Genomic DNA, 72,089 nt, shown 5'->3' on the forward strand with positions numbered 1-72,089 from the left:
TGAAAATTATCGCAAGAAACCAAGGAGCCACGTGGCGTTGCTAATGCAATTGACATGAAATTGACAACTGCGTCATAGGTAAAATAGCGATAAAAAGATTATCATTGGTCATCTCAACTCGATTGCTTTTCTCGCTTTCGCCGTGACCGGCTCAAGCAAGAAAATCTTGTTGAGATAACCAACGATAATGTATAAGTATAAACGACAGTTCATCTAATTTTACAAATGTTGACAGTTCTAGGAGTTCAGCACCAATCTTACATCATTTTGGTTAGTTCCTTTCTGAACACTATTGGATATCGTTGTTCCGCTTGTTTGTATACGAACTACTTGTAAAATTTAAAAATTATTTGTCAATGCTAAATTGACAGAAAAGTATACCTAACTTCAAAATTATTTACATTTACCTGTTTCGTTTCTGGTAGATAATTGGTCTTTTAATGATAGATGTGTGCTTATATTGAGTAATGGTGGTTTATGTTTCAGTTAAATAAAACTACTTGATCTTATCTTTATTTGGAAATTCAAATGATGTATGATCAAGTATTAACGACAGTTTGTTTATCTTTACAAGTGCTGACAGTGTTGAGAGTTCAACTCCAATCTTAAATGATGGTGGCTATTTGCTTTCTGCACAATAGTGAATAATGTTTTATCGCTTGTTTGTATAAGAACTACTTGTAAAATTAAAAATCATTTGTCAATGCTTAAGTGACAGAAAAGTACACCTAACAACAAAATTATTTTTAAATAATCTGTGTTTAAAATAATTGCAAATGGAGAAATTGTTTGTCAAGAATGATGTTTTTTTTTCTGAAATTGTTGAACATTCAAAGCGGTAAAATACTTTCACTTTTATATTTTATCCCTTATTGTTGATACTTTTGTATTTACATTGTATCATATACCAAATGTATTCGTTCTGTGTATGTCCATTTGTGTTACTACGTCTTTTGATTTGGTTCAGTCATTTCAGTTCATACTTAATAGTGTGTCTTTCAATGTTGTAATGTTACGCTATTGTCTCAGATAAGGGTGACGGTTTGCTACCATTAAAACGTTTAAACCCACTGCATTTGTTTACACCTATCCCAAATCAGGAATCTAATTTTCACTAATTAACGAAGTGGTTCATAAGTGTTTCTCGTTTCTCCTTTTATATAGATTAGACCGTTGTTTTTTCGTTTGACTATGTATTTGCATTCAGATATCGCAGATCAAATGTATTCGGTCATTGTGTTCATTTACGTTTTTTGATTGAGTTAAGCCTTTCAATTGATATTTTATCGTGTGTTTTTCTATGTTGTGATATTATACTATTGTTTCAGAAAAGGGAGAAGGTTTGATACCATTAAAACGTGTAACCCGCTGCAAATGTGTGCACCTGTCCTGATATATTTGTTTAGGGGCCAGCTGAAGGACGCCTCCGGGTGCGGGAATTTCTCGCTACATTGAAGACCTGTTGGTGACCCTCTGCTGTTGTTTTTTATTTGGGCGGGTTGTTGTCTCTTGGCACATTCCCCATTTCCATTCTCAATTTTAATTTTACCTGTCCTGAGTCAGGAATCTAATATACAGTAGTTGTCCTTTGTTTATGTAATTTATATGTGTTTCTCGTTTCTCTTTTTTTTATATAGATTAAATTTTTGGTTTTCCCGTTTGAATGGTTTTACACTAGTAATTTTGGGGCCCTTTATAGTTTGTTGTTCGGTGTCAGCCAAGGCTCCGTGTTGAACGCAGTTCATTGACCTATTATAGTTTAATTTTATAAGTTGTTATTTGGATGGAGAGTTGTCTCATTGGCACTCATACCACATCTTCTTATACCTAATTTTACTGGGGTCCGTGATAGCTAAATGTTCCGTGTGAGCAAAGGCTCCGTGTTGAAGGCCGTACTTTGAACTATAATTGGTTTACTTTTTTTAATGGTGTCTTGGATAGAGAGTTGTCTCATTAGCACTCATACTTCATCTTTTAATATCTATTAATTATAGTAATATTTTTTTTGTTGGAGTAATATTTCAATCATTTTTTACTTGTTTAATCCAGCCTTGGTTTATGAAGTTTATAGGTTTATTGAAGTCTTGACAGAGTACCAATTTAGAGACAAAAATCACTGCCAAAAAAAAGATGAGTCAAAGACTTCAAAACAGTCCTCGCCATTCATGGTTTAGTGTTGCACCCGACGTAGAACGTATAGTAATTCTTTATATTTCATTATGCAACATTTGGACCTTACTTTGTTAAACAAATTACAAATTACATGTCAAACGGGAAACATACAAAAAAAGAATAAAAAAAAGTTACAAGAAATAATAACTTTGCAAATGCTTGATTATAGACATTTTGTTGTTATTCTGCTAAATAATTCATGTTGAGTTCAATCAGTATATAAACGTGATTGCCGGAAACAAGTTGACATCATTTCGTATTGCATCCCTAACACAATTATCATAATAGATATTTGTTTAAAGGTTTTTGAAAAGCTACCAAGTTTTTTTTATAAGATTTTGGTGTTGCAACAAATAAACTCATCATAGGTACCAAGATTATTTTTTTTTATTTATGCGCATTTCGTCTACAAATCAGTAACGCTCGGAGCCAAATAAAGTACTCCTTGAGGACCAAAATGAGCATTGAACATTGAGGACCAAAATTTGCATTGAGCATTGAATACCAAAATGTGCATTGAGCATTGAGGACGGAAACAAGACCATTACTGCTTTTTGTTTATCTTGATTCAAACTGTTTTGACATCATTTGATATTGATACCGGCTCATTTTTTTAATATTAAAAAAACACATTTTTACTTTCGAATCAATCTGAATGTTACATATATATGAAGCTGAACCATTTTTGTATAACAAAACTTCGTACAAATGTATCTATAATCATTAGAAATCATTTTAAAAACGAGTAAAATTGTACGATTCATGTGTTGTTAAAATTGACTTAAATGAATCTGCAAAATAGAAATTACGTAGCATATATTCTTGAATTGTGGTGTGAATGAATCCAGTTATTTGATTTCAAGATTCACTCTTTATAACCACATTTGACATAAAACACGGCGATATATACATCTGGTGGTGTTTTGTTTTAAAATTAACACATACCTTGAAGTTCTAATTTGACAGATTTGACTTCCAGATAGTGAAATAAAAATAAACAATAAAGTTAAACAAATGGCTATTTTCATCATGATGATAATGTTATCATGATTACAAATGACACATTAAGGAAATAATTGTAAATTTGAGTCCCATTAATTCATCGGAAGTAATATAGCCATTGTATATATTACAATATAAGGAAATATGTCTGAAATGAAGTTCATTCTAATTTTTACGCTAAATGTTTAATAGTAAGATATCTGTTAATGAAAAGTAAACCAAAAAATATGCTGTAGTTGTGTTAAGTTTGTTGATAAATTTCAGCATACAAAAAAAAATACATACGATATGATTGCCAATTTATCATAAACAAATCATTAATTACAAGTCCGTTTTTTGTTTTCGTTGTTGTTTTTTTTTTTTTTGTTTTTTTTTTTGTTATTCTCTGCTTAAGAATCTTGCCATTCATCTTCTTGACATTAGTTTTGTTGTTGTTGTTTTTTTTTTTTTGGGGGGGGGGGCTTCAAGAAGATAAATTCATTATACGTGTTATATCTTGACAAAATCAATGAATAATGCATGTACATGTAGCGTCATGTTTGATAAACTACCGGTAAAGTTTCATTTGACCGGATTTCACTTTTAAATGAATATGAGGGTTAGTGTCTAATTTATTGTTTTGCCTTTTTGTGTAGTTCTGAGAGTGTTCCTGTAATAGACGATATTCCACGTAAAGTAATGTTGTTTTTTTTATATATTAATTATTTTAATCATTGACCAATTATGACAGATTACGGTTGATTTTAAAAGAAGACATTCACCGTTAAATAGATGATGGAACTATTTATTAATCGCGGACCTGTTTCTGTATTGTTATGAGTTACAATTTATAACTAAAATCAGCAAAGAAACACGGTAAAACAATATATGATACAAAAATGAAAACAACACGTTATAAATTACATGCGTCCGACGCGCTTTTGGGAGATACCTCCCTGAGACACACTGAAAGCAAAAATAATTGAAATACAAAGTTGTATGTAGACTGAAAACGTTGAAGAATTTATTCAAATATAACCTAAACAAGGCATAATCCATATAAGGCCAAATTACCGTGAAAAATCTAAAACTTTAGTTTTTGTATAATTTCAAGTTCTTCATGTTTTTTTAAAAACATCCAATCTAAGATAATTCGTTATAACCATGTATAATACCAAAGTTCTAACGAAGCTGATTATACTCTCGAATCGTGCAAGGTATCGATAAAGTTTGTATTAATAGTTATCAAAGGTATCAGGATAATACTTAAGTACGCCAGATGCGCGTTTTTTTCTATATAAGACTCATCAGTGACGATCAAATCAAAATATGTATAAAGCCAAACAAGTACAAATTTGAAGAGCATTAAATGAACATAACATGTTATCAATTATATGCTTACGAAGCACATTTCTGGTTTTACTTTAATAAGGAACGCTCAAAGCCGAATATTTGAAAGCCAAGGATGTATAAGGACCGAAAACTTTGAAATAATATTAGTCACATATAACTCAAAAATAATGCCAATTCCCTCTTTAGCCAATTTGGCCCGAGGGATTTGAAACCTTAATTTCTGTTTTATTATAAATGGTTAATTTTTAATAGTTTGTTATACATCCAGCGAGCTGATCATACTCTCGGAAACTGTTTTTGGTTTGCTGGTGTATGTAACAACGTATTTGATTTTAATGAAATAAATCTTTGTATTACTATGAAAGATAGTTTATTTTTTTATTTTTTTTTCTTATTTTTTTCAGTTCATTTATATGTTTTTGACTATAGTGTGACGTCAATTTTTTTGTTTATAGCTAGCTGATGCTCGTCTCAGGTGTCTGCCTTTTTCTATCTGTGTTGATGATCCATTGTTCGCTTTCGGCTGTTTTCTCTTGTTTGACGATTGTTGTCATTTCACATTCCCAATTATACTTCTCAATTTTATGCTACGAGTGGGAAACTATGTGATCACTATACAATACAAGTTTTTTTTTTCAGTTTAAACTTTATCAATGCAAACAAAACATGAATGTCTCGTCTCAGAAAACTGCTTACGACCCAATGAAAATATAATGCATACGCAATAATGGCTTTTTTGTTTTCGATACTGATTTTGTGAGCAAGAATATTAAGCGGCCCTGCAAGGATGAACTGGTATTGGAGCTGATGAAGTCAGTATCAACAAAGAAAACTCAATTATTCTTATGTCGGCAGTTTAACTTGACTGCATCATGTTTTTTTAGGTCGGGCATATGGAATTAAATAAAATGTTATTAAAACTGTTTTGCCTCTTTCAATATTTTGAAATAGGGTTTCGGTTCTATAAATAAAGCCACCTGCATTTCACTGATAATGTGACGCTAATTGACTTGAGCAACTGACATTGCTGCATTGATACATGGCGACATTGCCTTTTAATTTTGAGTATCTTGTATTTGTTGTGTTTTTGTGTTTTTTGTCTTCAGTCCTCGTATATCTAAATTGGTCAATGCTTGACGATGGTCTGATTTGCATCTTTATTGAATGAAGATATTTTATCAAAACATGCCTTTTTAAAGCAATAATATGTTCACTTATTCATTTCTATGATTTAAGAAAAAGTGGATATTATTCGAAACTTGGTCATTATTTTTTAAGAATGTTTTTACGTAGTATGTCATATAATATAAATACAGTTTTTAAAGCTTCGTTTTCTTTATTCTATTTCATCATTTTTATCCTCTTTCACCGGAATATGACGTTATTTTTAACCGTTTAGCATCTAACTTGCTTGTATCATTTAGATTATTTTCCCCTTCTCTATATGGACTACACTTAGATACATTGCTTTCACATGCAGAACTGTTATAATTGTCCTAAAGATTGGTCATAGCTTTCTTCTCCAACTCTCCAATGCTGGATTTTATATACATATCTTACTGTTTCAACACCTTTGTTATTACCGTTTTCTCTGTTGTGTGCAGTTGCTATGGTTAGATACGTTCCTTCTGCCGGCGGTGAAATGTCAATCATTGGTTGATACGGATTTAAGTTATCATATTTGTTGGAAGATGAATTACTACCACTACTCTTTAACGACCGGCTATTCACTTTCAAATTTTTCCAACTGAATACTTAATAGTAATTACCATATTATCTTGGATCTCAAAACTATTTTTTGCACAGATCTCTATGGTATATGATGTATCATATATTACATCAAGATAAAAGGACGACATTTGAATTTGCTGTAGACGTCGGTCATCTAGTATATCTTTCTCAATTATATTAACGTTTCGCTATTCCATGAGTTTGGATTTGCTGAGGTACTGAACAATTTTGAGTTTGGGTTATGGATTCAAGCGTCACTGATGAGTCTTTTGTAGACGAAACGCGCGTCTGGCGTAAATATCTATGATGAATTAATAAAAAACAAAACACTGGGTTGATTTCACTGCTTGTGGAGTTTAAAATAGAGGGTATCACCAGTCCAGTAGTCTGCACGTATGTGCTGACATGAATTATCATTGATATGACCATACATTTTTGTGTACTTATAAAGTTACAAAACTTTTGAAATTTTGTAATACTAAGGCTTTTCTATCTCTTTAATAGATTACCTTGAGTCTTTTTGGTGAACAATTTTGGAATTCAGGTCACCAATGCTTTTCAACTACTTCATACTTTTCATTGGCCTATGTATTTTTTTTTTAATTCTTTTTTGAATCCAGCGTCACTGATGATTCTGTTGAAAACGAAACGCGCGGCTGGCGCATTTACAAAATTTAATTTTTGTGTCTTTAATGAGATTATTTATAGTTCCTATGTCCTTTTTGATCAAAGTTTTGTATTTGAGGAAAATTAAGCATAAAACAATTTCCTTATTCCATAAATGGTCCACCGATCAGTAACTTATAATGGAACAAATTGTGTGATTGATACAAAATGAACTAAAGAAAAACTGTACCATACAACTTACAATACGAGTGCTATTATAGAATCGAAAATTAATTCATGCGTATAGTTCATATCGGTATTTATCATTGAGAAGAACACGTTACCTCCACTTACAACATAGGCAGCAGTCACTGTATCTTTACTGCATCACTCGAAAAGTAATTACCTACACGCAGGACTACATCAGTCATACAATTTATAGAATAAACGAACTTATTGAAAAGGAATAGACAAGAAAGGTTGAGCGCGTGTAAAAAAGACATCCCATACTTACGAAACATTAAAGTACACATTCGTACAACATTCACTCTTTTCTTCTACCCGAATATCATGAATATTCAATATGTATTTTCCGGAAATTCGGATTTGTCGAATGTTGCCAAGTTCGGTACGAACACTGTTATTTTTGTTCAAAGGTGTAAGAGATTTTATCTACACTTTTTCGCATCAACAAGAACACGAAAGTAAAGGAAATTAATAAATTTGGTAATGTTGTGTCTCAAAGTTTAAAACGAATCTTTATTCCAAAGACCAATCGACAGAAATCACTTCTGCATGAAGACGTCTTATGAAGGCGTCACTTAAACAAATATAATGTTTTACGACGTCATACTTGTGTGGAAAAAACTCAGGACATAGGTAGGCAATTACCCTTACAAAATCTTTGGTCTGAATTGATTCAGTGTGAAACTATATACAAGTATTTAGTCAAAATCCAACAATTGCATTCAACTATGATCAATCAATCTCACAACAACAAAAGTTCGACAATTTAACAAAGAAGGGGATTTTTTTGCTTCTTAAACTCTCCAGATAACTATACGCCGACAGCTTTGTCAAATTTTGATGTTCAAAATCTTCCTTTGACACTAGCTCCAGGAAAGTGGATAGTAAATGATAAATAGATTGGTGATTAAAAAAAGTGCATAAAGAAAAACTATTATACTATAAGATTGAATACGTTTATAACTTTAGAATTTTTGAAATACTAAGGCTTTTCTACCTCAGGAATAGATTACAATGGCTGTATTTGGCAAAACTTTTAAGAATTTTGGTCCTCAATAATCTTCAACGTCGTATTTTATTTGGCTTTATACTTATTTTAAATTCGAGTGTCACTGATGAGTCATGTGTAAACGAAACGCTCGTCTGGCGTAAGAGCAAAATTTTATCGATGTATCTTTGATGAGTTTATTGAAACCTTCAAGACAGGTACAATTTCATTTCAGGTCATTCTGTTGATTCAATATATTATATATTTAATATTAAACAAAAAGTTTAAAAGCATAACGTTTGTGACAATACTATGTATATTGGTATATCTTAGTGTATTGTTAATAACCGGTTAATATCCAACATTTTCAAAATATGTTAAACATTTCGAAACTGTTTTCGTTTATATAAAATAAAAGGACATAACATGATAGCAAATTAAAAAAAAAAAATATTCACAACAAATTAACTCAATATATATAATCAAATGTAGGACACCGTATGTTCTTCCAAAATAAGAAGGGCCAATAATGTATAGTTAGTTATAAAAGGTTCCGATATGAAAAATGTAAAACAAAAGAAAGACATAGGATTGTGATAACACAGTACAACGTAAGAATGATATGTAAAAAAGTACAAAAAGCTCAATTCAATGGTTCAATTCCCAGTTACATCTAAGAAAAAAAATAACACATATTATTAATACAACATGTATAAGTGTATTGGAAGGGTAATCAAAGCCAATTATAATAAGAATAACATCTCTTAATTGAATCGTAATAGTTGACTCATTCTAGGGTTTCTAACTACAACAAACAAATGCAAGGAATGTGGTTATCTTAATCATACTTTCGATACAATAAGACAACAATAATAAACATGTTATACTTTGTTGGTTTAAATACAGAAAAGAAAGCGTTACGATTTGAATGTCAAAACTGTCTGATAAAATATTTAGAGTTTTTAAATAATTGGTCGACAAGAAAATTAAATATAATAGGAATAATAACCATAGTTTTGTATACTCCACAATATATAACATATACAGTGATCACTATGATATTACCTTTCTAATATAAGTTGTATTATATTAAACACAAAATGATATAAGACTACATTCAGAATGGAAATAAATGATACGAATGCCACAGATGTACATGTTGTTGATGCAAAACATTTTTGAATGAGTTTACAGATAATATCTACATCTATTTACAAGTAAGCAATACAACTATGAAAAAAACAAATTATGTATGTAAGAAGGGGGAAATAGAAACGTTCAATAAGGCCTTGATGAATGCAGAGGAAAGAAAATCACAAAATAACAACATGTATTGAAAATATAAAAACAGATAACTTTTTTAACAGATAAAATTGATATACCACAGACAAATATGATTTGTTTTCTTTCAAAAACTGGATACACCGTTACAATGATAACACCAGAGTTATAGATTAAATGTGAGATGATAAAGGAAACATACAAACTTGTCTGTACGATCAACATTCATCTCGTTGGAATGCTTCACTACCTTCCCTTCTCTTTTGCTCAAGTATGAAGATGAACCACGATTACAGAGATGGTTAATATCAGATGTTCAGAAGAATTTGAAAATACATATCAAAATATGTATTCTTTAATGTACGATGTCATTTCAGAGTTTAAGTCACACAAAATAAGAATATATTAAGGAAGAAGACAAAACTATTAACTACTTATAGGAAAATAGCATCTGTTTACATGTTTGCGATAAACAAAATCTCATCACACTGGCACTTGATTTTTCTTCAATGTAGATAATAATAGACGAGAACGGTCAGTGATTTTTATAAACATTATTCTGGCATCGACATAGTTGTATGAATGCATACAATGGCTTTATGTATCCATTATGATTTACTCCTTTATTACATAATATTTAGCTGATTAGTGGAATAGACTTTTAATATAAGGTTTTTGTTGAAAAGTGGTTTAAACATTTCTTTTTTTAATAAATACTTTAATTAGCTTTGATATCCTATCATGACCAGATGAAGGTACCAGTATTTAATGTATCGTTTAACAAAATAACAGATGTTCGAAAAATGTGTTTTTAGAGAAAAAGAAAGAAAACATTCATATTCAAACACAGATACTAAGAATGGGATTACAATAATGCATCACATATCATTTTAGAACAACTACATTACAATACTGACGAAACAAAATATAACCATTGACTAGATATGTTTGTTATTATTGAAGAGCTTTAACTTCAAGTGTGCATCTGTAACTTCTGTACACATGATTCATGAATAGGATTATGCTTTCTCGATCCTACTATTACATAGGTAGTTACCACCGCATCCAGCTTCTAGCTTCATTCTGAAATGATATCCGTTAATATATTTTTAGAGAATCTTACGAACGAAAATTTGTTCTTTAAGGTAAACATTACAACAACAAAAATCCGCTTGTTTTCTTCCTGCATCAAAAAGGATAGATACATTTTATTTTATTTTAAAGGTTGTCTATAAATGAAACCATGCCAATTTGAAGATAGTGTAGCGTATTTGAGCAAGGTTTATCACATTAAGACCTTAATAGATGATTCCGAAATGTTCACATAAATTTCCGTGACAAAATACTATAATGATTTATTCTCTACATTTTACTAACATAAAGAAATAAATAATCACTGTTGTCTTGTTTGCGATTAGCAACTGTTTTATAACGGAAAATGTTGCTTTGACATATATCAATTGCTTATTACGATTTTTAGGAATATATTTATTAAACTACACTTTAACAAAAGTTTTTAAACTTAAACTTTACTTACCAAGTATATTTTTTATTTTCTGAAGTTCTAATCGTTTTTCCTCCGAAAATGTTCCTCCTAAATACAAAACTGCCTAAAATGATGATGATAATTTATATTGTTTCTGCAAACATTTGTATTTAACTGATGATAAACTCTTGAAAGGAACAAAAAGAGCAAACACAACATGCAAATTAGAAGCATATTTCTTGTTATTTAAATTTTGAACAATGTTCAGTAAAAATGGTTTGGAGATCGATACGTTACATAAACCTAATGATAATATATAAACATACCATAGTGACATTAATGCATAGGCAAATACTAGAATCAAACTAGCCGATAATGATTGTCATGGATGTTCTTTAATAAATGAGACGAAGAACCAAATTGCTTGGTGTGTAAATAGGCAGTCACTCTCGATTGGACTAGTAACTTTATATCGGATTGTATGTTTCTGTTTCAAATAGTTGTTGCTATTTAAAGTACCTCGCCCTACCAAAAGCAGTATGTACTAACCTACCTACAGGCAACAATCAATCGTGTAGATTACATTTGATAAAATTACGTTATAGATAACTGTATTTGAAATTCTTTTTAGTTCCCAATTGCTTCAACATACAGAAATGAAACGTGAAAATAGTCTGTATGAATAAAAAGGAGTGTACAAGCCGAAACATTTTATAAATGATGTGTAAAACCCCAAAAGTATAAGCATATCATAAATAAATTACGACTGGGTAACCCCGATAACAAACCACCAAATTGTTGAAGTAATAAAATGTCATGCTCAGAAATGGAACAAAAAACATTTTTGTTTATCAATTTTACAGTCGAATTTAAAACAAATCCGAAACAAAGAATAATAAAAAAGTCACTAATCTTCTTTAAGGCTCATAATGGGCATGAGTATATGTCAACATACAATCAATATCACAGATCATTGAATGTAGACTACAAAATAAGACGCATCATTATCATCAGAGGTCATCGAATGTAACCAACTGAATTGAACATGTCACAGGGTTTGAATTTATACGAAGAACACAAAGTTTACTACATGTACATGTATTTATATGTAAAGGGACAGGATAATAAAATTACAACAATATTTTTTTTGGTCACTGTAATACTGAAGGCTTCATATAAACATAATCACTAGTCGACATTTATTGATGTTTACTAGTATAACCTTGTCTTTTGACATACCTCTTGCAAGGATTTCAGGATTTTGTGAAATATTTTCTCGGTTAAAACTCCACTACAGCTTTGTACAATTTCTCTTTGAATACCTTTGATTTTTTTTAAATGATTGATACGGGCTTTCTCTCCGTTCTGCTCTGCCCTTTGTATCAAAGTATCAAGCATCATTCTTATATATAAGTTCTTCGATTCTTCGTCTAAAGAAAAAAAAAGATTAACCTTTGCCATATGGTGTTTGAATAGAAAATAGTATACAATGCAAACACCTTTCTATATTTCAAGTGAAAATGTGAATGTTTTGTGATTATTTTTAAATGAAGGAATTTATCCTAGGTTGCAGATATTAGTATAAATCACTACATATCAATGGCTGACGATTGCAATTACTTTAAGACACCGTATGTTTTTTTCTTTGTTTGAGATGTCATTTTTTAAATATTTCAGGTTATCATTTAAAAAAAATATATATGATGTAGTGTTTCATTTGAGACCACATGTTCTCGTTACAGTTCCCTGTTAAAACCAAATTGTTTAGCGCTGTGGTTATTTTTTACAAAAAAACATGAACATATACTAGTCTAATAATCATATATGCAATTTCTTGGTTTTATTGTCATAGTCATCTGTTTAACGGTGATTCCAATTATAACACAATGTAGACAGTTTTGACCCATTTTTTAATATTGTTACCTCTTATTTCTGTTTGATTAGCTCAAATATTGTTGTCAATATATAATATGATTCTTTCCGACTGTCTTACAAGTGAGCGGTTTTGCCAGCTTTTAAACTATGTTTTATCTATCATTTTCTACATTCGGAAATGACTGTACCAATTAAGTCAGGAATATGGAAGTTTGTTTTACATTCGTTTGATATGGATGAGCTTTTTGTTTTGCCCTTTGATAAGTTGTTTTTCGTTTTGAATTTTTCATTTAGTTTAAATTGAAGCTGTGAAAATAAAAGTATTACTTAACTTTACTTCAAATTTACACATGCTAAATTCCTAATGCTTAATCAACCGAAACGGATACAAATATGAACGAAATAAAAAGACAACCTGAACTATGTGTTTGGTGCTGTTCCGTATTGTTTCTTTCTAGTGGTGTACATGTATTATATTCATTCTTTATCACTGGATATACTATGCTTGTAATGACATGAAACACCACCAAGAAATTATTTTCTTCGATTGTTGGAACTTCTTCTTCTCTGTAAAAGATTGAAAAATACAACATAAACCAAATTGTTATGTAAAGAATATACAATGACATCTATTTTAGATTCCATTTTTGGTTTTATGTCATAAGATGCATACGAAAGTAATAACATACAATACTACATCAGTTGGACCTAAACGAAACCTACCATGCATGAACCATATTATACTATATCTTTCTACAATCGTCACATGCTTTGAACACCTGTTGCAAATGTTAAACATGACAAAAAGATGGAAAGTAAATTGACGAAACATTTTTTTTTCATTTCAAACAATGAATAGCATCAAAAAGAGAACATATTTTAACACTTGCAGTTATTACCAATGCTGACAGATTAAATGCAGTGGTTTACTTTGTCATGTCAATTTGATATTTGGAGATACATTTCCTATTTTATCATAGTAAACCATAAAGTGAATGTAATTGCACAAGGTTTTGTTGTCCCCTGATGTTTTGACACTAAATCGATGGGATGTTGGATGTATACTTATTGATGATTTAAACTTAGATGCATGAATTTTATATCTAAAATTCCAGAGTTAGTTTCTTTGAACTAGCTGTCTGTAACAGCGAGAACACTCAGACATGAACGTTGTGTCTTTTGGTTGTTTGGTTGTATAAGAACAAGACAACCTCAACTATAGATCTGTGTGTGTTTGTATATTTGTATTGATCGGATGAGAAAAGTTATTTTTTAAATGTTTATTTTTTGGTATTAATCGTTCTTATGTTGAGCTGTTACACCACTGTCTCAGGTTAGGGGAGGCAACGTCCTGTATTTATGTGCATGTCCCAAGTCAGAAGTCTGTAATTCAGTGGTTATTGGTTTTTGCACCGTTACAGTTTTTTTTTATCATTTTTTGTAGATAAATTAGACCGTTCGTTTTCTCGTTGTAATTGTTTTACAATTATTTATTTTTGGCCTTTTAAAACTGATTATGCAGTATTGAATTGCTTATTGTTGAAGGCCGTACGGTTAGCTATATTTGTTAATGTCTATTTCATTTAGTTAAGACTTCACCCAACCTTCAAATGAATAAAAAACAATTTAAAAAAAACGTTAACCAAAATACCCATAAAAAATACAACAGAAATAACTGAAAGTGTTCACAAGTACAGAAAAGCAGTGATGTAGATATACATATTTGTTTGTGTTTGATCATAATAAGGAACGGTTATGATAAATAATTTGGTTAAAACTGAATTCTGTACATGTACAACATGCCTTCACGTTTCCTACTCTTTTTAGTATTGGTGTCAGAAGTGTGTGTTTTGAAAATAATCACTCATATAAATGTACTTACGGTAACATGAAATCTTTGGCTTTTAGAACAGATCTAACGCACAAATAACCTAACAATGCAAATTAAAAAACATTAAATCGGTTATCTATCTGGAAACTTTAAAAAAGAAAAAGGAAATGTTAATGCAAGGATATTCAATTATCTATGAATCAAATTTTACACGACTCTCAGCAGATCTTTCAGAGATCTTACGCTTTTTTTATAATTGATAACTGGTTTGATTTAACTAAGCGGAAATACTAATCAGAACAATTCAAAGGTAACGAAAGAGTGACTAATAAAACACAATCCTTCTCGTAATCAGTTAATCAGATAAAACTAGTGGGTATGGTATAGTCATTATACGAAATTATGGAACATGTATTCCAAGCAATCGTTAACACTTAAATTTAGTGTCATAACTTGACTCATAAAGGCCAGAGGTATGGGAAGAACACAACCCACGACATGCCAACAACTAAATTTTAAATAGATGTGTTCAGTTCCGATGCAAAGACCCTATAAGTGAATCAATAATAAAAAACAATATATGCTTAAACAAGAAATGACCTTTTTGCACTAAAACTTTCATATCAAAAGTTAATGGTTTTATTTTCAATGACATTAACATTACTTTAAAAGGTTTTTAAAAATGGACTATTGAAGGTAGTTTCTTATTATTCCGACGTCACACATCAGCGTATAGCTCCGACATAAGCCGGGTGTGTTAAAAAACCATGTACGCTGCAAAAACGCTAGTCATTTTGGATGCATTCAACCTATCAATCATATCTGTAACGTGTGTACAATGAGCTTCAAGCGTGTATTCGGCGTACCAAAAGCGTACATAAGCATTTCTCGGGCGTTCGAAAAACGTATGGTTGTGTTTGCCTGGAGTTTGTCTAACCGTAGATTGAATACACACTACGAAGCATAAAAAAACATATTGGACGTATTTAAAACACGTCCCTGTCGTATCTTGGACGTTCTATTGTGGGTTGTTCGTTAAAAACACACCCACATACGTTTGAGTTGAAGTCGAACGGTCTCGAAGCGTACACAACGTGCCCCAACGTGCGCTTTACATCTATATTTAATTTGTACGCCGGTCTATACGCCAATGTATGACGCCGGAATTATCATGTTTATGGTAAATTAAGAAATTAAGTAAAATTTGTTGTTTTTATTTTTAGTCGTTTATATCACTCGAGAATATGTGTGACATGCAGAGAAGTGAAAGAAATGTATATTAGATATAGAACATTTCTAAAATATTTAATCAACAAAAAAAATAATTAAAAAAATATCTGTATCATATACCCAAGCGCTTGTGGACGAAGGCCTTACGTATAATGAAATAAAGTATTCTGTTTTGTTTTATTTTTTGCTTAGTTGCTTCTCCTGCCTTTTATAATCAAAACTCCTACCCTTTTTTTTCTAATTTTAATTCAAACCAAACCCACAATACCCCCAACACCTGGATAATCATTCCGAAAGTAAACACATGGGGCATTCTTAACATTTTAAAAATAGTTTTTATAATAAGAGATTTGAATGAACAAAGTAAAATACGGATCATACAATTTTCCGTTTTTCTAAATGTTCTTACCGATCTGTTGTTTTCCTGTCTGATCATGCTCAGTATGATTAGTCTCCTGTAATGTCTATTTGAACAAACAATTCCAAATGTTATATAAAAAAAGAAACAGTACACAAACGTATATCATGTATATTGCCTTGAACAGATGTATTAAATTTGCAAAAAACAATTATGATTTTGTAATATTTGTTCTTACTGTTTTCAATTCTAACCTTCTTTTTTTAAATACAGATTTTGTATACCAAATAAGAGATTATAAGTCGTTATCGTGCATCTATGCATTGCGCTAACTTCAATAATAAAAATCAATAAATGAAGTCATAAAATATTTAATGAAAATATTGAGAACAAATTTGTGAACAATAACAATGTAAAATACTTATCGACATAGAAATTATGACAAGAGCCGACGTTACATCAATTCCGTCGTATTTTAAGGATGTTCGCTACTCTGTTAAAACATAACAAGCTTTTTAAAAGACTATTATAAATTGATAGTATATAAATATAGTCATGATAGTAACTAAAAAAGAAGAAAAAAAAAATAAAGTGTGCTCGTTTTCGAGATATAAGCCATTGAAAATTTGGCGGGAAATAATTTTCTCTAGATTTTTCATATATTTAACATTGGCACCTTATTCGTTTCAAAAAGTATGAAAAATTAACAAGAATTTTATTAAATTTTGAAATATGGCTTTTAAAACTATATGTAATAAAAATATAAAAAGAAAAGTAGGGGTTAGTGGGTAAATTTTTTTTTAATGACAATACATGGATAAAACCAGAGGATTCCGAAAATCTGGCAAAATATAAAAAGATGGAGGAGCAAACATCCTTAAGAACAACATATCAATGTAAATGGGTGCGGAATATATAATGTAATCATATACAATGCGTTTTAGTAAAACATGTAAAGTAACCTTCTTTGGCATTTCAAAAAATGTAATGGTTAGTACTTCCTTCCGTTTATATTTTACTGCTACTGCCACATATATTTGTGTTATCTTTTTTATTACTTATCTCATATCTTTGTTTTGACGCAAATACCAACCATTAACAAAATAATAACTACCAGCATATTACTTAAAGCATAGTGGTTGTAGAACTACTATCTTACTTGCAAAATGTCATCCCGGTATTGATCAAACAATGAGTTTGATAGTTTTCCTGCAAATCTTCTGGTTATTTCATTTCTCACATATTTGATTCTGGAAAAAATTGCGTTGGGACTTTTATCAGATTTATCTTCATAAACATCACTTATTCTGTAGTTAGCAAGTTTACGTAAGAGTAATAACATGAGTCTTATGTCAAAATCCTGTGATGTAACTGTTTTCCCTAAAAGTAAACAATGTAATAAGTATTATACACAAATGTAAGATAACACTTTGATAATAACATATACAAATTTTACAAGGTTTCATCGTTCATCATCATCAATATCATCATCATCATCATCATCATCATCATCATCATCATCGTCATCGTCATCGTCATCATCATCATCATCATCATCATCATCATCATCATCATCATCATCATCATCATCATCATCATCATCATCATCATCATCATCTACTTTTGTATATGATATCATAGCAGACACGAATTCCATATGTTTCGATGTTGATATGAATATCAATTATGTGGTCATTTTTGAGAATTTCCTGTTTACAAAACCTTAGCACAATTTTGGGGGATTTTAGATCCTCCATGCTCTTCTAATTTTTACTTGTTTGGCTTTATAAATGGTTTGATATAAGCGTCACTGATGAGTCTTATATAGACGAAACGCGCGTCTGGCGTACTAAATTATAATCCAGGTACCTTTGATAACTATTTACACCACTGAGTCGATGCCATTGCTGGTGGACGTTTCGTCCCCGAGGGTATCACCAGCCCAGTAGTGAACACTTCGGTGTTCACATGAATATCAATTATGTGGTTATTTTTATAAATTTCCTGTTTACAAAACTTTAAATTTTTCCAAAAACTATAAATTTTCTTATTCCAGGCATAGATTGCCTTAGCCGTATTTGGCACAGTTTTTGGGAATTTTGGATCCTCAATGCTCATCAACTTTGTACTTGTTTGCCTTTATAAATATTTTGATATGAGCGTCACTGATGAGTCTTATATAGACGAAACGCGCGTCTGGCGTACTAAATTATAGTCCTGGTACCTTTGATAACTGTTTACACCACTGGGTCGATGCCAATGCTGGTGGACTCTTCCCCGAAGGTATCACCAGCCCAGTAGTCAACACTTCGGTGTTGACATGAATATCAACTATGTGGTCATTTTTATAAATTTCCTGTTTACAAAACTTTAAATTTTTCCAAAAACTAAGGATTTTCTTATTCCAGGCATAGATTGCCTGTGCCGTATTTGACACAATTTTGTGGAATTTTAGATCCTCAATGCTCTTCAACTTTTAACTTGTTTGGCTTTATAAATATTTTGATATGAGCGTCACTGATGAGTCTTATGTAGACGAAACACGCGTCTGGCGCACTAAATTATAATCCTGGTACCTTTGATAACTATTATAGTGGAATCGGTTTTGATTTTTAAAACTTCATAGACATCAGTTTAGGATTGTTGTTCTTTGAAAATTTTATTATTTTTATTTCATCGAATAATTGTTGTCTTGCTATCTACATTTTTGTACGTCTCCTTTATTCACATATGTTCATAAATTAGTATTACTCTGAACACGTATATATACCTTCTACTGGGTCGTATAGCAGATTCCATTGAAAACCATTGATAACATGATTTGTATCTCTGTATTCTCTTTCCAAAATTCTCTTATTTCTATCAAGTGTGGTTCGAAGCTGGCTAGGTGTGATCACATTATCAAATATTTTTCGAACAACAGGATGTGCTTCTGTGAACAGTAGACGAACCAATCGTAAATAGTTTTTTTCCTCTGTTGAAAGGTAACCTCGAAAAGAAATTTTTACATGATCAAGTGATAGAAAATAGGATTGTTTACCTTGTTCTTTAGTTCCTTAAAATCTTAAATAACGATAATGATAGTAATAAATATATTAGCTTGTTCCGCTAGCATGTTTCTGCCCACAGTTACAAATATTGCATACATGAAACAATTACACGATAGGTAGTTTATCATTTCAAAAATATGTACCAAAAATCAGTACAGTTTGAATTAAATTCTTGAAACAAGCCATTACTCTTTGAATAATTGATCATACTGAAAGAAACTCAACTGCAGGTCACCAGTATAAACTCCAAAAACAATTAGCAACAAATCATATGAATGACTGCTGGAAAAGGTCTCGACAACTGTTTCATTCGGAAACCGCAACCAAGTATCAATTAGATATAAAAATAAATTATTATGTGTATGTACTTTACTCCTGGGTTGCGTTCAATATCGTAGTGGCTGCGTAGTGCTACGAAGATTTATGATTATTGAACGAGTAGATAGCCTATCTGTTACATAAAAATTGATAGCAGCTACGTAGCCACTACCATATTGAACACGACCCTGAGTATGAAGATTTTAGGGAAAACTTAGCAAATAAGTATGTAGCTTGATATTCATTGATAATACCCATGTTCATAGCTCAATGAGTCGTCTGCAATCATAAAAGCAAATATCGTGTTGATTTTCACTACAGTATAATGATGAATTAAACCATGACCTATTTTATATATTTATCTTTACATCCAAACCAGAACCCCGGGTAATCTGCGTGAACAGTCTCGATAACCTTTTAGCTATAGACACGACTTTTAAGAAGTGTTGTCTTTGAATATGTCAGCTTTTCGTGCTTGTTACTTATCAAATATGAACGGAGCTTTGATTGGATAATCAATGATAGTGTTATATTAACCAGTTTAGTATGATACTGCTTATTTGCACAAGATAAATGTGTGTTCTTTATTTCTTCTTATCCTGATCAGAAATAAATGTTATATTCGTACATTCCCACTAACAGCGAAAAAAAAAAGAAAATATATGGGAATAAACCGTTCAGGATCTTATGTTATTTTCAGAAACACATCCGCTTTCATAAAAGGACGTTATTATGTCATTCAACATTGCCAAATAAAAAACCATTTAAACCAAATTAGTTTCCTTTACTGATGTGACAGTAGCATTGCCTATGAACTAGTTGTCTGTGCGAGTATGATCAGCTATATTTTGTTTTGTTTCCAATATACATGAAGTACAACAAAAAGTAAAAATGGTTATAATGGATATCTCGGATGGTTTGTTTCTTTCTCTGTATGTTACATACCTTTTTGACATATTTGATAGCATCTTTCGAATGTTTTTTGTTCATAAATGATCAATTTTGAAATTACAACTGTCAATACAATTGCGACTGCATCTGGGAGAATAAAAATGTACATAAGTTAGTCGAAACACAAATTATGTATTATTATTTGTCATTATCAAATAAAATAGAGAAAAATGAAGTCGCTTGAGTTCAAAAAACAATTGCCCCGAGTAATGCATGCATTGTAATGCAAATAATCAGGATAGTATACGTAGATGACAAATGCATCACGTGATTCGAAATGTTTTAGTTTCGATTATTTGTTTGCATTGAATCATATCTAATATATTTTCCGTCAAGACATAGATTACCTTTAAAAATAATTGACTTTTTCGATATACAGAAATTAGTTTATTGGTTTTATGATGTATCTAAAATTATTTCTGTTGAACGATTTGTTTCATTTTGAAGAAGAAATTGGAATGTATTCCAAAATATGAATTTACTGTATTCTTATTTAAGATTGATAATTTTATTTTATTATTTTACTGATTATATGATATAAGTAAAGGATGACCTTTGCTGTAAACTTTAGTTTTAGTAAATTGAAACACTGTTGGTCTAACTTGTAGACAATGTCACGTCTTGTTTTAATATTTGAAATAGTCTTGCCGTGATACAACTTTTTTTTTGTGCTGATGCGCTGTGAAGCTATCACCAATCAATCAATTATTTTATTAGTCGATATATTTTTCGTCTTTGTTATATTTTATATACAGGGCTAAATATTGCACACACGAATGTTACATCCATCAAAAGTGAAATTAACGTCAACAGTTTCATGTGAGATTCACCTCAAACGACCTTATTTATCGAACTCACATGAAATTGTTCACATGAATTACACGTGAAACTAGTCTTAATTTCATGATTTGTATCAGATTTAGAATAATTTTGTTTTAAAAATTAATAAAACATTAAGGTGAAATAAAATACACTTGAATTTCAGGTGAAATTATTATGAGTGGGTATTTTTTTATTATACAATCCAACCCCTGGGTTGCACTATCTACAGTTTAATGATATATGCGTTAACTGTTTATTAAATTGTGCTGATTTTTTTTTAAAGCTGATCATGATTAAAATTAAAGAATAGCATCAGTAACTGTTTCTTTTTACTAACAATTTATTAACATTACTATTAGTCAGAGAATACAAATACTTATTTACGAATTGTCGTGAACCATATTGATTGTTTCCAAACCAACCTCGCCGTATTATTTAAAACAAGTGCATGCAATGTCAAAAAACTCTTTTTAATTAATAGATAACTATTGCTATCTTGCTTTCTATTCAGCAACTGTAAACCCAATTCAAATGTAGAAAATAGCTATATATCATCATTATCTCAACCTCTTTTCAAAATAGAATAATGTTATGATCAAACGTTTTGAGAAAGAAACAATTATATAATATTACAAAATATCTTACAACATATAGTGAATATGATAACTGCACTTGATATCCTCCTGTTTATTTTCAAAGCTGGAAAAATTAAATTAAACGTCATTATGTCAAGGTAAGATTTGTATTCTTTTTTACACGAAAGCCAATACTAAATATGTCTTCCCGTACACAGAATATTGTCACAAGAACACAGCTTATCAATTTAACAAAACACGTGGTATTTATACTAGCCTTTTATACGTTTGTCCGTGTCCTGAAACTTATGCTAAAGTCCCTGATGTAAAACGGTATTAATAGAAATGACCAGGATATTAACGAACGAACCTATCCCGACGAAAGAACGTATTAGGAGCGATAGTTGTATGTTTACAAACGTACTCAAAACCAAAAGGTGTTGTTGGAAAGTTCCGGGCGGAAAGAACTAACAAGCCGAAAAGTTAAGTTTGTCCTGACTTTTTTTTACATAAATTGTCATCCACTTTTTTTCCATTCAGACTCATGTCCTGTCTTTTTCAAATTTCATCCTAGCCCTAGCCTCATTCAGACGTATATATATTCATATATATATATATATACCAAAATGACAGATAGCGTTTGTGATGTAGAACCCCACCTTTTTTTTTATCTTTTCATTGATTTTTTTTTGTAATTCTTATTGATTTGAATGTCAGATTTTCCATGTTTTTGTCTCAAGAATGTCTAAACCAACATTTCAAAATGATGTTTTATTGATATTGTCTGATTTTTTTTGGATTTTTTATGCAATAATGTGGTACTTAGCCAGTTGAAACGTACTTTTGGTCCATCTGGGTGCGTGGGTTTGATGGTCCAATTTTTCTAGGGTTATATCCTTTAGTACTCAAATATTGGACCCTCACCAGTATGCACCTCCTATGGTGTGGCATATTGGATAATAGCAGTCTGTAAACTCTTAAAACTTATATTCGTATAAATTTGCAATTATAATGAATAAAATAATTAAATGAGCGGAGAATGTAATTACCATAAGAGATGCAACTGCAATTTTATTATCAAAAGTATCAATACACTAGTAATAAACTTCAATATCTATTTTTGCAGCATCCCCTTTTTACAACATGCAAAATATTAAAAAGAAAAATTATTTGGGAACCTATTTCTTTCATTTGATCAGAGTTCCTTTTAATCATCCCAATATGGCTTGTCTGGGGGCATAAGCCAACAAAGATAGATTAATTTCGGAAAAGAAAACAAATTTTAAAATAAAATTTAATTATATCAATATGGTAAACTTTGATATCTATGCTTTCACCCTTTTATATCCCCCAAAATCACCTTTGGGACCTCAAATTTCAAAACAGAGTCTTGAAAATCGAGTGCATCTTATTTTTTATTAGCAAACATTAAATTAGTAATGCTTGGAGTAAGCTAATAAACAGGTAATATTTCTTTACACTACATGCAGAACCATACAATTTCCTTCACTTCGATGATTAAAGTTGGATTAAATTATTAATATGTATAAAATGCCGCTCCCGGATCGTATGATTCGTCAAATTACGCTTTCGTACATTCTTTCGTCAATATCCTGGTCATCTCTAGTATAACCCTAACATCAATAAAATATCTGATATAAATCCATCGATTAAGTGTGACTAACAATTTCAATGAAATAAGCACATACTCAGAAGTTTTAAATTCGGTAATAAAACAAAAAGGACAACTTCAGAAAATGTCCTATTTGTATTTTTGTATAAAGAATTGAATCTCACATGCATACCCCCTGTTCGTTTTAATCACTTGATTCATCTGGCAAGCTTTAATTAAAAGTAAAATCAGGAAAAAAGGAAACTGGTGTAGACATTATCTAGATCCTCGTAAACATGTCTAATTTACAAGTTGACATGAGTATCTCTAATTTGGCAATTCAAAATTAAGAGAAGCCTCATTGTAAGTTAGAAAGTTATGGCAAGTTTGATCTGAGAAAATTCAACACTATAGTTATCATTTTTTATTTACAAAAGAGTGTCACTTTATTATATCCATTATCACGGATGTAAAGCTGGAGACTTACTGCTTGTTTGTAAAAATATAGATAAAACTTAATCACTTATATGTCAACTTTTATTTCAAGTTCGATTAGTTAGATGTATTCATTATAATCACTAATTGTGAATCCTTTAATGAGATGGCATCCTCGTTGAGTCAGTTGCTGTTGTCCATTAGCGTATCGTGACGATGAAAGATGATGCTGGCCTATTGTCAGCCTTTTTGAAAAGCTCCTATCTCATAAATTTCATTTTATCGTATGCATTCTTAGGAAATATTTGAATACCTTCATATGAAATTTAAAAAAGTTTAACATACGTACAAACAACACATTACACTTACTGGTTTCACTTTGCCATAAAGGAACAATTTCAAATGTGACTTGTTCAATTGAATCCGGTACTTCACGATGTCTACAAAAGTGAAATGAGCTTATGTATTTTTTCAGACATTTATACTTCATTTTGCTAAACTTGTCTAGAAATTGATATTGCAAGGTATAAGAAAGCAGTACTATTTAAACGTTTCTTTATCTTTACATAAACATTGAACCGTATAACTTAAGATTAATTATTGTATTAGTTGCAATAAAAAACCATGAGTTCCTAGTGACAAAAAACCTCCGATTATTTCATATTTGAGGTAAACACTCATACACATAGTATTTTCATGAACACATTTATAATAACAATATGTGTCTGTTTAGTTAACGCATTAATGTAAATATAACGGAATTCGATGAGACTGTCATCAAAGTTGGAGGGTTAGCGCTATAAAACCATGTTTAATCCACCATTTTCTACATTTGAAAATGGCTGTACTAAGTCAGGAATATGACAGTTCTTGTCCATTTGTTTTTGATGCGTTTTGTTATTTGATTTTGCCATGTGATTATGGACTTTCCGAATTGATTTTCCTCTAAGTTCAGTATTTTTGTGATATTACTTTTTATAAAAGTAACCGTCCCAATCAGATGAAAATAAAATCATCATAGATACCAGGACTAAAGCTTATATATACGCCAGACGCGCGTTTCGTCTACAAAATACTCATCAGTGACGCTCGAATTCAAAAAATTAAAAAAAAAAAAAAAAAAAAACAGTACGAAGTTGACATGGTTGAAGAGCATTCAGATCAACAATTCTTAAAAGTGTTGCCAAATACAACTAAGGTAATCTATGCCTGAGGTAGAAAAGCCTTAGTATTTTAAAAAAATCAAAATTTTGTAAACAGTTAATTTATAAATATAACAATATCAATGATAATTCATGTCAGCACAAAAAGAAACAGTTGGGTTTCGAAAATCGTCTCACAGAAAGAGAGCTCACAATATTTGATGAATTAAACAGTCCCAAATCTTACTTGTTTATTTCTTTACATTTCGTTTTTTCCTGGAAACCCCTTTCAATACATTCATAATCTGAAAACAATAACATTGCGTCCTGTAACATTTCACGCACACTTTGAACATTAATTAAATGCATTAGACATGTAAACTTTTCATACACTGAAGTGTTAATCCAAAACATCTACTACAACCACATTGATGCAATTAACAGCGAAGAATTCGTTTAACAGATTAAAGTAAATTAAGTTTTTTTTTTGGTTATATTATGGTACATTGTAATATTTTACAAAACTTGTACACTGTATATAATTTAGCAAAGGAAGATTAAAGTTAAATAAGACAGCCACCCGATGTCATAAAGCAATACAATAAAAGATATTAAGAAGTAAATATTAGACTTAATGCCTAATCATTTGTTATGGGCGTTGAATACATGTTTTTTTTTTCTTAAACTACAATAAAATAATTAGGACGATATTTACTTTTAGAAAAACTTTCACTTTTCTTTTAAAGTTTACATGTGTACATGTGTACATGTATTAGATCATTGCAAATTGATAGTTTATAGTGTGTCTTTTATATATTGTTGCACTGTTATTTCATATAAGGGCAAGTTTGTTACCTTTTAAAGCGTTTAAACCCGCTGCATTTGTTTGCACCTGTCCTAATTCAGGCATCGTTCAGAAGTGTATTTCGTTTCTCTATTTTTATACAGATATTCCAGTTTGATTGGTTTTATACTAGTCATTTTGTGCCCTTTATAGCTTGCTGTTAAATGTGAGGCAGGGCTCCGTGTTGACGACCGAACTTAGAACTATATATATATGTATGATTTACTTTTATAAATTGTGTCTTTGGCACTTATACCCCATCTTCGTATATCTATGTTTACTTTGATATTCGTTTGATATCTGTGTTCGTTTAATATATACATTAAGTTTAAAATGATATTATATTATAACGTGTTATCGCAATACAATATACATTATTTACCAGCTGAAAGTGTATTGTTTACTAAACATTGTTTTATATAACAAGAACAGTCTTCTTCTGTTGGTAAACAGTAACAAAGATTTCTTGGAGTTTTTATAAATGAATAATTCCTTGTATTATCACATCTACAAGCTCTGTCTGCTTTTGTTGAGTCTTCTTTTGACACAAGCTGTCCTTCCTCGTTGCAAATTGATTTAGAGTAAAAACAGTTACTGCTTCCATTGGTCCAAAAAAGGAATGGCTGGTAACGATTCTGTGAACAGTTGCCTCTAGTAAACGATCCGGAGAATATTCGCTTACTTCCTTTAATATCACAAAAGCAGAGATTAAAAAGTACACATTGTCAACGTCTATTGGGGCAGACTATTAACTTTAGTATACTTTCGTATATATCGATAACAAATAGTACTAACGAATATGACCAAAACTTTGAATTAAAAATGTGTTAAATTCTGAAAAGCTGACCAAGCCAAATGTGAGTCTAAAGTATATCGACCAACTGTGCAAATGGTTAACAATTATCGTAAAACAAATGAGACTTGATACAGGCATTTTGTGATGAAAATTGTGGTTAGAACCTACTGTATAGCTAGCTTAACCTTCCACATGCATGCAAGTCGTTAATAGTTCAAACAATACTAAGATAAATCATAAATTGATTGAATGTTAAACATGTTAAAGATCTAAAATGTAAGTGTGCATCCGATAACAGAAATGGGTAAACCTTGATCCAAGTATTATACAAATTACGACTGATACCATTTGTCAATAATACAATCCCCTAATCTGTATCCTCCTATACGGCTTATCAAGTGTTTACCTACATAAAAGAGGGACGACGAAAGATACCAATGGGACAGTCAAACTCATAAATCGAAAACAAACCGACAACGCCATGGCTAAAAATGAAAAAGACAAATAGACAAACAAAAGCACACATGACACAACATAGACAACTAAAGAATAAGCAACACGAACCCCATCAAAAACTAGGGGTGATATCATGTGCTCCGGAAGGGTAGGCATATTTTGCTCCACATGTGGCACCCGTCGTGTTGCTTATGTGATTACTACATAAATGACACGTCAAATGACACACCTTAAAGTGGAGTAGGATCTTCTTGTCCCTCTGAATGGCAATGGCGAAAGTGAAAATTATTATCAAAAGTGACATACAAACTCCAAAGTCGAAAAATACTGACAAAACAATGGTTAAATCTGAAACAGACAAACAGACAAACAACAGTCAAAATCGCTACAAAGATATTTATAGTCTATAAACACAAAACCCTAGGAAACTTGGGGGGAATCTTAGGTGTCTAGAACGGATAAGCATATTCAGCTACACATATAAAAGACGAATCGTGTTTGTAATAACGGGGGGGGGGGGGAAACCGATGGTACGTCTGATTATTTAGGTTTACATTTGGAAAAAGGAGACAATAATCAAAACATATCTGTAGCTTCTGTGAAACATATAAACAAGAACGGTCATCCTATTTATAATGGCGTCCGTTGATTTCACCAAGGGATGATTTCAATACCAAGAATGACCTGTATTTGTTGTGTTTTATGAGTAAATGCATAGGTACAATTATAAGTTTGAAAGGCCCTTATTGTCTTAGTTTTATATAATTGTTGGGCGAAAATAAACAAGTCTAAATAAAGGCAACAGCAGTATACCGCTGTTCGAAAATCGATTAAAAAAAACCAAATCCGGGTTACCAATTAACACTGAGGGAAACACATCAAATATAAGAGTAGAACAACGACACAACAGAAACACAACATTATAATATAACACACACAGAAACAAACTATAATTTAACAATTTTCATTTTCCTGACTTAATACAGGACATTTTAAGAAAAAAAATGGTGGGTATGAACTTGGTTTTGTGGCATGTTTAACCTCCTGCTTTTATGGTAATATTAAGTATAACAAACAAATGACAACATTACATGACAGGACTACAATACAAATCAATGAAAAAACATATAGGACAGAGCAACACACGATTGAAAGCTAACAAAAGGTGCCAGGTTCGAAATTTAATACGCCAGACGTGCGTTCCGTCTACACAAGACTAACCAGTGACGCACAAATGAAAAAAGTTCGAAAGCCAAAACAAGTACAAAGTTGAACAGCACTGATAACCAAAGGTTCAAAACAGTAGTGCCAAATACGTTTAGGGTTTTATGTCTGGGATTAGAACATCCTTATTTTTTAGAATAATTTATACTTTTGCAAACAGTAAATTTTATAAAATGACTATATAATAGATATATATGATAGAATAGAAGTGGTGACTAACTACAGGATAAAAACGGATACATTACATAAAATAACCCAATTCAGCACATAAGAATAACAACGAGCGTATCTTGCAATTGTCTAGTATGAATCGAAAAACGTTCTGATCAAGTGTTAATAGAAAACATAGAACTTTAACTATTGGCACCTTTAAAATGATATTTTTGTTGTTGAAAAATGTGAAGTTTGTGAACGGATGTCCTTGTTGGTCTTTCATAATCTGTTTCCTATTTATTTATTATGAGAACTAGACGTTATATCTGTAATGAGTATTTACTATTACCTTTTCTATCCCAGTCTGGACCATTGCACCCCTCAACATAAATCTCTTTCACGCTATTGTACAAGCAAAAATACTTCAATATACTATTACACTTCACTTGAGCTCTTAGTTTCCAGTTAGCTTCAGAAGGACATTTTAAGTTGTAAAATTCAGCATGTCCTATCAAGATCTGTAATTCATTAATATATGCATTAGTCGAGGAAATATGAATTAACATTAGTCTATAATTTATTTGTGTTTATTGGCTAAATATGTGTATTTTATTTTATTGAATCTCTCCAGTTTTCTCTGTTTTACGATGTTCTTCCTAAATTAAACTAAAGACGTGTGTGGCCTGTGAAAAGGCTTTATTTAAAACGTTCAGCCTAGAATATGATATTGATTGTACTTAATCTATTATTGTACTTCATTCAAACGTTTAGTAACTTCGGCAGTTGTAAGGCTCCATGTAATTGGTGTTAACTTATGAGTCCATTCATTTTTATAATGTATCTTACATATGTTCAGTCTTAAGTATATTGGTATACTAGGTTATATGTTCATGTGCACAAGAAGCGGAAATAATTGTTTGTGCTTTTTTTTCATTCTCATTTGTCAATCATTTACAATGCACACTTTTGTTGTCGCTTTGCCAAATTAAAACTGCTATGTCTGCCCTTTGTCTGATATGTATTTAATACCTATTTCTTTTCATAGTTAAAGTTGTTATTTAAAACTATCTAAATTCAATAACGTACACATTGAAATATTGGCAAACTATCAATTGAATTGTTGTTTAAACATTCATTGTTTCAAATGACATTTAAAATAAATATCCAATTCAAAAGGTGTAAGTTGACTTAAAGTATACCTTTGAAATATAATTCATCAGTGATGAAAATTCTTCACAGAACTGTTGTGTTTCATATTTTAAAAACTAATAACAAAATCAATCTCATTTACCTGAATATACAAATGTTTATACTTTTCATAGTTAAAAAAGCTCTTTCAGAAGCATTACTCTTAAAAAAAAATGAAAACAACACGTTTAATAATTTCTTTCGTCCGTCGCGCTTTTCTAGGTACACCTTCATCAGGAACGCTCAAAGCCAAGCATTTGAGATCCAAAACCGTTGAAGAGCAATATGACAAAAATAAATAAAATATATAGCCAAATTCATCTAGATTCAACACTGCCTGAGGGAGTTGAAACCTTAGTTTCTTAATAATTTCAAAATGTACAAACTTGAGCCATAAAGTATAATGTAATGAATTAGAACAATAAGATAAATAATGTCTTAAAATAAACATTGTAAGATACTGAGTGGTATGCTGACAAATGCTAAATATATATATATACATATATTCATATTTGTAAAATTGAAAAAAAAAATAAAAGAACAACAAGGCATCAATTCTATCAAAGAGACCATAGGCAATCACTGGGATTTAACACAGCAGGAAAACCGCTAATGTGCTTCAGCTGTTCCCTTGTAAATTTTGTTCAAGTTCAACGAAGATAAACGTCACATAAAACTCTATTAAAAAGTATATAAATTATCAAAATTTTACAATAAAATGACAAAATTACTAAGGCCAGAATAAACAAACACACATCTAGCCAATATAGAATAAACAAACACTCTTAACAGAAATAGGTCCGTACTGAATGCTCAACAGTCTCCACTGGAATGCCTTTAACTTGACTTTATATCTTTTTATGACTTGACAACTTATACTTTATCTTTCTCCATAGAGGTAATGCTGTATGGGTCATTTATGGCACAAAACGGCATAAAATATCAACTCTGTCATAAAACACTTAAAAGGTCACAATTAAGTTCGTAAATTGGTCAATTTAAAAAAGTGTTAAAGCTAAATACATCTGTATTCAGTTCTTTTCATAAACGTACATAATGTTCTACAAAATAGGCCCATTAGTACATTTTGTCAAAATATTATGATTTTGTGCAATTTTCAGACCTAAAAGTTTAGAAACGCCTTGGCCGCAACCTACGATTCAAAATGTGTTGTAACCGAACGATTCCAACTTGACCTAGTTCTTTTGTTTACTGTTAATAAATAATGATCTAAAAGAGTTTGAACATATATTTCCATTCTTTTTTTTTAACATGTATTTCTTTACTTTTAAACTGACTTATGGGGAAATCGTGAATCAAAAACATACGAATAATGAAAAATATTGCAATGTATTAGCACATGTATGAACTTCACTATTGTTGCTGAATGTAATGATGCACATTATACAGGGTTATTTTAATTTTATGTCCCTTTATATTTTTTGGTTTTTATTTGTTATATGTCTTATCTTTAAGTATACTGTCCAAATATGACTCCGGAAACGATCTTTCGAGCAAAGGATTTAGACACCGTATTCCGATATTTGTCGGTTTGTTCTGTTCGGTGGGATCGTTAAAGTTTAAATTTTTTTGATAATTTGTAAATATTACTACACAGTAATTATGTTTATGATTATTTCACACATGCTGTTACATTTCACATGCTATTATGTTTATCTAGTCATAAATCCAGTGACCTCTAGATGACGTTGGGCTGTCGGCAAGTATATATTTGTTTAATGTATTAATATTTATATTATGTATTATAGTGAGATTTATGCTATAAATTGCAATGAGATTACATCAGTGAAGTGTGTACATGATATTATCTGGTAAATTGAAACGAGAATGCACAAAAAATGATTGTAAAAAGAGGTTTGTGTGCCAAAACAATCCATACAAATTTCAATTCACTGACTAATTGTCGGTGTTGGTGTGTTATTTTTCAAACCAACTGAAAACGGATCGCGTAACATCCAAATAAATGACAGCATAAGTGCATATTCATCAATGTTATATGGGTTTGAAAACTATTACTATGTTATACTTACTTGAAATACAAAGATAATAGTGAGAACTGAAAGGATGTCTTTCATTGCTGCTTTTAATAACCATTCACGAAACTACATGTACCTAGAAAAATTAAAAAAACTAAAAATCTTCCAGTGGATAAAAACCTTATTCAGTAATTTCAAAATTATAACAAGTCAATACGAAACCTAATCGTGTAATATCGAAATATCATTAAAGCTAGGTTCACAATGCCGATCAGATCAACTCGATGATCCCGATTGTCCAAATTTCCACGACCAAGTTCAACCAAATTCGTGATCGGGCCTGTTGACGACTTCTACCCGACCGCCATTTAACTGTACACGACCTTAACTAGAACATTCACGAATCTTTAATGCCTACATTACGACTTCATCCCGACAACAAAAGGAATACTTATTCGATAATTCCGATCAATTCACGATCTTTACCCTATCAATACTCAACAAGCTAGACCAAATCAACTATTCACGATCTTAGCCTGATCTCAACCAGACCAGATCGACCGGATCGTATATGGGTCGTAGGGATAATTGGAAATTGGTCGGTTATGCACACTTTTAGTATAAAACGTCCGAATTTGGTCGTGGAAATTTGGACAATCGGGCATTACGTGTTACCCTTGTCCGTCCCAATATGACCCCATATAATGTTATATATGCTAGCTGGGGCATTATTGGTGTCCCATTGACACATTCTCCGTTTATTTGGTTATATTCAGTAAAATTATACATTTAAAATATCTACAAAGCAATAAAGGAGTTGGATTTGTGGGCTAGGTGGTAAGAGCTCAGAGAGATAGGTTAATAGCTGTGACGGAGCGTGTAGAGTGCATAGAACACGTAGACAAGGGTGTAGACATCAACAGGCGCCGAGAAATCTAGGTGAGGCAGTGGCTGACACGACGACCACTATGTTGGAAGTTTGAGAGACTTGCACTTACTCAAAAAGAGGAACCCAATGCTTAAAAAAACTTCCTCATAGTCGACACTGATATGTAATGGTAGTTTTATTGCTCCTTTTTTAGGGAAATGACACCGCAATGAGATTTGTCATTGGATTAGTACTTATGTTAGATAACAATATACATACACTTTACCATCCCCATTTCCTTGCTTACTTAAATATAAAAGTGTCAAATATATGTGCATAAGTATGTTATCAGTAATTTTCATAGATTTGATATCCAGTAGTTGAATGGTTATAGATATTTATTTTATTTTTGCTGTATGGCAACAACCTCTATGTATTTACCAAAAAATAGAGCAAAAAGAGGGCAAAGATGTCACATATTCCCCCAAAATTTGACCCAAAGTAGAATTTCAATCCCCTGGAGTGATACCTTTTCTAAAACAGTTTATAACTTTACTTATATCTATCAAAAGATCAAGAGTGCATTTCTATCTAACCAAAGTTTGGTAAACGTTGTGTGTCGTTTGTTATAGTTTGTTAAACGTAATAGAAGTATAAAAAAAATGCATCGTTTGGTTAGAGGAATTTCAGAAAATGTTTTGAGTTATGACAATCAAGAACACGTTTAGATATTTGATTCAATGTTAAAATTAGAAAGAAATGCATCGCTTGAACTAATAAACGACGAACAACAAACTGTAGACGCACTTGCAGCGAGTGTATAGTTTGTCAAAAGATATGCAAACTTGCAAAAGTATGTTAGAAACAAATGATCAAAACTTGTGTTCGCTGAACAGTTTGAATCGTTACTGTTAGAAAGAAATTCGCACCAAATAAAAAATATTTGTCTTTCGTCTCATTCTTGTGTGACATAACGTCAAAACTTTCGAATGACAAAAATTGACTGTAAGGTGACCTATATTTGTTATTTATAATTTCTGTGTCATTTGGTGTTCTGTGAAGAGCAACTGAAACACATCTTCTTTTGTATGCTACAAATATTTCTGAACAAACGGTAAATACGGACAGACAAAACAGAAAATAGCCCATAAAACAGGTAAAATATAATCTTGATGATCTTATAAACCAACTTTGAAAGATAACTTAGTGATCAGCAGTCCAACAATGAATATTATAGCACAGTACATTAACATTGGAAAAAATACGCCAGTTCCAAATTGCTGGATTTTCTTCCCTTCCGGAACATCTGAGATCATCTAAGATCATTTTTAGGTAACGTGTTGCTACGTTTTTAGTTTTCTATGTTATGTGGACTGCTGTTTGTCTTCTAGTCGGTTACCGTTTTTTGGCTGTGTCGATTTGTCGGTTTGTTGAGTTATTCTTGAAATGATCGGACATTAGTCGAGAAAAGGTCGAAATAATCGAGTAGTGATTGGTAGAAGTTTATTAATTTTTTTAATTCCGACCAAATTCGATCTCTTCACGATCCTACACCGCTACTAGATGAACTCTCAATCTCTTCTCGAGTGACTTGCTTCTCGATCCTTACTCGAATGTTTTTGACCTGTCAAAAACTCTTGGGTAGAAGTCATATCGATGACGAGCAAGGTGGACTTTTCCAAACATTCTTGTCGATTGAGTCCGACCAGTCTCACGATCACGTAACTTGTCTCGATCGGGCTTGATCAGGTAGATCTGATCGGCAGTGTGAACCTAGCTTATTAAGTGTTGACGATTATATATTGAGTTATATCAAAACGTCATTACGTAATGTCAAAACAATATTATTTAAAGACAAACTATCAAGTAATGATACCATAACATAACGTATTAGCAGAGATTCACTTAATACAGCTTTTGCGTTCAATAGTAATGTCATACTTACTAGGGATAGTAAAACAAAGTCTTTCCTGGCTTCCCCTTTATCACTATTGGCAAAACTTTTAGCTGTATCTATACAATTAAAAAGCTCTTGATATCAACATTTATCGTACATAATTTTGTCAAAGGGTTTGTTTCGAAAAGAATGATAACACACAGTAAAACACTCTTGAATTAATGATGTTAAATTATTCAGTCAAAATATCAAAATTGGAAATAGATCACTATCGAATGATTCGGTAAGTAACAGATAAAACAACTATTTTTGAGTCAGGAGTTACTTCCTGTAGACGACCATATCAATTGATTAATATCGATACCAGTCCGATGTTACTTGTGGCATTTTTTTTTAAAGGGGAACATCTCTGCTAATGAATTTCATATAGTATAAATTTAGTTTTGTAAACCCCATATTGGAAAGTGTAAAAGTTTTTTTGCTGCTGAAAAGGTTGACAGTTGTAAAGATTAAATCATCACCTTTGTCGTACATTCATTTTTAGTCTCCCATCTGCAGTCTAATTTTGATCGTATGTTTAAGATCATGTTCACTATATTACATGAAATGCAAGCCCTAACTGACATAAATTATTTTACAAAAAAGAAATAAGTTGCAAATGGAAGGTAGTTGATCTATCTAAAGGTTTGATATGTTGCAAAAATGATAAGATTGTGATTGATAAGGTTGCATTAAATATTAAAATTTTTAAATCCTCGTCTAGATGACAACGATTGTTGAGTTTACAGTCATCTATCAAAATAAATATTTGTTCTTAATATAGTGACAGGTAATGAATACCTGACAAAAAAGGACGCATGAAGTTTTATATACATATCTATCAATCTGTTTTACAAACAAAATATTCACCAACAATGGTTACATTACAAGAAAATGTCACCAAAAATAGAATTGATTAAATGTTATATTTGAGATTTGTGTATGTTGTAAAATTTAAAATGCCCAAAGTTACCTTATTTTTGTTTACATTGGATTTAATAACTATTTTTAGCCATATAGATTTTCGTACATACCAGTTTCCACTTTGATGGTTTTTGTTCACAATAAGTCACGTTAGTAGAACACACTATCGATTATATTTGATATGTAATCCTTTCACAAACAGATTTTATATTATTTGAAAATCTGATAAATCAGTTAAACCTATGTTTTATTACCTTCCAATTGTTTGGATTTTTTTGCGTACTTTTAAAAACCGGATGTTTACCTGTACTGTTTCGTAAATATTCACTAGACATGTCTTTGATTAAGAATTGAAACGCTACAGTATCGTCTTTTAGTATTTAAGTAGGATGACACATTTGAATATATTTCTATTCTTACGACAAAATGATATTTATTCCAAGGCTAAGTTATCTAACGTGTCAATCCGAAACCTTTTATATATACCTGATATATGCATATGCATATTTTACTGTGTGTTTGGTTTACTGATCGGACTCCTACGTCAGATACCAAAAGATATAAATACAAAATCTCATCTAGAATCGGGTAAGAGAAAAAGATAATAATATGCATCTTGAACACTCATTATAATACAAAAAAATTGAAGAAATAAATGTAAAATGAATAGTAAACAATGATTAAGACTTACAGGTTTGCTCTAAGATAGATATAAATTCTACCACTGCATCGAGTGTGATACGATATTTACCCATTTGAGACAATTACATTTTCAAATTTAAAACGCGAGGCTCGCCGAGCGTTTTAAATATTTAAAATTTAACTGTCGAGAGAGGATAAATATCGTATTATACGAGATTTGGTGGTAGAATCTGTTTCTCTAATGACTTTTTAAAAATTCGCAGGCAAACGTATTCCTTCTTTGCGACTGATCTGCAAAAAGATGTGTTCTTTCTATGTGACGTCATCAGGGATGGGCGCCTTTATTCATGCCGTCACAATAGGAAATTTAGAGGAAAACAAGACAATTCGATGTCATAATCGGATTTTAACCAATGAAGAAATGAGATCAAACGAACCACTCGTTGATTAATTTTTTTTATACAATGGGTGAATTAGAATTAGAGAATCTTTTTTATTACTTGGCTTTTATAATGAAAGAAGATCCGTTTTCCATGATGTCCTAAAAATATGAGAACATTTTTCAAAAGGCCTTCAATTGAAATACACATTAACGGTAATTTATTATCAACACTTTAGTGTACTCCCGAATATTTCACTGAAAGGTAATTAATGGCTTAAGATGATTTAAAATTGCATTCATTCTTGAAAGAATTGGTTACCTTTGATAGTTATTCATAAAAATTTCAGTAATTATCCAAAGGGGGAGAAGGACAATTCTATGGTAAGTGATTTCTTAATTTCTTTTCGGATACAATAATTTATGTACAATAAACTCTTCTCTGTATTCAAAACTGAAATTTGCAATATGTTCATTCAAATAAATATGTCCTTGAATATATTATGACTTAGGAGAAATAATTCATAACGTTTTAGGTATCGTACAACATTTAATTAAACATCAAATTCCGTTTGGCCAATCTTAAAACTTTCCGATTTTGTACCAGTAAGTGAAAATAATGTAAAGTTGAATAACGAAATACCAAATAATTGAAAATTCACTCACCCACACACATACTGACACACATACATGCATAGAGCAGAGTTGTGCATGCCTGACGATGCTTATCTCTTCCCTATTCATGGTGTTTTTACGCAATTTTAATAGATACCAAGAGGAGAAATTAATAAAAAAATATATACGCATACGATTGATAGAGAATATCATACACATATCATATATTTTTTGTATATCATACACCGTATCAACCCTCACCCAAGACAATCCCTCAAGCAGAGCTCTGGGGATTTATTGTTGTCTCTTGTTAAAATGGATGCGACATTGAGCAGGCCATGTGATACTTTCTGTTAATCGTATGCGTTTTTTCTATCCTTATTTAGTAACTTGTATCATACCAATTTGCCCGTTTGTCATCAAATATTTCCGACTTTTGTCGTGTTGTATTTTCAGTTTATTTGCCGACCTGTCAGACATTACTATGCATATCATCTTTATAAGAAAAGATTCACTTATTCTTGTATACTGACAATTTTACGATACTTTGTGTCATTTATTTTACAATCAGAATAAAGGTAATTAGGCAGACTGAGATATGCCTTTCAATCGAAAATAGTAATTCAGTAGCACCTAATAATTAACAATATCCGTAATTAAGTGTTATCCTGCCCTGAAATGCTACCCATAGTAATCAAGGTAAACTAGCAAAAATTGTAAACTACATATGTATCTTATACAGCAATTAAGTGTATTCGTATAATGAACATTTTGTCCGCATATATGTGAATTGTACCTGAGTTTCACCTTCTATGCGTGTACAAAAGAACGTTTTTATACTTTGAAAACTTTTTGCCATTTTTGTTGGAAAATTAGACGCGTAACCGTTGTATAATTATATAACCAAAAAAAATTACAAAAATAAAATTGTTTTCCTTTTGGCGATTTATGAATGGAATGTGAAAAACTATATCACGAGTGAACGAGGTTGATAGTTTAGATTATTTTAAGGGACGACATCAAAAGTTCAATGAAGGATAAGAAACTTAATTCATATAGTTTCTTCACTAAACCCCCTACCTCCATCTTAACTTAATTTAGGAAACATTGATTGACCAATAAGGATATATGTAAAATCGATGTCAATTTATACAAAACTTGCAGCAATTCGACCCCCACCCCAAACTATTTGAATTAGGTTGTTATCCTTCAATGATCTAGTGATGTCGTCCCTAACGAAAACTGCTACAAATATCAGCTGACGGCGACTATAGTTGATTTACATTTTCTTTTATTTGCCTGCTTGCTAACTTTTAGGGAAAATAATTTTTAAAGCATGACAATTGAATCCTTCCCATTTCGTAAAAAGTTATAAGTTTTAAGAACTTATCCTGATAATTTATAACACATTTATAAATATTCGCCAATGGGAGTCATCAAAGATACATTAGTTTTGAAACCAAAGCCAAAAAAGGACTGGATTAGCTGCAAATTCGATATAATTAATGTTTTTAATCTACAAAATAGTAAACTAAATGGCAAATATCACATGAATAAAGTACAAATGTACTTAGAGCTTACCGTGTGCTAAACGATTCTGATTTTATGTCTATAGTATTTAAATAGACAGTTTTAAGTTAGGCACATATTTCAACTCAAGCGGTTTTTGACATTTTGCACAAAATGTACAGCTTTTATTAACAATTAAACATGTAATCATTATGTTTTACAATATAAACAAACATCTAAGTCCAGTTATCTAGACTATATGTTAACGAGCACATGATCATCACAGGCACTCGTTTCTAATTTTTTTTTATCCTTTATACCTTTATATAACACATATGATGTTTATGTAAATATAAATAATTCTAGAATTATTCAATGATTTACATTGCAAACTTGCACATGTTAATTTTTTTTTAAGTTCAATTAGTCGGTGGTTCATAAAAGGTCAACGCAACAATAACAAATAACACCTTTGATGAAGGACATAAAAATAAAACAAAGTATGTCACTACTAAGAAAGTATTATGTTGTATATAAGATCGTTATAGTCAAATTCATCATCAAAATAATTACACTCTCAAATTTTAAATCCTGTATAGTTCATTTAACTAGAACGAGTGATTTTCTGAAAGTCAGTACTGAAGCTAATTATAGAATTTAACTTCCCCAATGTTATTTATAAGTTTACACTCTAACTAGAACGAGAGATTTTCGGAAAGTCAGTACTGAAGCTAAAAATAGAATTGAACTTCCACAATGTTATTTATAAGTTTGTATTTGTTTCAAACAAGTAAGATGACTTACATAACATGATACTATTAATAGCATATATTTTTGTCCATATCAAATCGAAACTTTTATGTAAATTTTGCATCAAAATGAATTTTTAGAACAATGATAAATACACCTTATTTCAATGAACAATGAACATCTCCATATTCATTCATTTTATTGTTAGGGTTAGTTCGGCAGCAACCATTGGATTTAATTTTTTCTTTTTTTTGGGGGGGGGGGAGGAGGGTATGGATTTTTTTCCCGGACAAACCTTCTTTTTCTATTTTTTTGACGACAAGCCGAGAACGTTTTTTTTTCTTTCAATTTTAGTATTACATATAGTGTCAGCTGAGGGTGAAACAAACATTTTTTTTTTCTCAGGACCAAAGACAAGGGTTTTTTTTTTCTCCAAAAACTGGAAACAAACTTTTTTTCAACACAGTTATTCGTAGTTATTTATTATTTCTTTAAGACATAAATGGAAACTAAAAAATCCCACCTGCGCTTTTTTAAATATTATTCTTACCGTGTGATGTACTACTTTTGGGAAAAGTTATATCAAAATGATAGAAAATTCATCAATTCTTACTCAAAGTATGGACAATCTTATGTTAAGGTGGTCTATAATTCTTTTGACAGCTTTCGAAATGCTAATATTTAAACTTTTTCAGCTGGACAAAATCAGTACTTCACTAAACTGCACAATTGTGTGAAATTATTTTGTAAACAGTTATATAAATATCTTACAAGTCAAAATAAATGAGGTCAAGATATTGAAACACAATGAGTACAATGTTATAAAAATTCCTCCCTTAAAAACATTTTCAGTGCAACTAGACCTTTTCATGAACAATTATACAAACATGAATAATATGAAAATAGTGTTTCATGTTGTGATGTAGCTCTCTTTTGTTATTTTACACCAGTAATATTGGAACCTTTATCTAATAAAAGAAGGGGTTATTTTTTCCTGTCCAGTTTACAAATAAAGAAATTGATGTATCCTACATTGTCCTACGGTTACCTTAGGCAAGCTTTGCAGGGCGTTGGTTAAGAACAAAACATTAAAATCTCTCATACTATTCAAACTCGCTATATATTTACAGCCCCTCTTATAATGGTATTACTCGACGTGAATCTGTACCTAAGTATCCCTCATTTTGCTATTGTTCTAATAATTTTTGTATCTTTGACTTTTTTTTTCGCAAATGTGCTTTCTTTATATGCCATTATGTTTTTTTTATACATATGGCGTGGCTCATTGCCTATACATCCGGTCATTTCGTTATTGTGCTATTGTAAACCTTTGTATCCTCGTGTTTCATTTTTCCTATAATGATTTGTCTATTTACCTTTTTGTGTTTCTTTGTTCGTTTTTTAAGTTATTAAAGTTATGACACACTGTTGACTACTGTATCCTTATTTTTACATGTATACCTGTTATGTCTGTTTGTTTTGTTCACACACCGTTGTCAATGTAATGGGTTTTGATACGACTGTCATATAAGTGAGAGGTTGAGGCAGCTTTAAAACAATGCCTTACCTATACCAAGTCGCGACAGTTGTAATCAATTCGTTAAATGTGTTTGAGCTTCTGATTTTTCCAATTGATAAGGGAATTACCATTTTGAATTTTTCTCAGGGTGCAGAAATTATGTTATCAGTTAGCTGTTTGTAAGTATTAATAAATTGTACATCATTAAAGATAAATATCTCCAAAAGGTAACATTTCAAAGTCCTAGGTTTATAGAACTCCAAAACATCGATAGGAGGCATATTAATTAAACATAAGTATGGATTCCTTTGAGGACTACGCAAGAGCATTAGCTAAACGAGAGAAGAACTGGAACTTGGTACTTCCAGAAAGGATCAAAGCCATCACAGTGCTGTTGAGACGTCGAATTCATAAGTTGATTAACTGTGTAAATGATCGATCAAAGTTCGTTTTCAAAGACAAAGAGCTGTGTTATGTCTGTTATCTCGTCGCGATAACTCTGACATTATTCCTGCGGATTAAATCTTCAATACTATATTGTCTTTGTATGTCAATTACACTACCACAAGTGCCTTATAAATGAATAATTGACCAATTAGGTTAATACCAGATCAAAATATTTGACAAGGATGTGATGTTGACGGATAATACGTCTTTCGTGTCTTCATAACATTGAACAGCAAATCGGAGGACTTACCGTGTTTGTATTGAATACCAAAACGTCACAATACTTTATGCAATCAACGGTTTTTTTTGCCGACAACCTGAGCATGCTGAGTGTCTGAGAAAGGATCTATACATCAGATTGAATATATATATCCGTAAGAAATAAGGGTCTTGAAAATTACTGTCAAACTGTTTTCCTGTAGTCGTAATAAAAATATTCCTAAAAATTTAATAACAATTTCAAAAGTCGATATTGCCCTGAAATTACTTTCGCCAAAACGTTAGATTTTCCAACTTTTTATACCACAATATTCTGCATGTGAACCTACAAAATCGTTTAAAATAGATACTCCACAATGAATTTTAACATAAAATAGTAGCATAATTATATGCTATACATTAACTATTTTCGGATATACAACGGCAGATTTTGTTAAAAGTAAACAAAAGGGTATACTGGATTTTCTGTTTGCCAACATATTGGTTAAACTTAGTGGTAGACGTTTTTAACCAATTGCCGGAATTCTAACGGGAACGAACTAGGCACTTTGTCGATCTTTCTATTTTTTTGTTTAAGTAAGAGTTTCTTGACACAACTTTTTGGAATGTTTGGTCCACAATGCTCTTCATGTTTGTACTTATTTTGCTTTTCTAATATTTTATCCGAGCGTCAACGATGAGTCTCATGTAGACGAAACGTGCGTCTTGTGTATCAAATTATAAAACTGATATCTTCATAAAAGAATGCCATATTTTTTACATTGGGGTTGTCGATATCCCTTTGTCAACATTCACTTTTTCAACAGTAAAGAAACATCCAAGAGAACCATGTAGCAGTATTACATTTTTGTACACCAAATTCGAATTTCGTCTTCAAAAGAATAATAAGTAAAGGTTATAAAGGCTTAGGTATGATGTGATATGCTACGCTCGTGAATATCCCAATTGTACACCTTTTATTGACATGGAGCAACAATACCCCTATGCAACAATAAAGTTTGGATCACCATTGAGGGAAAATTAGCTGTTTTTTTTCTTCAAACTGTTATGTTAACAGCTTTCAACACATTTAATGATTGTTTTTTGTTACCTATAGTAATGAGACCGATGCATACATACAGGAAGACGATTTGTAATACGATAACATGTGTTTCTTGTTGTTTATTATGTTGTCCATTTTCTTTTCAAGTAAAATTGTTTAAAAGAAATAGTCCTCGTATACAAAATTCTGTTTAATAAAAATTACAAAAATATATACATTATATGACTTTCCATGCAGTCAACATTACAGAATATGATTTAATGACATCCGCAGTTACAGGAAATACACTGCTTTTGTACATTGTTTCTTGAGAGCACCGTTTCACTATTCACTGTTAGAAAAAGGAAGAGAACAAGTGCATCACTTTTTGATTAAACTGTCAACTTCCGGTTACAAGATAATGAGTCCTGATGTGAAGTCCAGTTGTTGATTTTGCAATAATGAAATAAATCACTACAATGAGACATTATTAATCCAGATCATCTGGGTTTTGATTTGGTTTGACCATATATCAATTGGTATCCCAAATATATTTCAAAAATGTTGACACATCTGGTAATGTCCAATGTGTACCGATAATGCTATTGATTACAAAATGTGTTTTAATTTTAATATCTTCAATTTGTTTACTTGGAAATTGTTAATATGGTTATAACGGTTTAATTGTAAATTGTTAAAAAAGATGAAAATGAGATAACTAGTTCCCATTGGTTCTAGCAACTGTTGTAAGCAATAAAAAGCGAACCACATGCGTTTCTATTTGATATTATTATTTATTCGGGATATTTTTCCAAAATATGTCACTTTCTGATTTCCATTTAAATGTATTGCTAAAGGCACGATCTTCAGATGAGTTTATAAATTCATCATCTTTTTCCGAGGATGTGTTCTTTTGAAGACGGTTGATTGCCAAATTTTCGCATGACTTGGATACACGTCCTTTTATTTTCGAACAAAACCGTTGAAAACATCTAAATTCACCTTTAATTTGAACATTTTCATGTTCATAAAGTTGCCCAAACAGGCACGTCCCTAGCTGTAGGGAATGCGGTAATACATATTCATTTTCAGATATCACACTCATTTTGTAATTTAGCGAATTGCTGTCTATTTCGTTTACTGGTTCTAGTTTTAGGTATTCTTCTCTTTTCGGTTGTGACACTTTAATGAGTGGCTGGTATAGATTTAAGTAATCCTGGGTTGTATTTTGATGTTCATCGCTGGATGACGAAATAGTATCGCCACTAATCCGGGATCTAAAATCGACATTGTTTTTATATTTTCCACCAGATAGCAGATCTTGGCAAGGAGTATCATAGCTCGTTTCACTTTTGCTTTTACTGCTTGCTATGCTGTTTGAAGATCTAATTACGTCCATATAATCTGTCGACATTTGTACTTGCATTCGTTGAAGATGAAGGTCGTCGAGCACGTCTTCATCATTGATAATATTATATGCATGATATGGACGATCATCCATCTCGATAGAATTATTACATTGACATTCTTGTGGAATGTCTGGTTGGAAGCATGTTGGTCTTTTCCATTTGGCAACGAACTCAACTTTATAGAAAATGAAGCATAAACATACCCCAAAAAGTACCACGATAACTGATAGTGCAATGTTGAAAATCATTTCTGTTGACAAACTTCCTGAAATGGCAATATGCAGTTAAAATCATTTACTGAATATATTTCTATAGAATACCAACTATTTATGATGCAATAGGATCAGGGAATTATTATATGAGTACGTTAGTAAGACCCAAAACCACGATGGTACTCCGAACCGCAATGGTGCAGAAACTTTTGTCATGTTCTCATTATTTCAAAAAACAAGCGCCTAGTTGCGTATTGAAAACATATCACATTCTGATATCTGATACATACATCAGTTTGCAGATACTCCTGAAACTGTAATTATCAAAGTGGCCTTTTGTTCAAAAACCGCACTAAATAATGCACGCAGCAATATCTGAACTAAGAGTACTAGCTTTTAAAAAAATCTACATGAAATTAAATTAAAAATAATCTGTATGTTTAAACTATTCATCATGTATCATATAGACCACTGGACATCATCGAACGGTCCATCACACTTCGGCTTAGACCATTGCACATCAGCAGTATGATTGTGTAAATGGTTAATATTTCCCAACACCATGAATAACCTACAATTGGGCCTTCTTTGAAATTTATAATAACAGTTTAAGGAATAACAAAACAAACAATAAGTATCACTTTTAACAACCATAAAAACTAAACGAAGCCAAGCCCTTTTGACAACAAAAACTTGAATAGTGGTTATATTTAAGAGTTATCGAGTAGCATTTTTATCCATTTGTTATGCATGTTATATGTGTTTGAGCTTTTGATTTAGCCATTTGATTAGGGACTTTTCTTTTTTAAATATTCCTCTGAGTTCAGTATTTTTGTGATTTTTCTTTTTATCAGTCTAAATATCTCCATCAATTTCATCATTTCCGAACGTTGTTTTTGTGTGTGTTAAACTTTTTTTTCCGTATCTGCATGGCATTTATTTAACGCCAAGGATAAGATAAACAACGTTTTATCGATGTTTGTATGTTAATTAATACTAATGCAGCAAAAGCAAAAATAAATGCTATACCATTGGTGACTGCAGAAGGCTTACACTCACTGAAGATCGATTTCATAATATTGAAAATTGTGAAAGATAGATGCATACCATTTACACGGTTGTCGGAGCTTTTCCCTGTCGTACTTTCATCACGAATCTTATGTGTAGTTGTAGCATCTACAAGAAAACAAATGTTGTGAACGCTCATCAATTGGTCTCATTAAAACGATATTTTTAAACATTTACTAAAAAGCGTGAGGTTTGGTTAGCCTTTAACCCCTTTATGGCAGTTGTTATCACAAAATTATTCTTTTGTTATCCCCTAATAGTTGAAAGGGTGCCACATGTGGATAGGATCTGTGTATCCTTCCGGAGCACCTGATATCATCCACAGTTTTTTTGATAGGTTCGTGTTGTTTATTCTTTATTGTTCTATATTGTTTCTTGTGTACTATTATCTGTCTGTTTGTCTTTTTTAAGCGTCGTCAGTTTCGATCTATGAGTTTGACTGTATCTCTGGTATCTTTTACTTCTTTTTAATGTGTTTCCATCGGAATTGTTTTCTCTCAATCGATTTATAACTTTTGAACACAGGTATACCACTGTTGCTGTATTGTAAACTATTACGACTAAAACAACAATTAATAACATAATGTCCCAAACGAAAAGCATCAATTTGAAACGAAGACCTAGCAACATACACGGGGAACTTGCTTGAGTTAGCAACCAACACCATGTACTCCAAGAGAATGATATGTAATAAAGCTCGTAGTTGTGTAATATTTGCTAATTCGGAATTAATCTGTCAAAAACATTATATGAGAACACAATTTCTTCTCTATGTATTATTAGTGTTCGACAATACATGTATATAACAGAACCTTTTGTTAAATGTAACATTTGAATTTGATTATCACATCTTTTCTATATTGTTTGACAGCTATAAGAATCATACGTAATGTGTATTATATCAATTTATCTCATTGCTGAATCCCAGTAAAATTTGAGAGACATTTAAAAAAAAACAGATCACTTAGTGGCTTTCAATTTTTTACATCACTGGGTCGATACCTCTGCTGACAAACTAAAACAAAACCGGAAAAATCCAATAAAGACAGATAACTTCAAACAAAATAAAAGGTACAAAGCTAAAGACTAAACAAAACAAACAGTTTTTATAGAAAAAGAGTTACCGTATTTATATATTGTTGTTGTTTCTATGGCAACTGTGTATGTGCTGTGTTCTAAAAAAAACATGCAAATCTATTGATAAACGTATAATCATTAAACATGTGAATAACAGTTGTTCGGCAAATAGACATTAACTTAACGATACATATATACCCATATAAATGTAGTAAAGATATGAGCAAAGCAACATATAGGTTGCACGACAAAGCTGTTATAAAATGGCATTGACAAATACATAGGTCGAACAAATTGATTTCTTCATTCTGTCTATTCCATATTATACAATGCAAGGTTTATTGCTTTATCGACATTTAAAAGAAATCTATTTTACAAACAGGATTTACCTTTCGTATGCATACTAACGGCTCTGATTAATTATCAGACTGTTGCAATACGTCGGTTGGTGCACTCCAGTGTTTGCTTCGTTGTGTATCTCATATAGTTGATGTGATTCTCTCAGTTTTAGTTTGTAAACCCGGATTTGTTTCTTTTCTTAATCGATTATTAACTTGCGAACAACGCAAAGTACTACTGTTGCCTTTATTTGGTATTTTTCTGTTTTATCTGTCCTACAATGGTTCTACCAAGTTGTTTGATAACACATGTTTAGCCTTGTGCATTACTGATCATGAAGTGACAACTATTATGATAAATCAAATGTTGTGTAGTTAAATGGGTTCTGTTTGATTTGAATACAACAATTAGACTGTAAATCAAATAACCTACCAGACGTTTCATCCACTGAAATTCCGGTTGTTGTTTTAACTAGAATACAACCGTGAACGAAGTTACAACTGCAACAAAATATAAAGAAATGAATCTACGATACTTTTAGACTTAGCAATAATTCAAAGCACTCATTTAATCTGCCATGATCTAAATATTACCACACAACATATACATGTGTCTCAACTATATAGCAACGTCGAGAGGAAATGTTCTGACGTTTATCAGTCATTCTTATTGCCGAAATGTTTTTATATACATAAAGCGATGCAGAAACCGTAGACAAAGTTCATTTGTCAGCTCCATGTGTATTTATACATTATCTGATATAAGGTTGGCCGATAAGTCTGTTATAAAAAATTGACAAAATATTTTATCATTCAATTGATTATTGTCTGTGTTTGGTTTATCTTTCATTGTGTATGAAGATATGTTATACATGTAGGCTCTAATAGGTGCTCCTCATCTATATTGTATTGCCTGATATATCAACCGGTATCATTTGTTTTTGATTCTGTATTCAGAGATAAATTTTAAAATTCTACAATTTGTACATTTTCCTTCTGACCTTACTGCCTAATATTTTCAAGATCATACACATGACCTGATCCTTGAAAATATAAGGCAATGACATGATGTATAAGTGCAGCAACGTCATGTGATCAATGTCATCTGCGTCATTGTATCAATAAGTTCACATGAATTAGGTCGAACAATTGAGCAATCATCCATAAATTTAATAACTATTTAATTAATTTATAATCTCAACTAAACAAATATACAACAGATTTTACCCACCATTATTTTTTTATGTATATTGGCGTTTTTTTTATTACTGTATAATCTCAACTAATTAAATATACAACAGATTTATATTTTGAACTTGTTGCCTTTTGTTGGCTGTTGTTCGTGTGATTCTTTGTCAATTGTGTTCTCCAATTTATTTATATTGTAGTCCTGTGTTGTCATTTTGATGTTATATTTCACATGGCCATAAAAGTGCGAGGTTTGGCATGCCACAAAACCAGGTTCAACCCACCATTTTTTCCTTTAAAAATGCCCTGTACCAAGTCAGGAATATGGTCATTGTTATATTATAGTTCGTTTCTGTGTGTATTACATTATAACGTTGTGTCGTTTGTTTTCTCTTATTTTTGAGTGTAAATTCACATTGCGATAAGACGTGTCACGGTACTTGTCTATCCCAAATTCATGTATTTGGTTTTGATGTTATATATACATGTTATATTTGTTATTCTCGTGGGATTTTGTCTATATGTGTTACATTTTAGTGTTATGTCGTTGTTCTCCTCTTATATTTAATGCGTTTCCCTCGGTTTAAGTTTGTTATCCCGATTTTGTTTTTTGTCCATGGATTTATGAGTTTTGAACAGCGGTATACTACTGTTGCCTTTATTTAACCCAACATTATTTTTTATGTATATGGGCGTTTAATTTTTTTTACTTTATAGTCTCAACTAAACCATATACAAGTAAGATACTTTCCTGAATAACAGATACATAGCATTTTATTTTCTGATACTGTCTTCATCAGCTCTCCATAGTTCCTGTGTTAATTTTTCTTGCATTTCATAGTAACGGCAGTACAGATAAGAAAGAAACGGATTAATGTAAAGAGCAAAACGTTATGGTTCAATTGCTTTTCTTTGAATTTTGTTAACAGTTCATCGTACATGTAAATTGATTATCTCCAACTTTAATGTATTGCTTGATATACCGGCTTGTTTCATATGTTTTAGTTTGTGTATTCACATGTAAAGACTATTTCATACTTACACTTCAAAAACTGAGCAAGAACAATCATATCTGCATCTTTCGCCATACGTGTTGTGCGAGCATGGTCGGCAGTTTTGTCCTGCATATGATGTGTATCCTTTAGGACAAGCTATAAAATATAACACTCTGTACATTATAAAGGATAATCAATATTTTTCTTCAATATCATTAATATTAAAAGACAGGTTTCTCCCGCAACTGCTGTTGATATATGTATTCATTTTAGCGACAATATGTAAGGTCACAAAAATAAATGGCCGGGATATATTACCTTACTTTTCTTTTTTATGATTAGACAGAGTCATACAATTAAAATAACTTAAATCTAGGGTTTAGACTCATAAATTGCTTATATCAAACATATCTAATGATCAAATCGATTGTGAAATTAAGAGGAATTAACGGGATAAAAAAATAAAAAAACCAAATCAAGTGTAGCTCTTTTGTATGGTTTTAAAGTCGTAATATCAACACAAATGGCTGATGAGAAACATCTGACAAACCTTTGTTCGATGAACCAAGATTAGTTTGAAAAGTAAAACTGGATGAAAATATTGTCTCCGACTTCCATTGGGACAATTAAGAATGTACTTCACTATCTTAGTGTCTTAATCATGGGACATTTGACCTCTTTTCTCAAAATAGAGATTATCAGTTCCTTTCTAAATCCATGTTTTGAAATTGTTTATGGTCTATTTTATGTCTATGTAAGATCATACCAGATCATTGGAAAGATTTTTTTAAAACCGCACTTCCCTGCAGGCACACTTTGTTGAATCAACGTTGAATCGTTGTTGATTTTAGGTTATACATTGATCAACAAATATTCAACATTGATTCAACGTTGACAATGCAACGTTGAAATTAGTACATTGTTTCAACGTTGAATTGACATTGTCTTGAAATACCAACACTGAATCAACGTTGGCTAAACAATATATAAAACCCAGTAGTTGTGGATACCAGAATTATCAAAAAAGAAGTATTTGACACATCACAATTATTTTCAAATTAAAAACGATATTCACATTAAATAAAATATTTAGTAGATTTATCAGTAATTGTTGTGTTGATTATAGAATAACACATAAAACAATCGCAGTGTATATATAAGCATTACTAATTAATCATGAACTTCGCACCCCAAATATTGAAAGAATAGAAAATTCAAAAATTTCACCCCACCCCAAACCATAATAAAAGAACCAGCGTGTATACAGGATCAAACAGTAAATATAAAATTAAATATTTGTGAATAACTCCTTCCCCTTAAAAGATCCCTCCACCTTTTTCCTTGACTTCTGATGTCAAATATCTTGTTTTCATTTCTTTTTTTATATTCTTTTTATTAATTCCAAGAGAAAGACGTATACATCAGTACATAAACAATGGTTGACAACTTGAAATATAAACAACGGATAGATCTATTTAAATAACGATTTAAATTTTCGCGGCATTGTAACATTTCTATTTTAAGACTTCTGGTATGCGCATGCGCAGTTGTTTTTGTTGCCAAAGTTTGAATATCCGCCAACGAGACCACAACTAATTTGTGCAGAGTTTTTATCAATATCTTTCCTCTATACAGCTTTTACATTTTTATCGTAAGTATTTATATTAATTGTTGTGATTACGTTATCGTATTTTAGAAATGTGAACATATCATGTTGTTATGAAACTGTACAGTACTGAAAAGTTGAAATTTTTACACGTGAAAAAGGGGGATGTTTAGGACAATCTATGGATTGACCTTAGGATCAGGATCAGGATAGCATGTTACCATTCCCAAGATTTCTTGCAACGTCTCATGAATTTTTATCATTGACTATTTGATATCATATGATTGAATCAAAAGTGAAAAGACATTTTAATCGCATAAAAAGGGGGGATTGTTTACAACTTTGGGATGGAAAGGTCAGAAGCTATATATGACTCACCAAGTTGAACCTTTAATTTTACTGTCAAAATTGAGGTAGACTTTGGACAAGGTAATTAAACATAAAGGGTATATGAGGGTGGTAAAAAGTTTTTTGCATTTATGGCCTTTTTATTTCACGTGTTTTAGCATTTTATTTCTCGTAATTGGTTTCGACATGCATTATTTTTGTTTCCTCTTATTTATTTTCCGTGTTTCGTCTAGGTACTCTTTAATTTCTCGTGCTAGTCCAACATTCAAGATAAAAAAAAAAGTAAACCAGGACTAAATTTGAAGTCCAGTCGGGAGATTGTTATAAATTATGTGTTCCCAGGATATTAATTGCGATCAAGTTATCTTTTCCAAGATTGCAGGGTCTTCGTGTCCATTATCATGGCTGTGTGATCTCCAATAACGACTGAGTATTAACTTCTAGTACTTTTTTCCTTAATAATATTCATGATTTAATTTTTCGTGCTTCCTTTATCCAAAGTTTTATTTTCAGTGCAGTGGGTTTTTTTTATTTCCGTGTTAAGAACCCCCTTTACCATCCTCGAATATGTCAATTAGTCAGATATCCATGCTGCAGCACAAGTAATACAGAAAAAGACATAAGTGGATAAACCTTCAATTTGTTCAAATTAAAATGTAGTAGTTAGGATTTCTTGCAGATTTTACCTAAGTCCTTCTAGTCTATCTAAAAGGAAATGTAGTTGAGACTTCAAAGGACAACTGTTATTTACTTTAGTTTTCACCAGTTCTTATGCTTTTTATTTATACTTTAAAGTAATATCATTATGAAGTTAAAATAGTTAAATGTGTTGAACAGAATACAACTTTACAATGTTATAACTTTTGATTTTGTAGATGTCATCATGAAGACCTAGATGGAATCACGGAACAGCAATTCAAGTGTCTGAAAAAACAATAAACTTTCTAAAACGGGCTCCAAAAAGACAAGGTGTGAGAAAAAAGAAGTTGAAGTTTCACTATTAATAAATAAAAAGTTTCAGTATTAATAAATAATTTATTTTAATTTTATCGTATTGAATATTTCTCTATGATCAGTGGTTGGACATTAGAATACATAGGATAGGAAGTGTCCGAACAGCAAACTTTGTTTTATATTTTGACCACTCAGATATTTCAAATAGAAATTGAGCAAAATTTGTGTATTAAGGGTTGTGCGCTTTCGAAATCAATAATTCTCTTGGATGATAACTTGTGTTGTTGTAAGCATGTTGTTAAATGTTAAAAAAATCTTGGTGGTTAAATTATGGTTCGTAGGATATCCCTCAACACCCATATTTGTTATTCAATTGATTGGTTGTTATCATCATCATTGTCAAGCCATGCTCTCATCACATGAATGTGGTCACTCAGTTTTATTGTTGAAAATTACTGATATTTTACAAGTAATTGGCAGTCAATGGCATCTACATTGTATTCAAAGTGTTGTGTACCCGAACACTTTTTATTGTTGTACCTATTGTAAACAAGACAACCATCAACCAAAGAACATTATTTATATATCTTTGCGTTACCATACAGTCATCAGCAATGAACTAAAGAACACACCATGTCAAATATAACCAGACAATGACTTTATTTAAAGATAATCAATTTTGTTTTGAGATTATTTTTCAAACTTGGGTCTAATGGAGCAGTTATTGGACCAGGTTTCCTGAGGCAGAATGTTGCTATGGCGTTTTGCATATTGAGCGCCTAGAGAAGACAATAGCTTGAACATTGCTACAGTATAAGATTATGGACTGCAAGACAAAGAAAATACAGGATAAATGAAACATATTAGTTTAGGTGGAAACACAGTTGAACACAATCACTAACCAATTTTGATTCCGTGTTGAATACTAGTATTGTATTCACCCTGAATTCAATCTGAATTCAAATTGAGCTATTGGTTGAAACAATGTTGAAGCAACTATTATTCTATATAGATTCAATGTTGAACATCAACGTTGATTCAACATAGGATTTCAACGTTGATACAAATTTGCAAAATCTAATAATAATTCAACATTGATTCTAAATAGAAAATAAACATTGATTCAATGTTAAATCAACGTTGTGTGCCTGCTGGGTTCAGTTTTAATATACGGATATACGCAGAAATAAATTCAGCCAGCCACTGGTCTGCTGTATTAACTGCAAAAGTATAATTACAAACGTTGTACATATTTCAATAGTGTTACCAATAATGCGGTTGATTCAGCAAATATATGTATTACTCTCACAGTTCCCCTTAATAGAGCCCGTATTTACGACTAAAGCATGTTTTTAAGTGTGAACATATTTTTAAAATTTAACCTTCCCAATATTTAACGACATGCGCATATACTGTTATCAAACTAGACAAATGAGATAAGACCATCTGTTGTTTAGAAGGTACAATGCTTTTCTACCTCAGGAACATATTACTTTAGCTGTATTTTGGTCTTTAGTGCCTTTCAACTTCGTACTTTATTTGGCCTTTTTAACATTTTTTTATTTGAGCGTCACTAATGAGTCTGTTGAAGACGAAACGCGCGTCTGACGTTACTATCAAATTTCAATCCTGATATGCATAAGTTTTTATACACGTTTGAATATAAACAAAAACTAATGACAACTTACGCATACACTCATTATGTTTCGCTTCATAATCGGCACAGCATACACTTTTTTCTCTGCCACTGAAAGATATTTGAACACTTGTTTATATCAATTCTTTAGCCTTGATAAATTACTTTTTAACCGTTTTACTGTTTTACTAATGATGTGTATAAACAAAGCACTTCAAGCGTTTATGTTTACTATTGTGTATATTTATTCATCTTACTTAAACTTAAAGACCTTGGTGCAACAATGAAACAATTCGAATAATATTGTCACGTTTTTCCAATCATGATATGACAGTCTTCTATGTTAATTTGACTACATATTTTACGTATCAGAGTTTAAAAAAGGATCAGTATAAATATGTGCGTGTTTGAAAAGTTACTTTTCCAAAAAAGATTATTCTGCTTTTTATATTTTTTTTTTATTGTCATACAAGTAAATTGAACTTGTGAAATAAATAGTTGCATACAATATAAACAATACTAATTTCTGTATAGAACAAAACGTTCAATGGATGTTGACTAAGATTATTTTTATTCAAACGTTAAATATGTATACTCAGTTATTTTGCTTTAAAATACTCTTGCACCTGCTTTTTGATAAATGAAATTACTTTTTGTTTAAAACATATAGTCGCCACATTTCGTATTTCAAATGAGGCGCAAATTAATCAGTTTCAATTTTTTCTTGATCAAAGGCGAGATACTTCGAAAGTGGTCATTTTCATACCAAGATGGAACGGTAAGTGAGATACATGAATGAACTATGAAAAAAACCTGTGAATCAGGGTGCTTTGACAAAGAAGCATAAACAACCTATCCATGCTATAAATGCATTCCAAAACATCATGTTAAAAAGAAAATCCTACTCAATCGAAAAAAGAGCGAATTTTTACAGATCAGACCATTTTATGTGTGTATAAAAGACATATAATCGCGCAAACCTTTCACTACTGAGGAGTGTCATATGTATTGCAATCAGCAGTTGGCTTTCCTATGTAGTGTATATTTCAAAACATGGTAAAAAAACATGTAAGTTAACAAGTTTGCCTGTTGTATAACACAATGATGTTCGTATACCACAAACACGTACCTTTCAGTCTTTGAAATGCATAGTTCACTATCAATTCGTGGAAAGATTATAACAAATAATAAAAAACAAATGCATGTTATTGCCATGGTTGTGATCAGATCTGATTAGGTATGAAACAAGTTAAGGAAATAATCATTTTGTCCGATTATTCTATAAAAGGAAGTTCGACCTAATTATGTTTTGTTGCATGTTAAAATCCGGAAATATCTGAATTGAATTTAAAGGATAGTTGTCGACGGTAGAGTCTGTGCATGTTATTTTTAAACATTGACGAAATAAAAAAACTAAATTCAATTTAATGACCAGATTTGCTTCGTTTTTGAAGTTGAATTGAAACGACAACAACACGTATTTAAAAGGGAGCCTTGCTTTCAGGCAATGGAATGTGAAACAAATTAAAAAATTTTGTAGCCTAAAGCTATTTGATTATAAGTAAAAGATCATATATAACTTACACTTTTGTTTTAACTGAAGTTACATAAGTATGTAATTAAATCCTCTCCGTGTATTTTATCTAGGTTATTAATTTAACGATCATGCTCTTAAATATGTGTTCCTATAAAACTTGTTACTGAGTACAATGCATATTGTATCAGTTGTTGTCTTTTTTTATGGTAGATGATAATAAATGTTGACATTGAAAACCATATACCTGACGTACGTAATAGCTGTACACCTAGATTGCTGATTAAGATCAGCTGAACTCCTGTCGTACGGCAATGCATAAGTGTGAACGCTTGTGGTGAGGAATGCATGTCAAGTACAAATGATGAGATTATTGATGAACTGCACTGCATGGCTTTTTTTTGTAATTTTGATTTGCACTAAAAATAAGTTGACTAATATGATACATTTGCCTAATATGTAATGTGTATGCCAAATGAACTAAGCCTTACGTATCTTTTACTATTTATATTCAGAAATCGACAAACACAAATTTAAAAAAAAAATACAGTTGTACCACGATGTAATTGATCTACTTCAAACAATTTCAGTAAGTACATAATCTATCTTGACTTATATCTACGAAATGCCAATGAGTGTCTGATGTGAAAAGTCTTAAAATTTCTCTCTACAAATTCACATGAAAGTATTTTATTGTAAGAGTTGTCAAAAGTATGTAACCTTCTACCTATCGGATATATCTGGTTTGCTTATAACTATAGAACCTACTGACTTACACGCAGAGCTACATTTCTGGCCATCATAGTATATTGAACTTTCATATATGCCTGTCAATTATAAAACAAAGAATAGGTACACAATCTCAAAACACTCTATCCTCAGAACAAATATGTAGTTAGAAACAAATGCACCATGTGTATCGGTGCATTCGAATACAATCGTCAAAAAGATCACTTTTTGAAATAAAATAAGATGGTCAAATAGTAAAGTTATATGTGCTATCAAAACAATGTTTACTCAAGCAAATCAAAAACACGCAGTGTATGATACCTTATTTATTATGCAACAAGAATCCTGCAATCCAACGGTTAATTACCCGTGTGTAAATAAAACCCAAACTTTGTTGACACATTCGGGAAAAGAGGAGCAGTTGGCAAGTTGAAAAAATAAACATTCAAAACAAAGAAATCTAAAAAAGGTAATATTTGACAATGCGCATCACAATTTCTGTTTAACAAATTTGATATTGTTCGATGTTAATCAGCATTGTTCAACTTTTAATGTCAAATTCAGTCGTATACGACTTCGCCTCAGGGTGTACAAAATTGTAACATTGGTGTAAAATTACAACACCACATTTTTGAAATGCAATTTGTTAACCCTTACCATGGACTATTATATGACGGCCGTAACAATATTACCGTTATTGGCTCCAATGGCTTTCCATACTTTTAGAAGTCAAATGTATGTTACTTATTTTGAAATGTGTGCATGTTCACAAAAACTGAGGCTATCTATTGTCATTTTTTTCATTTATAAATGGCATTTTGAGCTCAAATACAAATTTGGAAAATTAATCGGCTCAAACTGAGTGTTCTGGGGGTGGTGGTGGTGGTGGGAGTGGGCTTCCCTTCGGTGTCCTACACAGGAAGTTCAGAGCCCTTAAACTTGTAAATATCGGGCAAGCCTGCAGGCATATCACTACTGATCGTAATTATTATTGAAATACGCATAGAAAGTGACAACTTTTGGTTTCATGCCCAGTTGAAGTCTACAATCGGATAAAGTCGCGAAATTCCGTATTTCTTGTCAAAATGACCTTCTTTAGACTGCTGAATCAAGATCAAATTCAATCCCACCTAACAACTGTTTATGTCGATTTGTTAAGCGATGTCCCCTCAACATGCAGACTACAGCTGGATATATTTACCAGCATCCCTGAATCTTCAGGGTCAAGAAATAGGACGACAAAAACGTCAAAATTGACGCTTTTTGTACCTGATGACTTAGGGAAAATTCCCGCCCACTCTAGCCAGCCTCCTCATCGCGCCCACCGTCCCGTGATCTCTTGTCTTAGGTCTTGTTTGCAAATAAACAAAGATTATATATTGTCATTTCAGCATGGTAAGTGTTTAGTTACGGCATGATAGGTTGGCTCGATCTGTTATAACACGGTATTTTTTCATGGTTTCATAAGGAAAATATGTACAGTTTATTATTGTTAGACATGTTAGATACAACAAAACATCTTATTTTAATTATTTACCACTGGTGTCCTTTTATAACACCTCAGTTTTATTTCGTTTAACTTGATATGATTCCATAAGAATCTTTGGTCTCGATCTGTATATATTTACTATATATTAACATCATTAAACTTAAGTTGCCTTTAATTTTGAACAGCTATACTACAAACTAATTAAACTGATATTATACAAAAATCAATGAAAGGAAGTATAATAAACTACGACTGACACATCGATTCTGTCATACTCTTGTTATAGTCATATATGGATAGGTTCATATTTCCAGGATGAGCTATGAGGAATATTAAACTAATACTAATTTGTGAAACAATATATAAAAAACATATCCAAGTAATGTTTAATAAATCATACGATATGGATTTTCTGAATAAAATTATCATTGAAAGCGATAACAAATCTGTTACTAGTGTTTCATGTTGTTTGATGATGTTGCTGATCGTACTTTTGTGTTAATTTGATCTATGAATTCCATTTGAATTGTTTTATTTTTGTTTAGCATTTACTTATTTAGTCTCATTATTCTGTCTCCTAGAATAAAGCAGCAAACAGGAAAGTCTCAATGTGCACTAGGTCCACGTGGTCCGACTTGATTTGTAATTATTTTTGTGAATAAGTTACAGAAATATAAAGGTGCACTCGATAAAGTTATTATGGATTTTTATTGAAAGTATGAGTGCTACAATACTAACAAAACTGATAGTTACATAGTTTTTAAAAGGTTAATTTTCTTAAAATCCATTCTCAAATTAAAAAAGAAAAAATGAGAAAAAGAAAAACTGAAGAAAACATATACAGCATGCCAAAAAGACTCCATGAAAACAAACAAATAACCAAAATTATTATATATGTATAATAAAATTTGTACGATTATACAACATACACAGAGAGAACAAGAACTGCCATGAAACCAAATCAAACCAAATAAAAACTTAATAAATTACAGAACATTTTCTTTAAAAGTGTTAACTGTTTGAGTTTTTTTTTGTGTTGATGTCAGATATGTATTTCAATGTTTACCTTCTTTAGTTTATCAGTTTAGCCAGAATACAAATCAGTTATAATCATTTAAAGTCAAGAAGTAATCATTTGGATTTTCAAGTTGGGGCAACGATATTATCTCGGATCCGAGGATGTTTTTGTTCACATTAAAGACGAGAGGCGTTCACTCTTAGATTAGTTTTACTTAATGTTTGCGAAAGACCTTCTTCCACTGATTTGATCCTAGATGAAATTCAAAAATATTCCTACCCCTTTCCATTTTAAAGTTTTCCCTTTTTCATATATATGAATATATATATATATGTTCTAAATATTTCGAAATAATGTTGTCATGTTTATCAAAATCTTTTGTACGATTGCTGTCCTAAGTCTAAATATTTTATATTCTTCGCCAAATTTTATTGATCAATTTAATGTTCAAATGTTTTGAATAAGCCGTTACTTGTATATCACATGTCTTATATACATGTATATATACAGTCAATATAATATATCTACGACTCAAAATGGCCTTACAAAATCCAGAATGTATATCTTTTTAATGTAAAATATTTCAAAGGGAAGAAGATCACAGCCGATAGTCTAAAACTATTTTTTTTAGTTATTTCCATTTTCAGTGAACAGTACACATTTTTGTTAGGGTCTAGATAAAGCCCGATTCCGGGTGTGGGATTTTCCCGCTGTGTTGAAGACCCATAAGTGGTCCTGGGCTGTTTCTTCCCTTTGGTTGGGTTGTTGTCTCCTTTTTTTCTATTTCTACTCTCAATTTTAATGAATATATTGTAAAAGTCGACTAAATAAACTTCTAGATTTTGTAACTACACCTTTATCAATAACGTAAAATGATAACAGTTTCATGATTACTATACATTTTTTTAATTTTATTTTACCACTGTGATTGAACATTCGAAATGTATATACATTTTATTCCTTCTTTGTAATCTGATATACCAATAAATAGCTGGTGTACTGTTAGTTGTCACTTACATTTTTTTCGCTGACAACATTTTAATTAATGGCTAAATAAATGCAGATTTTATAATTTCTGATTTGTGTCCATTTTAAACATGTTATATTCACTATAATAAAGAAGAATGTATTTCTGTCACCTTTTACTTGTCTTTTTCCTCTTGGCACACGTGACAGATGATAGAAACTAACGAGGAAATTAAAGTTTCACTTGATAGTTGCTTTCAATGCTCACTGTGCTGTGTGACTCAATATCGTTAACTACGTCGACAAAATCAGAAGAAATCTCCAATTGCTGATTGTTTCGGTCATCTAGCATATCTGTATCATTGATTATGTCATATAAACTTCCATCCATTTCGATATCTTGACTGCTTTGTCGTAATGAACGGGTTTTTGATTTGACTAATGTCGGCCTTATAGTCACAGTCTTGTATTTGTAGAAAATGAAACATAACCATACTCCAAAAACCGTGCCGGTTAGTGATAATGTATAATATGTAATTATTTCTCGTGACAGCTTTTCTGAAATGGCAATATCTAATATCAAATATTTTTTTATGATAACTGACATATATAATTGTGTGTGTGTGTGTATGTGTGTTTGTTTCTGTATGTTTCCTTCATGATACTCATTGGTTCGGTGAGCAAGATTATCCTTTCAAAATTATTGTCGTGTAATGTGCTAATTATTGAATTGTATGTGAAATGTTTATGAACTGAGATATATAGCGAGGTATGACATTGATATGACATAAGCAACACGACGGGTGCCACATGTGAAGCAGGATCTGCTTTCCCTTCCGGAGCACCTGAGATCAGCTCTAGCTTTTTTGGTGGGGTTCGTGTTGCTTAGTCTTTGGTTACCTATGTTGTGCCTTCTGTACTGTTGTTTTTCTGTTTGTCTTTTTTTTTTTTTTTATTTTTAGCCATTACGTTCACTTGTCAGTTTATTTTCAATCTATGAGTTTGACTATCCTTCTCGTATCTTTCGTCCCTCTTTCATAGATCTGTACTATAAGCCTTCGCAGATATGCAATATAGCTTAAGAGTAAGTGTTACGTTTGTTTTTGAATCTCAAAAGACTCATTATGTGTTACTTTCTGGCTGTTAACTTCAATAAACATTTGCTTAATTATTTTACTAATAGCACATTGCCAAATCTAACTTTGATTCGTTGAAAAAATAAGAATAACAAATAAACTTAGCAGACAAATGAACTTGATTTTGTGCGAAGTACAAGAACCGATAGTGTCATCACAACTTTTAAGGTCGGTTGAATTATACTTGTTTAGGATCTTTTCATGGCTTGATCTCCATAATGTAAAACATAACTTTTTACATGCTAAAATTAAAGAAAATACTGTTATCCATATTTCGTGTACAAATACATAATATCTGACGCAACAGTTGTCGAAAACTTGTTTGCCTCCCCCTCCACGTCCAGGGATTGTCGATAGAAATCGGATATTTAGATCAGATCGGCAATTTATGGACTAAGCTGATCAAAAGGAATATCCAAGATCAGCGAACAAGAAGAATTCACTGTCTTGACAGAAAAAAAAACCAATTACCATTTGTGCTTGTTCGTTTTGTCACCGTGTATATGCTATGGTCTACAATAAAAATAAAATGCAAAGCGGCAAAGGTAAATTCCTATATGTTATTCATTAAAAAAGTATAAATCATATGAATAACAGTGGTTGTTGGATAATGCGCACTTGATTAATCAATGCAAACATACATTTAGATAACAAATAACAAATTATATAAGACTATTTGCCTGTTTGCCTGTTTGTCTGTTGTTGGTTTTTTTCTTTTTAAGTCATGGCTTTGTCAGTTTGTTCAACTTAGGAGTTTGGATTCCCCTTGGTATTATTTGTCTCCCCTATTGTACGATGAAAACATTATAAAATTGTGTTGACAAATAAATCGGTAACATAACTAGCTTTCTTCACGGTCAATGCATCTATCAAGATATTACAATGCAAGAGATGTTGATTTGTTGAAATAGGACACTGGTGATTATTTGATACTGAGGAACTATTTCCGGTATGCATACATATAGCTCTGACTCCTTTTCATTGTCTGACATAAGCATTATATAAAAAAGAAGATGTGGTATGATTGCCAATGAGACAACTACCCGTACGAAAATTTCAACAGGAGTTCAACTGGACTTCAGCTGGACTTGAGACGTATTCCAGTCTGACATTGAAAAGTCCAGTCTGACTTGAGCCGTACACGTACTTTTTCTTATACTTCGGTTATTTGCCAGCCGGTATTTTCTTAAAAGTCCAACCGCACTTTTTGTAATTCTGACAAGAAAATAAACATGGCTGGTCTTTTGAGGGAAATTATTCTTTCTGTAGAATGGTCAGCAGGATTTTTGTCCTAGAAAATTTTACAGTCATTTATGAGCAGGAATTAAGACTTAGAAAATTTTCACCCAGCCAAATCTGCCCTTACAGAAATAAAAAGTTTGTCACTAGGATTCTGTTCTTTGAAAGGAACAATTTCTTTCAAAATGGAAAAGAGTTATAAATGAAAATTTGCAAGTTATAATAATGATATCATATTTTTTTACAATATACTTTAAGATCAAACTATCAGATGTGATCTTTTCCCCTAAAATTTTCAATTCCATTATAAAATATTTAAAATAGACTGTAAATGGAAAATTGAAATTTAATATAGGAGATATAATTTTGATTGAATTATATCCCAGTTAATATGTTTTCAACAATTATTTAACATTTTTACTTTTTCATGAAATAAAACCCCTAGCAAAATTACATCTATTAATAGGTTAAATTTATACATTTTCTAGTATATTTATATTTAATTAGATGAATGCATAAAATAAATAATTATCATCATTCTTTAAATTAATATCAAGTAGAAACTTGAGCCATAACAGTAGTCTTGTAGAGAGTGCCATCTGTTTTCAATCAACCTCAGTCTGGACAGGTCACAGGAAGTAGCATCTACACAGAGGTTGATCATGGGGCCATTTGAAGGATAACACATTTCTAAATACATATATCTGCAATAACTATCACTTTTATTAAACATTTCATAATTGAACAAATTAATAATTGATTTTCTTTTTTTTAATATATCACATATTCAAAATTAAGACATATGCAAGAAGTCATGAGAAGAAATTTTTTCACATCTCCTCAAACAACCTCATGTATTGCAATACAACAAAATTTGAATTTGGAATAAACAGGAAGATGTGTCTTCTTTCTTAAACAAAATGAGAAATTTACATTGGATGTAAAGCAAATGTTTGTTCTTTTCACAATATATTAGAGAAGATGGATCCTTCTGACTGGCATCAATTTCAATTTAGGAAGATTGCTGTTTGCATGTATTTTGGATTGCATATTCTAGTAAGTCATGTAAGTACAATCTGATATGCTCTTTTTTCTTCAACATATAGCTTAATTTTTATTTTTGAAGTCAGAGTAAAAAGAATTAAAAAAACTACATTAAATACTTAATTATGCAAAATATTTCAGTTTGAGTGATTTTCAAAGCTTAACTTTATTTTATGCACTTTAAATTTATTTAGTCTTAATATATAATCATGATAATTATAACCACACACTTTTAGGAGTAAGAATTTAGCTTCACAATTTCATGTTTCTTGATTTTGCCAGCAAGACAGTAGAAAAAAGAAAAATTAAGAAATAAGCAGTACGTATGCATAATGCCATCTGTTTTTTTTCTTTTTTTTTTCAGATTATAACAAGGGATGCATATCAAATCAGAAGAATCCACCATCTGAAGAAAAACTAAGCAGTAGTAATCAAGAGGGAGGGTTCTGCGGGGGTGGAACCCCCCCCCCCTAATTTTTTGTGGATCAACCCCTGCTGAGATCATCTTTAAAGGTCAAACAGAACTTTTTGAAGTCCAGCTGAACTTTTATGAGTTCAGCTGGACTTCTTAAAATTCAGCCGGACTTTGTAAAGTCCAGCTGAACTTTATAGAGGCCATATTTTTGCCAGAAATGCCGGCTGGATTTTTTCAGACGTACTTTTATGAAAGTCCAGCTGGACTTTCTGAACCGGACTCCTGCTAATTTAAATATTACGAGCCGGTTTACGGCTACTTTCGCTGAAAGTCCAGCCGTGTTATCCATTATAAGACATTCAAAGAAAAGTCCAAATGATTATTATAAGTACGGTTCTCAGTACGGCTACTGTCCAGCTGGAGTACGTGTCATGTTTTTCGTACGGGGATCAACAAAAGACCAAAATGACACAGACATTAACAACTATAGGTCACCGTACGGCCTTCAACAATGAGCAAAGCCCATACCGTATAGTCAGCTATAAAAGGCCCCGATAAGACAATGTAAAACAATTCAAACGAGAAAACTAACGGCCTCATTTATTTAAAAAAAAATGAACGAAAAACAAATGTGTAACGCATAAACAAACGACAACCACTGAATTACAGGCTCCTGACTTGGGACAGGCACATACATAAATAATGTGGCGGGGTTAAACATATGAGCTAGATCCCAACCTTCCCCCTAACCTGTGACAGTGGTACATGTATAACAGTACAACATAAGAACGAACTATAAAAATTAGTTGAAAAAGGTTTAACTCATCAGATTGACAAAAAATACAAGTGGACGTGGCCCGGTACTTATACATCCTGACACGAAAAGACACAGTGAACAGATCTGAGAGTACTCGCAGTTATCTGACAGCTAGTTCAAAGCCACTAACAACTAATAAAAAAATCATGCATCTATGACTAAACTATCAATCCGTACACATCCAACATCCAATGGATTTAGTGTAAAGACGTCATAAACAGCCAGAGAAAACATGACCTTGTGCAATGCAGAGTTACAGGTATCGACAGATTGTAGATCCATGAATATGTATAGGAATATAACATACTAGTAATATTTAGTTAGCTTTTAATTTACTGATAACAAAAATGTTTGTTTTTTTTTCTGTTTCTATCAGCTCTTTAACGATTCTATCCGATTTTTGTTATCACATGAAGGGAAAATAATTTCCATGATGCATCTTCTATGCATTACTTTAGGTTCTGTTTAGATTGATTAAAACTAAAACAAAATTTGTAGATTAGATTACTTACCAAACGTGTCCTCTATTGAAATTCCAATTGTTGTTTTATCTAGGACACATCCGTGAACGAAGTTACAACTGCAATGGTGTTTTTTTTACAATTTGAAGAAAAATGTAAATACGATATAAATATTTTGAATACTCTTTGATTTAAAATATACATTTAAACGGGTAGGATTATGTTCATATATCTTAACTAGATAGAAAAGTTGCTGACATAAAACATTCATTCTTATTGTCTTTACATTAAACAAACATTATTTTAAATAACTCGATGCAGAAAAAAGGAGACAAATTCATTTTTCAACTATATATGCATTATCTAAAATAAGAATGGTGGAATAAGTATGTAAAAACAGACTGTTCAAATCACACATTATCATTCAATTGATTATCTTTTATTCTATAAGCTGTATTGCTTCTGCATAAATGACTATAATTATTATCGTTAATACTTCATACCGGTATATTATACAAACGAGCATCAATAGCTGCTTCCAAACTTACATGTATCAGTCGGTATCATTTTTTTTATTATGCGAAGTGTACATTTTCCTTTTTACCTTACTGCCTAATAATTGCAATATAATGGACATGATTTGAAACTTGATACAATGATACCATATATGAGAGCGTCATGTGATCAAGTCCATCCGCGTCAATGTATCAATGAAATAATGCACATGACTTCACTCAAACAATTTACCAACTATACCTACATTAAGTAAGGATAGTGTTTTTTTACTTCTTTTTTTTCAACAAAAAAACAATACAAGTAAGATAAACTGCTAATAAGAAGATTAATGATATTCATTTTTTTGATAATGTCTATATCAGCCTGAACATCAGCTTGCCCTAGTTCATTTATTAACAATGCATGCCTTATATAAAAACGTTAGAACGAATAAGAAAGAAACTGACTATTGTAAAGAACAACAACATTTTAAATCAACTGATTGTATTTTGCTTTTTATTAATAGTTCTGTAGATTGATTATCCACAACTGAAATGTATTGCTTAATATATATCAACCACTTTTATCTGTTTTTTTTTTTTTGTTTTTTTTTTTTGTATTCACAGATAAGAATTAAATGTAGCTTATAGTTACACTTTAAAATCTGAGCAAGTACAATCATATCTGCATCTTTCGCCATACGTGTTGTGCGAGCATGGTCGTCAATTTTGTCCTGCATATGATGTGTATCCTTTAGGACAAGCTATAAAATATAACTCTCTGTACATTATAATGAATATACATGTATTAAATATTTTTCTTCAATACAATATATAAAAGTTGACAAATATTTCAGATCGCTCCAGCAACTGTTATCGATATCTATTAATCCTATAGCGTTTGAAGAGCAAAGACTTCGTGTAAAGTCACATAAAATTATCAAGGACATTTTACCTGACCATAACTTTTTGTCATTAAACGGAGTCCTAGAATAAAAGGCCCCATGTCTCTATCATTTACTTGCAGCGAAAATGAAAAACATATATAAAAACACTCAATTCTCGATATTTTTGTGGTTTCAAAGAGTAATTGCAACAAAACCAATGTCTGATGAGAAACATCTTACAACCTATGTTCTGTGAACAAATTAGTTTTGAAAAGAAATAACAAATCGGACAAAATATTTTAATTATCAAAACGAAATGAAAAGATCTTTCCATGTAAAGGACTGATATATTTCATAAATATGCGAGCTACCTTCATGAAGAAGGATCATCCCAAATCATTTGAAATGTTTTTAAATAAAGCCCTTCATATTTAATCTCCCTTATTACTTAAGAATAACATATGTACTTAAAGAAATCACTTCAACAGAGCCTGCATTTACATATAAAACATGATTTTTTGTATGCACATCTCTGAGACATTTAATCTTCGCAATATGTAACGGCATATTCATTTATTGTTATAAACTACGTTGACAAATGTGGTAAGAACATATTTTATCATATACTTAGACTAAATATCATGTGATTTTTACCGTATGATAATAGCATTAAATTAAAGTATTTTCCATATTTTTCGAATTGGTGTTCAGCGGGCTGATATGAAAAGTTTATCACATGCTTCGATTGTTATCACATGCCTTTCCGTAACGTTATCACATGGCATTCCGGTGATACTCGGCAAATTCCGGAAAATACACATCAATGCTACGTTTTCAGTGAAAAACATTACAAAGTAATGCACAAAACAATTATTTGAATAGTGGAAAGTATATTGCGTAAATAAATGCAGTTTTTATGTTTTTCTGAAACATAATTTAGAAAGTTACTTTAAAAAAGTTGACTTTTCCAAACAATGTTTATTATGTATATTGTTGAATTATTTTTAGTCGATTCGTCAATATCAAAATGTGTGTTTTTTTCTCTGTTGAGGCATATGATAGAAAGATTTCATATTTTGTATCAAATTTTGGGTCCGACGTCCGTGAACTTTTTACTCTTTCAACTTCTTTTCGGGAACCACGTAGAAGGATCAATATATGAATCTGTTATTTTTCTCTACTGTTGAAGCATATGATAAAAAGATCATAACATGTCATTTTTCATATCGCATGTATTATCAGCCCTAGGTTCAATACCAGACCAAGAGCCGAATGAAGTTACAATGCTATAAACATTTACATATAAACAATATTTAACTACAACTTACGAATGCAGTCATTACGTTTTGCTTCATAATCAGCACAGCAGACACTTTTTTCTTCACCACTGAAAGATATCCAAGTCCTTATCAATATCCATTCTTAATGAATGATATTTTAGTCCATTCATCGTTTTACTTATCTACTACAATCTGATGATGTGTTTAAGCGTAGTGGATTGATTGACACTCGTTGGATACCAATTTTCGTGGATTTCGTGGGGACAGGGGAACCACGAATTTGAATGTTCAACGAATTACAGATTTTCTTAAGGATTTTATTCAGAATTTGCCAAAACAACGAATTCAAATTTATACGAATATAAAGTTTCCCCAATCCACAAAATGTATACCCACGGTAAAATAAACTAAATGAATCCACAGTTACTGTACTATATTATACATGCATGCATCTTACTTCAACTTAAAAACTCCGACACCATTCGAATAATAATATTACGTTTTTTATTTACATATGAACGTATTCTTATCTGCTTTGACTACATTTTGTCTTCAATATCAGAGTGAAAAAAAGGGATCATTATTGATATACAAAAAATGTATGTGTTTGAAAAGTTGTTTTTTTTCAGAAAAAAAGATTATTCTCCTATTCATACGATATACACTATGTTAATGTCTGTATTAAGCAAAACAAGTTATCAAAGGTACCAGGATTATAATTTAATACGCCAGACGCGCGTTTCGTCTACTCAAGACTCATCAGTGACGCTCATATCAAAATATTTATAAAGCCAAAAAAGTACAAGGTTGAAGAGCATTGAAGATCTAAAATTCCAAAAAAGTTGTTCCAAATACGGCTAAGGTAATCTATGCCTGGAATAAGAAAATCCTTAGTTTTTCAAATAAATTCTAAATTAATTTTTATGGATAATTGACAAGTAATAGCGCGAACAAGTCATTGCTGAGTCTTGTCACATGAATTGCAAGGATCAGATGGCTTTCCAATGTAGCGTATATTTCAAAACTTAATTTTAAAAGTGTCAGTCAACAAGTATAAATGTTTGATTACCAATGACCTTCATACATGTATAACCTCAAAAACGTACCTTTCAGTCTTTGTAATGCATAGTTCACTATCCATTCGTGGAAAAATTACAACAAATAGTACAAAACAAATGGAAGTTCTTGCCATTATGCTCATCTGATTCTATTAGATATGAAACTAATTAAGGAAATAATAATTTTGTCCATTATATTCTCTAACAGGAATTATGTTTCGTTGCATGTTAAAATCAGGAAATTATTAAAATGATTTGAAAGGATTATTCTACGTCTGTGCGGGTCATTTTTCCAAGTTGATGTATTTAAATACAAAAACATCCAATTTAGTGACAAGATTTGCTTCGTTTTATAAGTTGAATTTCAAATTCATCCGGGGTCCCCTGCAATCGATTAATGCAAGGTGAAACCAATTTGTAGACCATTTGATTATTATTTTCTGTTAGTTTTCGGATTATTCGATGATTTTTTCCGAGATAATTGATTTAACAATCAAGCTTCTAAATGTTTGCCCATATAAAATTTGTTGAAAAGGTGGTCAGTATTAACACATTTTGAAAATGACATACATACACCTGAAGTGCGTAATGCTCCCCCCCCCCCCCCTGACATTATTTGCGAGTATGGTCTTGCGAAACGATGATAGTCCGTCGGAAGGGGACGATAAATGGCTGACCCGTGTTAAGAGAGAGACATATATCTTGCACGTAAAAGACACCCCTGTAGATTTCGATAAAGAGCTGTCTAATGTCTTGACGTGAATGAGGTATGCTGACATACACATACTTTTTTTTCAAAGAAAACATTCACTTACATGTCAGGTCTGAGTGATGTATTTTTTTGTGTCCAATACTTCGTATCCGATTGGTGTGCGTGCAACTGCACTGCTTATATTATATTTTGTAATATTAATGTCTAAAATAATTCACTAATAAAAAAATGATAAGTATATGGTAATTTGCCTAATAAATGCAATTCGTTTGGCAAAACAGCAAAACCATATTTTACCATAATTTTCATTTATATTCATTACTTCGCAAATACAAATATTTGTGACATGGTTACCTTTTGTTTTAATCAGGATATTCTTCGATTTATTGAAAATAAACTAACGTTATAAATTATCTTCACGTTTCAGTTCATAGGTGATGTCTAATCACTAAATATTTCATTAGTTGGTGATCTTGTTGAACGTTTATATCTCATTAAAATTGAAATAAAGGATGCTACAATTAGAGTTAAGTAATTCAATGCATGTTTGCAAGCTGCAACAATATAGGTTGGCCATGTTTAGTTACAACAGTGCATTTGCAACTGGTTTGCGCAGGGTATTATGTTTAACTACCAAAAAAATCTTATTTGAACATTTACCAATTAAACCTTTTAACCTGTTGTGACCTGTTGTGACATTTTTGTTATGGATATAACGGATGATGCACACGAAAACGATTCGTCTCGTTTAAGGGGGCTCGCGTGTCTAAATCAACTTTTTTTTCTAATATAGAATTTTGCTATTTTTTTCTATTCTTAAAATTTATCTTATACCTTATTGTAATATAAAATAAAATAATGGGCACTGTTCATTTAAGCTCACAATCTGCCTCCGAAAGAAGCATACATTTTTGTTAATGTCCTTTTTTTCTGTTGAACTTATAGGAGAAATATTCAATTTGGTAATATCGAAATAAAAAAAAAACTTAATTACAGAAATCGCTTAAATTTTACAATTATTTAGTTTATGTACAGCTTTTTTGAAAACACTAATAAAAATATAGGTCACCGATGATTTAAAAAAGATATTTCGATTTAAACGTAAAAAGATGACACTTTTGCACCAAAAGGAGTTAATTTAGAAATTTTTCAATGATATAAACATTTTTAAAGTCATCTTTGGCCAAACCAAATCGATTTGTCCGATTGATTTTTGTACCATATTATAAAGTAATAACTAATAGTGTAATAAATAAAATTTGTAAGGAACAAACAAATGTTGATTTTTTTGGCTGATTTATATACCCGCGAGCCTCCTCAAGTTCGATTTGTGGCTTTACTATATATTTACATCGTTGTACTAATGTTGCCTTCAATATACTATTATCAATAAGTGCGTTTTATTAACCTCATTCAAAATTAAAACAGTAATTTGACAGGAGGTACATTAAACTATGATTCACAAATCAATTGAACAAGGTCATACCCTTGTAATAGTCATATATGAAAATTTCATACTTCCCGGAAATGCAGCGAGGAAAAGCAATCTAATTATAATTTAGAGAACTATTAGATAAAAAGTACTAGCTCAAATTGTTTGATAAATAAAATGGTCAGTTTTTCCTGAAAAGATAAAGGGTGTAAGCGATATCTAACATTTAGAGTATTTAAATGAATGCCCGAGACGGTCTTAGAACCATACTTAAGTAAACCACATTTCTTTAAGGACTGCTGTTAAGTTCAATTATGTCATCGGTATACCTTATAATATACAGAGTTATTGTAACAATGTGACGCAAAATTTTTACTTGTGACTTGTAGCTACCATTTGTGTATATGGGAGTTATCGTATCTCCATTGATCCTCTTCTGATTGTCTGAATTTCTGAGAAACATGTTATGAAAAAAAGGAAAGGTTAAGGGTGCCATTTAACACCACATACCATAGGAAAACACTATTATAACTACACATTTGAAATTATAATGAAATGAGTTTAGTTCAAATATCACAATGCTATCTCTCACCTGAAACCGAGGAAAACAAACTTGGTATATAATATTCGATAGGCCAACTTATTGCTGGATATGCCAGCCTTCATCATGTGGGTTTTACATTATTTCAAAATAATAAGAAATTTTATTTATACATTTTAATAATTGAGCAAGAAAAAATAATGTCTAACTCTTTCTCGTCTTTTTGTGTCGATCGGACATGGTCTAAAGTTTAGTCCTGTTTGTGTTGGGTATCCTATTTGACAAGCTGGGAACTAAACAAAAAATCAATTGTGTTAAATGACAGATCTTTGAGGTTTTTGAAGCATATTTAAATTCAAGGAAATATTTGGAATAAAGGCAAAATAACACTACAAATTCAAAAAACAAAATCTATTCAATGAGTAAATAAAACGTTTTTCAATAGTGAGAAACTATTTTATCTTCTAGTGTCGATTATTTATTGTTGCCGACTTTGATCATGTTAAATTTACAGTTTTTGTTATAGCTAGGCTATATTATAGATATAAGAAGATGTGGTATGAATGCCAATGAGACAACTCTCCATCCAACTTCTATGTTAACTCAATTATTTCTGACTATACGCATAAATTATATACTTATACATGCTTTTGTTTTGTACTGCTCAATTCGTTGTGTAATAAAATCAATACATTGTACTAAAGAACCACACACGTAATAATATTTCAAAGTACAAGCGCAACACATGCTTATCAAGATCATAAGTCATTTGCGCTTGCTATGAACATCCTATTATGCGATTTTAATATAGTCATGTGTGTTTAATCGAATACATTATATTTATTTCACTTCCGTTAAAAATTCAAACAACTGAAATAGGACGGATATATTTAAAACAAATACAAATATTATACATATATATTATTCCCCAGTTTTGGCGCTCTTATATTTTATTATAACACCATATACATTTACATATCAATGACCTTCATCATGTGACGTCTGATCGCTTTTACATTGAGAAATATCGATTCTATATTGACATCTATATATGCAGAACTGTCAACATTTCTGGAAAACATATTGAATTTCTGATAATATTCTAAAAGTCAACATTGAATACGAAAGCATATGCATCAACTAGTCTGTCTTATAAGCTGCAGAAATACAAGTGTGAATGTTGTTCATTATTTCGATTCCATTCAAAATATTTCAATTGTTGTAGCAAAGTCTTAACGGTAAATTAATGGAAAAGTATGTATACATGTACAGCTTTGCAAAAGTCGTCAATCAATCCGGAAAAAAAATCCGAATTACAAACTAAAACCGAGGCAAACACATCAACTATATGAGGAAAAGAACAACGAACTGCTTTAAAAATGTACACTAACATACAGAGACACGGACTATTTGATAACAATTGTCATATTCCTGACTTGGAACAGGATATTTGGAGAAAAAAATGTTTGGTTGAAT

The 72,089-nt window shown here is 31.3% G+C and overlaps 1 protein-coding gene and 1 long non-coding RNA gene across 2 annotated transcripts; one reads left to right on the forward strand and one right to left on the reverse strand.

The window, feature by feature from the left end:
* Positions 1-8,103: 8,103 nt before the first annotated feature.
* On the reverse strand, positions 8,104-31,837 carry LOC143051671 (uncharacterized). The gene is made up of 15 exons (XM_076224578.1): positions 31,756-31,837; positions 28,866-29,034; positions 26,270-26,572; positions 25,291-25,348; positions 24,271-24,341; positions 21,925-21,978; positions 20,452-20,544; positions 18,909-19,127; positions 17,298-17,518; positions 16,190-16,244; positions 14,602-14,650; positions 13,135-13,286; positions 12,084-12,274; positions 10,896-10,968; positions 8,104-10,441 (listed from the first exon to the last, which is right to left on the reverse strand). Exons 1-15 carry the CDS (start codon positions 31,798-31,800, stop codon positions 10,437-10,439), a joined length of 1,758 nt encoding a protein of 585 aa, XP_076080693.1. The 5' UTR covers positions 31,801-31,837; the 3' UTR covers positions 8,104-10,436.
* An 18,056-nt stretch (positions 31,838-49,893) lies between these two features.
* Positions 49,894-51,820, forward strand: LOC143051672 (uncharacterized). Its single transcript, XR_012970871.1, has 2 exons — positions 49,894-50,468; positions 51,647-51,820. It is a non-coding gene; the product is annotated as an uncharacterized LOC143051672 (long non-coding RNA).
* Positions 51,821-72,089: the final 20,269 nt, after the last annotated feature.

The sequence above is a fragment of the Mytilus galloprovincialis genome, chromosome 11 (genome assembly GCF_965363235.1).
Source record: "Mytilus galloprovincialis chromosome 11, xbMytGall1.hap1.1, whole genome shotgun sequence".
NCBI classification, from domain to species: Eukaryota; Metazoa; Mollusca; class Bivalvia; order Mytilida; family Mytilidae; genus Mytilus; species Mytilus galloprovincialis.

Coding starts and splice junctions, on each gene's coding strand:
- LOC143051671 (XM_076224578.1), bottom strand. CDS start 31,800: ATGAAAGACATCCTTTCAGTTCTCACTATTATCTTTGTATTTCAA. Junction 26,573..28,865: donor TCCAGACTGGGATAGAAAAG/GTAATAGTAAAT, acceptor GTGATATTAAAG/GAAGTAAGCGAATATTCTCC. Junction 17,519..18,908: donor GCTATACGACCCAGTAGAAG/GTATATATACGT, acceptor GTTTACTTTTAG/GGAAAACAGTTACATCACAG.